A 72,089-nucleotide genomic window follows, 5' to 3' on the forward strand; every position below is an offset into this window, starting at 1 on the left:
ACTCGGGTGAGACCGTGGTTGATTTTGCTGATGGCAAAGAGGTACTGGGTAAACCGAATTAGCTTGAGAATATTATTCTCCTTGCGATTGTTCAGAGTTTTGGCTGGAATAAAGGCAGCTGTGATGCCACCGCCAAGCTTTCTGGTACAAGCAAAAAAATAAAACAACACAACCCCTACTCTGACATCTGTCTGGGGAAGGTGCATGCTTGCAATGTAATTAATGGTTATTAACCAAATTACATTCTCTGAGAGTCTATCCTAGCAATTTTTAATGACCCGATGCTGAGCACTGTGTTTTACTCCCCTGGCCCCCTCATCATCCTGAGATTGCTCCTTATTTGACAAACACATTTTACAATGTCATCCCACCTCATCTCCGTGACTGTGAGTCCACAGGGAACATAGGATTCATTGCAGGGGGGAAAAAAAGAGCAGCGTACCACCGTAATGAAGGGTTTTGATTTTCCTCATGCAGACCTCCTCCTCCCTTCTGGTGTTGGGGGTTGCCACATGTCAGCAAATGATAAGTTACTGCTCTCTCCGGGAAATTTATTTGCATTGTAAAAGGACGGAGATGGTCCAGCAACGTCTGCTGTCAAAGCAATGTATGACCAGGGTTATACTGCCATAGCGAAAACATATGAAGCAAAAGGAATGCATGGGTGACTTTGTCTTTGGGGACACAGGAAAACAGATCTTCTCTGGAGGCATGTAGACCTTTTACACCAACCCCCTTCTTTCTGTTCCCTTTCCATTTTTTGTGCATAAAGTGCTGGGGGCGAGAGAGAGGGAGAGTGGGCAGCTGTTTATGTCCTGGTAGTCACCAAGCTGTGTACGCTGCAGCATTGTGCTCAATATTCCAATCACCTTGCAAGTCAAGAAGGCTTTGGAGCTTGCGGTAGTGTCAGAGTGAAAAACGAGCCATGGCGTCACGCTTGGCCAGCCCCTGGCTGTCGGTTGCAGATCGAGTGCCACGCTGCGGTGTGTTTGGTTTCATATCAACATTCCAGTGCAGCATTGGGGATGCGTGTTTCTTTCTTTCTTCATCAAGAAAAGGAGGGAGGGGATCCAGTGACAAAGGATGTGAGGACTGATGACCATCGTCCCTTGTTCCAATGCGTGTCAGTCATTTATGCCGAAGCAGGAGGATGAGGTCTGAGACTGCATGGAGTCTTTTCCTTCCTTCCTTCCTTCCTTCCTTCCTTCCTTCCTTCCTTCCTTCCTTCCTTCCTTCCTTCCTTCCTTCCTTCCACAAACCAATTACTTATTTTATAATTATTTTATCCTCCCCCACCCAGCACAGCCTTTACCGTCAATTATTATTTTATATTCCCTTCCCCCCCTCCCATCATGTTTTTATTTATTGAGTTCTGAGGCATAATTTTGGTGACTGGCGGTGGGGGAAAGGAGCATTATATGTGGGAGGCTGCATGGACTCCTCAGATGCCATTATAAACCAAGGATATCTTGAATATTGCAGAGGGGTTCATCAAGCCATAATTATACTTGCCTCTGACTGCAGAAAAGGTGCTGTTGATTTTCCCCCACAATCTCTCAAATAAAGAATATGCTTAATATTCTTTGTGCGTGCATATGACTTTGGAGAAGGAGGTTGAAAGATGGACCGTGTATTAACAGGGCTGTGGGGAAAGAAGAGGACTGAAAAAACTACAGAGGTTTCATGTTTTAGATTTCAATCCAACCCTTTAATATTTCCTGTTTTTGCGGTGGTCTCCAGTTCAGCTTCCTTAATTGTTAATACATTTCTCCAGGGCAACCATTTTTCCTTGCACCATCTGCTTTAACCAGGGGGTACTTTACACATACATGAACAACACTGGATTTTTCAGTTCTTCATTTCTGTACACATCATGGCTAATTTATTCTGCATAGGATTTTTTTTTTAAAAATAATTCTGCAAGTAATCTATTGCATCCAAAATGCGTAGATCTCCATTGAAAGGAATATCTATCCTTCTCAGGTTTCTGTTCAGTTCTTCACAATAATCTCTTAAATGCTTCAAAATAGCCTCTTAAAAGCCCCTTGAACAATACCATGAATTTGACAATCCTTTCTCCTGTGTTCAAGTATAGTTACTTAGAGATGTACAACCTTTAGGCCAAATTATGCCAAATAGAACCTCATTTACAGTCCCCCATCACTCTGAAATCATACTGCTGAAATTTGGGAAAAAATGAGAAATATGGTTTTGGACATTTTTTAGGTTGTGGAAGTTAAGAATAGAAATAATAGCAGTTGCAACCCAGAAACTTTCTTTACCCTATTCCCCAAATGAGCAAATTTTGAGTCATTTTTCAAGGATGTTTATGTATGTATTAAGGAATCAGAAGGTTTTTCCTGCCAAAATCTAGAGGTTATTATTATAACTAAAACCATTGATGGATTTCTAATTCTTCAATCTATACCATTTTCATCCAAATATATTCATATCAGTACTGTTTCTCCAGCTTGCATATTTGATGCGATCTGGAAAGCTTGTGACTTCACATTCCACTGATAACATCAAATCATTTTTTGATGCTTAACCAACCTTCCAAATGCAATGAATATTACTGACAAATTATTATTCACTTCATGTCAGAATGCATCATATATCTATTCATTTTTGTAAAAAAATGGTCATCACTTCATAATAAAATATTATCACTCAAAAACCTTTGTGAAATGTAAGTACTGTGCATAACACCAAGCAGTTTATCCTTGTCCACGTGTTTATTACTTTGTATCAAAAAGCATCAAAAATTTGCTGAAATGTGACTTCTGTTTGAATAAGCTACAGCAATTCTTGCACTGTAAATGCCCTTTAATGTTATCTTCTGGCCATTTACCAAGAATGGATTGTGGTGAGAAATCCCAGTTCTTTTCAAAAATGTCGGCTATGCCCAATCTTCTGTTAAGAAGTCTAAGTGAAACCATATGTTATTGTTAGCAAATAAAGATGTATATCCTGAGCTTTCCAATAGCTTTTGGTTTTGTGCCATTTGGATCTGGAGATCTGGTAGGGAGGCATCCTTTGACTCCTTTCTCTGAGGAAAAGATCACCAGGGACAATGAAGGAGGGTCCGTCCTTTGAGGCAATAAACCACCAAACAATAGATCAGCATCTACCCTCTTGAGATTTAGAAAAGTCACTAAGATCTATTATTATGCATTCATATGATATATTAATTAATGCTTTCATTGTATTGAAATGTACATCATTTAGAATCATTTGGAACTGCAGTGGTCTACAAACTTAAGTACTTGAAGTAAAGATAAGTGTTCTTTTTCATTAGATTATTTTCTTGAATCTATTGTATTCAATATATATTTTCCTCAGTGAAAATCACTCAGTAATTTCCAATTTATTTATCAGTGACTTGTGACAATGAAGTTTTCTGTTTCACTGGAATTCATCCAAGCCAGAAATCCTTTGTGCCATCTTATTAATAAACCTCAGTCTCCAAAGTATTATGCTAACAACTTATTTGTTCTGATATTTGTAGAATGTGATATATTAAAGCTGAAACTCACTTTATACCCACAAAATGAATGATTGTGGTTTTATTTGTCTTTTAAAGTTTTCTATGTATATTATATTACAGCAGGTTCAGAGCACAGAATCAAATACAAATTTGCAAAATCTGGAAAAATGTTTCAATTCCATTTAAAAAAAATAAATAGCTTACCACTTTTGATACTCTTTTGTTCAATTATTTGTTGTTCAATTATTTGTTGAAGACATCATGAGGGATCTTTATCCAAATACACAGAGGTGCAATTTCATACTTTTAGCTTAAGACTTTGTAAACAGTCAACACTGAACATTTACCATCTGAACTAAGAAATTTTTGAAGAAAAAATAAAATATAATGGAATATTAGAAATTATGTTTAATAAGGATACAATTTATTAAACTATGTTTAATAAGCATACAATACATTTTCACTGCATATGACAAAAACAAGCCAATGTTGGCTGATCTGAAAGAAATTTGGATGGAAGCTTGCATTGGAAGTCACAGGACTGTATATTACACTGGGAAGAAATAGATGCATGCATTCATACATGCATACATACATACATACCAGAGGTGTCTTGCTAATTTTTTTACTACCTCTTTGGGTGCACAGAAGTGTCTGTGGCTGCCGCTACAATCAGTTCACACAATCCGGGCCGAACCAGCAGCAACCCACCTCTGATACATACAAACATACATGCATGCATGCATTACATACTGAAAGAAGGCAATGGGGAAACCATTTCTGCATTCAAAAATCCATCATGGACACGTCCATGTCATCACCAGATATCAAACTCTTTTTTTATTTTTACTGTATTAGAAATACAGAATTTGAGGAGTTAAACTTTAAAAAAACATAAGAATCTAAAGATTAAAAAACTGAAATAATACAGGATATGGACAAAAAGACATTAAAATACTTTATTCTCATTTGCATAGATCATAATCAGATTTCTAGAAGAGTTGACTGATTTCACGATGAACCAAGCCATTTCTAATTGGAGGCCATAGCATTTTATTTTAAAAAATAGTGCAAAAAATTCATAAACCCCTAAGTCTGGTGCTGTGAACCAGGTGTTTGGAAGCTTCCTGATGTAGAGGTTCATTTAAAAGAAATAGAATATGAAGAGTAAAAGAGAATGGGGAGATACAGTGTAAAAATGATTGATTAGAAAATATAAACTGCTTCTTAATTAAGCATAAAATGAATCTTCAGAGGATGAAGGTGTATATCTATGTGTGTCACAGACATTCACTTTATGTTACAGAGTGACCTTATACTTTCCCCAAATAGCTATTTTTGTTGGCTAATCTACTTTATTCAGGAAGCATCTCCATATTTTCAATGACACATTATTGACTTCTGGTGATTAGTTTCCCTTCCTCCTCTTTTCTCCTTCCAGTTTCCATTCCCCAAGTTGGTAAGCATTGCAGCAGCTGCCAGAGAGAAGGTAAGATTGCCAGGGAAGGTTGGCTTCATAATGATGGATGACCTCTCTGGCTGAGGTAGAACTGGGTTTGGCAAAAAAATGCATAATAATCAAAAGTCAAATGAACAAAAAAGAAGCTTGGATATTTTCAAGCCCTCTTTGAAATAACCTGAAAGTTCATACATTGGGAACTCATTACACTCAGCAACTCTCTCCCAATCTTTTCCCAAGTATTTTTATCTATTGAAGGCAGTGACGTGCTGTGAGGTTAATGGCTGGTGAGGCTGGTGACGTCATCAGGAAGGCGGGGAATGGGACCACGTGTGCTGGAGGCACACATTTCTGCCTCCGCCCTCCGCAGCTCCCGGGCGCGCACGGACGGAGGTAGCCACAGCGACACTGAACCGATCTGGGCAGACGAAAGAGCGAGCCCGCTGGATCGCCTTGGCGCCATTCTGCCTACCTCCGTCCGTGCGCGCCTGGGAGCTGCGGAGTCAGAAATGTCGGCGTTTCCGGATGACGAAGGCACAAAAGTGACTGTCGACTGTCGCTTTCGTGCCTTCGTCATCCGGGAGCGCCGACAACATTTCTGCCTCCACCCTCTGCAGCTCCCGGGCATGCCCGGACGGATGTATAATATTATAATATTATATATATATTGGGCCATATTCTGTCCTCTGATCTCCTTAAACTTTTTCTTTCTCTGTGAAAGGAATATATGATATCCTTAATGTGCTTTCAGATTTGTGTAGAGAACTGCTAATTCTTAATGGTCCTCTTGCTCTATAATATTACCCAGTGTTGCTCGTTTTCTATTTTTACTTCTGTTATGAGCATTCTAACAATTTGCTTTAGCTAATAAATCATCTAGAGAACCAGTGGTTAATGGACCAAGCCAGAAAACAGAAGAATGTGAGCTCTAATCCCGTTTTAGGCAAAAGCTATTTGGATGACCTTGGGCCAGCCACTTTCTTTCAGCCCTAGGAAGGAGAAAATGGCAAACCACTTCCAAACCCACTTTAGAAGAAAACTGCAGTTGCCAGAAGTCAACACTTACTTGAAGGTATAAACAAAGAAACAAACAATCTATGGCCTTCAATTTTGATTCCAGTTATAATTTGCTCCAATCTTGCTTTAAGAAAATTTATTTACTTTCCAATTTAAAAAGTTACGGGAAAATAAAGCATCCTTATTTCATCTCTTTTTGATTAACACTCTTCTTTTCCCAGTTCAGTTCTTATAGTAGCTTTTTGTTCATTAGAAATATTCTATTCATAAATAATCAGATATCATTAACTCACATATTTCTTACTTTTTCAATAATAGATACAATCAACTTTTTTTTGCTATGATCAGTAAAGCAAAGGAAATTATCTTGCTCTTTTCATCATTAATGCTAATTCCTGATTTTTCCAAAATCTGCTTGTTTATCTGGAATTTCTGTCTTCATGTATAGCTCTATTCTTCTGTATAGGACCTTAAGCAAAGTTTTGATTCCATGGAGGAATTTGCAATGATTCAGTAACATGCATGCTTTCTCCAGCTTCCCTTTTTTAAAATATTAGTTCTTTTCTGGATTCTAGAAAACCACAGACTTATTCGAAACATGTTTCTACAGAGCTACTTGAACTTTAACCACATCTTCTAAAATTTTAAACTGCTGATTGAGTATTTGCAGTTTTCCAATTTGACAGCTGTTCCATTGCCTATTTTATCTCATTATCCAGAAGAATCAGTTCCTGAATGTAGATTCTGCCAATATTTCTAGAATCTCTTCACGGAGTTGAGAATGTCCTTTCCAGTTTCCTAGTCTCATTTCCCCCCTCCAATATTTAGCCCCTCCAACATTTGAAAGTCTCCTACAAAGATGAAGGGGTCAAACTATTTTCCAAACACCAATAGACATGAAAAAAATGGTTGGAAAAGCAACCTAAAAGTCAGGAGAAATTAATCAATGGAATAACTTGCCTTCTGAAGTTGTGGATGCTCCACCACTGGAGGCTTTCAAAAAGAGACTGGCAACAATTTGTCTGAAATGATATAGGGTCCCTTGGTTGAGTAAGGGGTTGGACTAAAAGACCTCCGAGGTCCCTTCCAAGTTTATTATTTTATGTTCCACTTTCTATTTACCTTATTAGGTCTCTTCCATGATTGAACTTGCATAGTTCTACCTTAACTGTAAATTTTCTTGTAATTTACCTGATTTATATATATATATATATATATATATATATATATATATATATATATGTGTGTGTGTGTGTGTGTGTGTGTGTGTGTGTGTGTGTGTGTGTGTGTTGTATTTGTGCTGATAAAATAAATAACACAAACATTATATATATATATATATATATATATATATATATATATATATATATATATATATATATATATATATATATATATATATATATAATTTTTCTTCATTGTTGTTGATGATATCCTTTTGTATTTGACATTCTGGATTGAGTTATTGTCAAGCTTCCCATCACAGACTCAGCAGTAAATCACAGAACTTCTGACATATCATAGCTTAACTGGATTTCTTGGTTTTTGACTTGGCAAAAGACAGAGAAGACTTGGCTAGTTTTAAATCATTTTGGCAGACAAGGATGGAGCCATATCCAATAGTTGATTGCTCACTTCTATTGCAATGATGGGAAGGATTTTTCTACTCTCCTGGATTTAGATCTGGGGCTATTTCCTCCATCATTCCAAATGATCAAATATGTAGAGCAGCACTTGGTGGCCTTGAAGTTGAGCAATTATTATGTCTACCTGATAGCCCTCTCTGGTCTTGGATTTGCTGATTCCTGCTTTACCAGCCTCAATTCTTACCTTTTTTCTGTTTTTCTTGTTTTTTGAAGTCTAATTCACTCTTCATGAATTTTTTTTATTGTCCAAGACTTTCATTCTCTATTTTTCTTTGGCTACATAGTATACTAAATTTACTTCTTCTACCAATCTTATATTTTGACTCTGTATCCTCCAGATCAAATCTTGCCTGATATACCCTAGTTTGTCTGCCTTGAAAATGTTTAGCCCATTCTCTAGGGACGTCTCTCAGCCCATGGGCTTCTCTTGGAAAGCTAACAAGGGAAGTGCTTTGAGTATTTTTATATCAAAACCACAATAAAAATTTCACAAAATCATTTCATTTCTGAAATGGAAAAGTTACGACATATACTCCAGACAAATTGAGAAATTTCAGGTGCCAAAATACATCCCAAACTAGGGTTTTACTAATCCCTGGATGGGCTTATCTGTGAACATATACATTAATACTTTTTAAAAATACTCACATTTCTCATATATTCAGGTATAAAGTTCACATTATTTGTGGGTGGTGCATTTTTCATGGTACCTTGGTTGAAAAGGTGAGGGTCAGCTACTTTCACATATGACCTTACATGTGAGTATATACAATAGTTGTCAAATGTGTAAATTTGCATCTCAGAAATTTTCAGTAAAAGGTTTCTGTTTTAAACAAATGAAGTCATGTATCTAAATCCAAAAAGAAAGAGTTTATGAAGGAAAATAAGAAAAGGCAATAGTTATATCTGTAGAATCCATATACCAAAATTCTCATTGTCATGACCTTTAATTCAGCAAAATGGTGCATCAAAATGTCAGATGATCTAACTTACATAAGTGGTCCCAAATCCAGAACCTATGACTCCTGAGAAAATGACATTTTGGGAGTTGTGGCTGCTTTAATACTACTGGCTGCTACTACAGCCATGTGATCTTAATTGTCAATATGTCATGACATTTTTGAAACAATTGCTACCATCTATCACTTCATCCCCTATCCAGAAGCAGCTACTTACTTGTCTGCTGGGAAGGGAAGGGGGAAGGGAAAGGGGAAGGGGAGGGAAGGGGAAGGGGAAGGGGAAGGAAGGGGAAGGGGAAGGAAGGGGAAGGGGAAGGGGAAGGGGAAGGGGAAGGGGAAGGGGAAGGGGAAGGAAAGGAAAGGAAAGGAAAGGAAAGAAATATAGTCTGGAGTCCAGAAAAGAGGGGCTTTTTTCGATACAGCAAAGAAACAGTGGAGCTTGGAATGTCTGGATAAAAAGAGGGAGAAGAGGCAAATACATACACCCAAACACAAACATGTTCTTCTTGGCACTTTGGATTTGATAGGAAGGAGAGGGGAAGGGATGTACCTTGCCAGTTTCCCACATCTAAATTCAATGGGGGTGGTTGGGATGCTGGCATAAATTAGGAAGGTGCTACTGCTCCCATAGGGACTCAGTGGTTAAGAAGCTGAGCTTGTTGATCAGAAAGGTCAGCAGTTCAGTGGTTTGAATCCCTAACAGAGTTAACTCCCATTACTTGCCACAGGTTCTGCCAACCTAGCAGTTTAAAGCATGTAAAAATGCAAGTAGAAAAATAAGGACCACCTTTGTTGGGAAGGTAACAGCCTTCTGTGCACCTTTGGCGTTTAATCACGCCGACCACATGACCACAGAGACTTCTTTGAACAGCACTGGCTCTTCAGCTTTGAAATGGAGATGAGCACTGCCCCCTAGAGTCGGGAACGACTAGCACATATGTGCAAGGGGAACCTTGGCCTTTTCTGCTCCCAATGCTCCCAATGCCCTGAGTCATTCTGTTTCCTCTGCTTAGGTAAGGAAATATCTCTGAAACAATGACCCAATAGAGCCTGGCTTGTTTTGTTCCAAATAAAATTGATAGTTAGCTTAGCTTAGCTAGTTAAGTAAATTCCACCTGAGCTATTCCCTGGGTGTTGTTAGGCAGGTGTTCCTTCCACCTTCTTCCTCTCTTCACATCATCTTTGACAAGCAGGCAGTTGCTTTGCCCAATCATACCAAATATTCCATCTATGACATCACAGATGTGGACAACCAATTAGAAAATTATTTGGCAGCCAAGCTTTCCTCCCTCTTTTGGGGTCTTGATGTTGCAAAATTTCTATTGGTAACCTGCAGAAGTTGTGTGCTGTTGACAGCGGAGAACGTTAAGCATGATTTCAGGGTTTTTTTAAACTATGCATTCTATATAGTACTTTATCATAATATTGCATATTACATTTGTCTTTTCTTTTATGAAGTCTGATCTGTGACTGATAATAAAGTTGACTGACAATGAATGATAAATGCACTAACAACCTTTCCCAATTATGTTGTTGTATAAACGTTTATGCTAGGGGTGTTTGTGGAAAACAGATACTTTATCCAAGCATCTTAACATAGAGTCAGATGACTTTAATGGTACTATTGTGCCACACCATGAGTTAGGGGTTTTTGTATATTTGCAAGCCAACTGATTGTACAGATGGAGTAATGCCAGCACCAATATCTTTATATGTCTCTAATGGTACTCAGAGCTAAATAGTGCAAACAGATAGCTTTAACGTTTGCCCTGTGGTAAAGACAAATATTATGAGAGACCAAGCTTTGTAACATGATCTGAGATTTAATATAATATTAAGAAGACAAAATCGATTGTGATTCAGCATAAAGCATGCATGAGTGAGAACCTCCAGAGGTTTCCATGTTGAACTTGGCAATGACAGAGCTGAAGATATGAATTAGAAGTGAGGTTTGCTTTTGTTAATCCCAACAGCAGGAAAGAAAACACAAAGACATCAATAAATAATTTGGAAGGCATCTTGCTTTCTCAAAATTAAATAAGCTCTGGAGAGCAAGTTTAGAGTATAAGTTCAGTCTATTAGAGTGAGTTCAGTCTTCTATGGGAAAAAAAAAATGAAGACATCAATACTGTAGTTACCATCACATTTGTGAGAAAGTGAACCAGCAACGGACTTTATAATTGTGAAGTAGTGTCACATAACCAAATCTAAGTCAATAGAAAACCTACTCAGTTTAGCAATTCTTTCCGTAGCTCGGTTGCCATCTGAGACCAAGGTATTCAGCAGGCCTTGAGCACAAGCTACACAGTATGATAAACAATCTTTGCCCAGAGAAGTAAAAATGCCGGTGGGTTTCAGCTATAACAAAACTGATAGAGCTGATCTAGCCATGTTTATGATGTTTCAAGAACATAAAAGAACACCATAAAGAATGACAAATGCTGCTATATAACAGCGCCATCTGGTGATAATAATGCAGGGGGAGAAAAAAGGGAAAACATCTTTTTATCTACAACTAGAATGACAGTCTTATCTTTGGTACAGTAGAATTGTAAACTGCATTGATATGCATTCTTCCACCTTAAATGCCCTTGCAAACTTCTACTCAGTGTTATCTCCCAAGTTGAAATCAGTCACTACCTATCAGCTCCTGAATAATTCTGGGTTCAAATTAAAAGTGTTCATTTGTTCATATGCATGTGTGTGTGTGTGTGTGTGTGTGTGTGTGTGAAAGAGAGAGAGAGAGAGAGAGAGAGAGAGAGAGAGAGAGAGAGAGAGAGAGAGAGAGAGAGAGAGAGGCAGACAGACAGACAGACAGACAGACAGACAGACAGACAGAGAACGAGAGAGAGAGTGACAGAGAGAGATTAGAAGATGATACATCAGACCACTTCTAAAAGATTTGCCATGGATCAATCCAAGTGTGCAAATGGTCCAACAATAGAAGCAAATCAAGAGAACCATAAACTATGTACTGTATCTTGCTTATTTTAGATAATAGGCCCACTCATATTTTATAACAGACCATCATAATCTCTCTGCTGGGCTACAGAAGCCAACTGGCCTATTGGCTTATAAGATGCTGCTGCCTAATGGAAACCAACCAGAAGAATGAAGGAGAATGAATTAAATAAGCATATTTCAGTAAAATCATTCAGTCAGAACTAATCAAAGAATAACTAACCATCTGCCATTCAATATTGGACAGCGCACCGATTCCATGCTGTCTCTACCGCATTACACTTTTCATTCTCAGAGCAAGCTGAAGACATTTTGCTTTCATTTGTTTTCCTTAATTTTTCTCCTTGCAACAAATTAGTGAAATGAACCAAAGGAAGGAGCTTAAATTAGTAGCAGGCCATGAGCATGCCCTTTGGCTGTGTGTAGCAGATGAAACAGAAAAAGAATAGCACTCCACAGATTAGGTGTTGCATTCCCAAGCTTAATTCCAGTCAATAAGAAAAGATTTAGAGAAAGCTTTATGTGTTCCCATCTCTGTTCATTTTGAAGCTTTTTGATGGAGCAGTGCCTGCAACTTTTTCTTTGCAGGAATTGGGAAAGTTGTAATACTAAACTGATATTCAAGAGACAAATGTATAAAATAGTGAAGTTATTTTTTTACTTAATTTCCCTTGGTAGAGTGCTGCATAATCATTTTTTAAAAGTGTACATATTTTTGTATGCAGCATGAAGAAATGCACAGTCCAAAGGAAATATGTGATTCATGTATTGCCCTGGGAAATTCAAATTTGATGAATTGCCTTAACATACCTCACTTATCAAATATTCTTCATTAAGTTTTATGAACCCAAAATTGGAGTAGATGAAACTTTTTAAATAGTATGATAGAATAGCTGTTTGCAATGACGATCAAATACTTGGACTTCAATTTCCACCATCTCCTTACAACATGAGCATTAGTTTCATTGCTTGGAGTGATAATAGTAGTATCCCAACATATTTGAAGGATATCATAAAGGCTAATGTAGAAGGGAAAAAATGTAGCTAGAGATGTTCATCATAAAGAAGTCATTCAACCTTATGTTGCAAATTTAGTTGCCTGTAGATAACATAGACTTTATTTATTTATTTATTTATTTATTTATTTATTTATTTATTTATTTATTTATTTATTTATTTATTTATTTATTTATTTATTTATTTATTTATTTATTTATTTATTTATTTATTTATATCCCACCTTTAATATTTTTATAAATAACTCAAGGCAATGAATATATCCAACACACCTTTCTTCTCCTAATTTCTCACAACAATAACTCCATGGGTGAGGTGAGAGTGAGTGACTGGCCCAAGATCACCCAGCTGGATTTCATGGCTAAGATGGAACTAGAGCTCACAAGTCTCCTGCTTTCTAGCCTGGTGACTTAACTATTAGACCAAACTGGCTCCTCACTAGGTCAAATTGGTGCTGTAATGTTGCATTAGTTGGCTGAAAATAAGACATTCTTGAGTGGTTCAGGATGGGATTTCACGGAGGTACCTGTGGTTGGATTTAGCTATGTAGCTCTACTTTCCTCTTGATAGAAGCATAAGTGGACAACTCGGGTTCATTGGGATGATATATAATGACCATCATGGCTATTTCTGTCACAGGATCCTCTTCTGTAAAGCCATGCCCCTGTAATAATGCTGTCACTACAGACAACTTAATTACAGCTGGGTTGTAGGTCAAAAAGGACAATTTAGTGGACCATGCCTCACAAATATTGTTATAGATAAAACAAACATAATTAAAGTTACTTCACTTCTGATTGTCCCAGACTCTCTGTTTTTTTCTTTGAAGACGTTTCGCTTCTCATCCAAGAAGTTTCTTCAACTCTGAAGAAGCGTCTTGGATGAGAAGCAAAACATCTTCAAAGAAAAACCAGAGAGTCCAGTTGCCTCTTGAAAAAGCACCTTTGGGGCAACCATGACCTGGATAACTGAGAATCTCCATAGACATTTAACTTCTGATTCTGTGGAAAAGTCAGTCTGGTCTCACAAAAGAAAAGGGAAAAAAAACCTAGATACACTGAGAGCAATAGAAACAGTCTCTTGAGAAACAGAGAGAAAGTTACTCCTTCCCCCCTCCTTCTAAAGTATCAAGTCAAAGGGAGATGTTTGTCCTTTCATCAACAGCAGCGCTGATGAAACAGTAAGATCCTGTTACTGATGAAACAGTAAGATCCAGGCGATAAGAGTCACATTCATCTAATTCTATCCCTCAACTGCTGGGCAGTGCTTTCTATTCAAGATGGCTTACCCATCTTTCAATAAAGCTAAGCCTTTGCTATCCAAATCATCCCTTACAGAGAGAAGGCAAAAAGAATCGGACAGGAAATTGTGTTATCTTTAATTAGCACAAAGGAATCAAGCTCATTTTTTCCCTTGAGTTTCTGATGATACAATCCCAGTGACAATCAAAGAAGCACCAAGGATTGAAATGCTGAGAAGAGCAGGAAGGAAGAAGTGGCTCTATCTCTTTTATTCTCCTTTTTTTTTAAAAGGAAGAGATGAATATAGCCCAGCAACAGCTTGATGTAGATTAGCAGCTGGTGTAGAGATATATAAGGGCTTTACATTTAATGGCTTCCTGGAACTATCCCCCATATATCCTGGAATACCTTTGGTATACATTATTTTGTCCCTTTCTAATGTCTGATATGGAAGGAATTAGCCTCTAAGGTTTTTGCAGAGTTTAGAAAGATCTAGCTAGTATCAAATGTTCTTTCTTTCTCTTTACTTAGAAGTACAAATTCATTTGTGCATAGTGCATACAAAGCTATCATATTCCCTTCTGGGGCAAGCAATGTTATGCAAAAATCACGAAAAGAGTACTAAGCAAAAAAAAAAAAAGGGGGGGGGAGTGGGAGGCAGGAGAAAAGAGAAAAGGAAATCTAATTAAACAATATTTGCTATCTTTTCCATATTTTTCTATTCTTGCAACCTACTAAATCCATATACTACTTTTTAAAAATGAAATCTTTTTTCCAGATCTTATTAGCTCTACTAGTCATGACTTTTTTTAGTCTCTCTTCAAGCCATTCATATCTCCTTCATGTGTCTATTCTGTAATCCATTTCTCATTCATTTTCTCCTGTGATCAAACCACCTGAGTATATCCCAAAAGTGCTTTCTTCAAAAGGCAACTGGACTTTTTTGGTTTCTTTCTTTGAAAACATTTTTCTTCTCATCCACGAAGCTTCTTCAGTTCTAACTGAATGGAGGGGAATGGAAGGATTTACATTCTTTGCAGTCATCTGGGCCTAAGCACTCTGAGTCATTAAGTTCCTGAGAGTTGTTGAAGCCTCTTGGGAGTTTAGTTGTATTTAGTTGTTCAAAGCCATCTGAATCAGATTGTAAATGAGTATGTAACCTTTTTGGTACTGCTGAAAGGACTGTGTTGTAAACAGGAGATAGATGGTGTCATATTCCTCCCCCAATGTTGAGGGAGGGTCGTTCAAACTAGATGGTATTTTTGATCCCAAGAAAGTCCCATTGCCTTTTGAATGATAATACCATGCATTCGTGAAGACATGGGATTTTCTGGATACCGGTCACAGGTTTTTTTTTAAATAAAAAAATCAATCTCTTCCTGTCCTCTTTTCTAAGAACAATGCTAAGATCATTAATGGCTATATGGGTGAAACTAGCTTCTCCTTCACCTTCCCTTTTTACACATATAAGATAGTGAAAATTGCTATTTTTTCCAGATGTCAATCAACAAGGAGCAATCAAGAACACTTTAGGAAAAAAATATAAAGATTATTATAAAATTTGCAAAAACTTGATTTCTGTTTTTTTTTTTTTTTTTTTGCTGGTATTTGTAAACCATTCCAATAAGTATTTATTTTTTAGGCTAAAGATTGGCAGATGATGGTGTTAGTGTTGGTGATATTAATGATGCAAAATTCAGAAAATTAAGTTCTAAGCCAATGAATTGTGAAATAATACTCCATCTCTAAGGCAAAGTGCAGATCCTTTGGACTCCGGTTATGACAACATATATCTATATATAATAGAATCACATCTCGTCCACTGGGGAGGGGGTTCAATTCATTTTGAAAACATGATGGACTACATCTGTCCTAAGCAGCAGATGTTTAAAATATTATGCCTTGATGACATCAGAGGTTTTCCAAGTATATGACACAAATGGATGTTTCTTATTATATGGTAGGAGTGATTGTGGGATCCTACCCAACTTACCAGGTTGAATTTGAAACTTCACTCAATTTTTTATTTATTTATTTATTTATTTATTAGCGCTTATAGACCGCCCCCTCTCCCGAAAGGGACTCGGGGCGGTGTACAGTCCATATCAGAAATACATCATGAATAACTATAAAATTTAGACAATTAAAATTATTAAGTAGATAGATAAATAAATAAGAGGAGGATAAAAAGATTTACAGAACTGTACTGCTAAGTAAATAATTTAAAATTTAAAATTTAAAACCCCAACAAATATCCTATAAAATTAAATTTAAAAGAACAATCCCCCTAAAAAACCAGTAAGAAATATGTTTGCCAGGAGGTAGACGTTATAATTATGCCAGGCCAGCCAGTCGGAACAGGTGTGTCTTCAATTTATGTCGGAAGGAGCGGAAGTCGGTGGTGGTTCTAATGTCGGGGGGGAGGTCATTCCAGAGGGTTGGGCCCATCACAGAGAAGGCCCTACTCCTTGGTGTCGCCCGTTGGCATTGCCTAGTGGACGGCACCAGGAGAAGCCCCTCCCTGTGAGAGCGAATTGGCCGCAGGGATGTGTGTGGGAGGATGCGATCCCACAGGTAGCTAGGTCCTGTGCCATGGAGCGCTTTAAAGATGGTGGTCAAAACCTTGAAACGCAATCTCAGCAGAGTACTTAAAATTTCGGTGTGACTTCGACTTCAGCCTGTAGAGGGTTTTGTGCCCCTACAAAAGCAACAATCTTGTGATAACATTGTTTATTTTTAAAGATATTTTACTTAAATTAATAGTGAGCTTGTATCTGAGAGACGGTCTGTACTACATTGCATTGTATATTGTAATTGTATATCTAAACGGTGGACTAATCAGATATTTATACTTTAGCCGGGACAATCCTAAGCTAAAAATTAGCATACATATAGCTTTTTCCAGCTATAAAATTTCTGTAGTTTGATTTGCAGAAAGAATGAAGCAAGAAGTTCTAAAGGTCAGGAACATGGCTTCAGGTTGAATTCTTGATGAAAATAGAAAACTGAATTAGAGAACACAGAGGAATCTATATCTACGTCAACAAGGTATGTGACTAGTTTATAGGTCAACCGATCTCCAGATTTAGTTTGCAGGAAAAAATTGCTGACCGCTCCGTCTGTCCCATCTGTTATAATGACAAAGAAAGCAAAGAACTGGCTCCTGTTTATCACTGACCATGGCATGTGACATACTTTCTTATATTCTACTGTATTATAGTCAGCCTTGAAAAGCATGGGGTTTTGCTCCTGCTGATGAAAACCTTATGAAAAATGTATCCTGCTATCATGCAGGTAATGTTTCCATTTTGTTTTCTTCCTGCGAAAATCTGTTTCTGCAGTGATGATAATCAAGCAACATTACTTTCTCCACAAGTAAAATCTTGCTGCACCTATCTAGCTGTTGCTGAAGGTTTATAGAGGGAAAAGGGACAGGAGAAGGGAACAGGGAAGCATGGCATAGAGGGCATGGTTGCAGTACAGAGAGAGGTATCAAGGGAAGATGTTAAAGACGCTTCTTAATATTAGTGTCTCATTACCTTGCTTTTGCCAAAGAATTTTCCTCCCCTTCACTCCCACCCTCAAAACGTCTTCTAATAATAACTGCACAGTGGAACCAAGCTTTTTTTCAAAAAATATTGTGGGTCTTCTTTTCCCTGGAAGTTTACTGAAACAGAAATTAATTATTTAGTCACTATTGAAAGCAATGTAATGGAGATGCTGGTGGTAATTTATACCAAGTAGTCTTCCAAATCTGGGTTTCCAAGATGTTAGGACCTTCTTGTCCTCTTTGGAGAGCTTTTCGGAAGGGGAAAAATGTTTTTCAATAGGAAGCTCATGACAAGAAGAGCCTACAGGTTATGCTGTTGTACAATTGTTGTATGTTGTACAATAACAATTGTACCCTCCTGCCACCAGGATCTTTGGAAAGTATTGCATACCTCTCTAGGTAATGCAGCCAGGTGCACCTTTGCTAAATGTTTCATGAAGGTTAGATGAAATTGCACTTTATTAACTACAGATGTTTCACCTTTCCAATAAGCCAAAACAAAGCAAGGGAGGCAACATTAGAAAAAAGGTTTTAATCTAAACACTTCATTGCACCATTCCCTCCCCCCCCCCCCACCAGCACTGCTCCTTAATGGATATGTGCTGCTGCTTCATTTCAATGCTATAAATCCTACTGCCTTTGGAGTCTGACAGCCATTTCTGGATGTGACCAGAAAGCCAATGGCTGTTCTTTATAAAGCTTACCGCTTGCCTGTGTCAGGTCTCCTCATTATCAATCAGGCTAGGGTGTACCTCGCGAGCTTGCAGATCTATTCGCAGAACACGGTGACCTTCCTTCTGAAATTGGAAAAGGGGAATGTGAGGGAAAGTTGAGGTGACTGTGGAAAATTAAGAGGAGGGGGGGAAAGCAACCTTCTCTCCTGCAGCCAAGGGACCAAATTAGCTGACATCCAGCCCCACTAGAGTTTATTACACTTGTGAGGAGGCCGTTTGTCAAAGGTGACAGCTCCAGGATTGAACGTGGAGTTCTACAGCCATACAAGAAATAATTTCTAAATGATTTGTGGGGACTTTAAAGTCTTGATTCCTGAGATGTTTACCTGGTCCAAAGTATTAAAAAATGATGGGGGTTTTGTGGGGGGGGGAGGTCTTTTACAAAGTCCTGTTGTCACTTCTGCTGGAAGAAGTTATGCTACTTTATATGAGCAAATTGGAAGTCACAAGCATCTTTTGAATATGACTGTGGGAATTGAGGCTGATTTAAGAAAAGAGCAAAGAAAATGGTATCTGATTTGAGAGACAAGCAAAGAAAAATTTAAAAATTGGTCAAAGCTGTGATGGTTTTCAATGGTAGAGAGAAAAAGTAATTTATCCACCCAGGATCTTTGCTAGCTCTATGAAACATTTAGCTGTGTCATTACTTTTTTATAGCTTAGATGAAGCTTTGCAGTAGGTGATCATTGACGTACAACTAATCACCGAAAAACCATTTGAAGTTACAATAGATCCTTCAAAAGCCACTTATGATTCATTTCCAAAATTACGATAGCTGCACATACCTCTGAGGTCACACAATTACATTTTGAGTGCTTGGCAACGGGCTCCCTTTTACAGCCGTTCGCAGGGTCTTACACAATTTGCAACTTTTTTTTCCCTCTTTCGATGGCTTTTGGTGTATACTTCCACTTTTTGTCAAAATACACCCATTGGGGAAAATGGATTCATATGTAGAGATAGAGCAATCTTTCCCTTTTATTTTCCTTCTTTCAATCATATATGAACTGATTGTTGATTAATGGTTAATGGCTCAATCTTTAAAAAGTTACATTTACTTAACCACTCATAATTTGTCCATTATTTTTGGCAATAATTAGGACATTGTTGATACATTGTTCTAATTTGTCCATTATTTTTGGCAATAATTAGGACATTGTTGATACATTGTTCTACTACATTGTTGATACATTGTTCTACCAAAATAAACCAAAATCCCCAAACTCTTCTGTTCTTTGCCAAACAGTTCAGTCTCAAGGCATCTGTCCAAATCATTAATGAACAAGCTACAGGAGGGCTGGTAGCAATGGCAATCATGCAGCTCTAGGATCTATCCTTCTCTCCTTATTAGACAATTTAGGTTTACCTTTTATTTCCAGAGAGAAACAGGGAGGTTGCTTATGTGTTCAATGGCAAAGGATCAATCTTGGCAGCTTATCATTGAGATCATTGTGCTCCTGTGTGGAACCCCGCACCCCCAAGGAAGAATACACCTGTGATACAGAAAGAGACAAACTTACAGCTTCTATTACCACTGTTGATTCTAAATCCATTTTTGAATAAACCAAAGCGAGATATCCCACAGACATAAGCATATACTTACCAATTCTGGCCAATTACCAATTGCATTTTTAACACATACCATATAAACGTGAAGGTGTTAAATCTGCTTCCAATTCTTCTATTGAAGATAAATTTCAGGTTTGCATTATTTATTTATCTTACAGTATTAGTATTTTATAATATTTGTGATTATTTACAAGTTTGGCCACAGAGGGAGGCACAGTTTAAACATTATAATAGATGGGAAGAAATCCTTCATGCCTATGTCAGGTGTCTAGATTCACAATCATTCTATTTTCTAATTTGTCACAAGTTTCTGACTGTTCTTTGCAGACTGATTCATTGCTGCCTTCGCTAACTGGGAAGGATGGAGAGATGATGGCTCTTTTTAAAATGGGTTTCTCTTTCCAAAACATTCTTGAAATAATTCAACATCAAGAGAGACTATAAAATTCATCCCACGGCATGATTCAATTACCCTTTCATCAAGATCCTAGCCAGGGCTGAGAGAAAGTGACCAACCTAAGGTCACCAACCTGGCTTTGTGTCTCAAACAGGAGTGGAATTCATAGTCTCCTTGTTTCTAGTCTAGTGCCTTAACCACTACACTAAACTGTCTCTCAGAGGAGCTACTTATAGTTGTATACTTATATATGAAAACCTTAACTTAAAGGGGGGGGCATATTTGGGCTGCAAAAATCTGGAGAACCACTGTATGGCAGCAAAGAGGTACAGTTGTCTGTATTTATGTTTGTTTCTTTGTTTTTATTGCCATCTAATTACCATTTGGATTTTTGCAGCCCAGATGTAAGGGGAAATGCCGCTTTTGTTCTTACCAAATGAAAAAAAACCCATTGATTTTAGATATGCAGCCAAATGCTATCAATTACTTTAACAGGATTTACTTCCAAGCATATGAGCACAGAACTGCAACCATAAGCACATGTTTAATTTTCCCACTGAGATCAAAGGGACCGCAAAGTTTACTTTGGATGATTGTCCAGTTATTATTAAATTCCAGCGCTAGTGTTAGTCATGGGGTTTGCTAGTTGGTAATATATATTTAATGCTTATAACACACACACACACACACACAATTCTCCTGCAGTTATACACATAAAAACATTAAAAATAAAACTAATGCAAAGGAAATTACAAAGTACCACATACCATGAAATCAGGGTATCATTCATTTTCTCTCAATTTCTAAAAAAAAAAAATACACCCTACTTTCTCATTATCTGTAGACTCTGAGTAAAAATGTTTTGAACTATGAATATAGAAAACTATCAATAAAAAACCCTGATAGATAATTTCTTTTTCTTTGTCTATAGATCTTAGAAGGAAAATGTTTGGTCTCACTCTCGGGCATACTTGCCCTTGGAAGTATGGGCATACTTAGGACAAAAATGTCCTGTATGTCCTAAGTATGAATCATTTGAATCCCCATTCAAATGACAGAAATGTATTATCATTTCATGTCATCATTCATTATTTTAAATGGATATCATTATTAGTTTCAGATGCATCAAAACCAAATTCTGCTCTATTAAATTTTACTGAGGATTTTGCTACTGGCCTCAAGGAAAAGAGGATTGTATGTCATTGAGCTCCAAACTTTTAGAAAACCTTTTACAGTTGTGGGTGTCCAATGTTATACAGAGTGTAAAATTGGGAAAAAAACTGTGAACTTTACGTATGTTAAACATCAGAGATGAAATTAATTCTGCCTCAATACATTATTCTAAAAAAAATGTCTATTGGAGAAAGTAAAACATTGGCTTATTACAGTAACAAGTTACAACTTAATACGAAACTTCAAGCAATGCTATATTTATTACATGGCAACATTTTATTAAATTGAAGTCACATTTCATTAAAAAATATTTTCCCCCTTTCCCTTATATTTTGGAGTTGTGTCTTGGCAACAAAACTGAATTTGAAGAGTCACTTAAAGAGAAGGTAATAATTAAAGAGAGAACCATACAGAAGCAACATTGGGAGATAAGGTTGATTAAGCCACTTTTGTTATATTGTAACTTGTGAATTAGTCATGCTTTATTATAGAATGCTATAATTTTTTTAAAAAAGAAAAGGAATCAATGATTGCAGGAATGGCACATTGCTATTGCTATCATGGTGAGGTGATTTTACATCAGTGGTGGGATTCAAAAAATGTTTTACTACTGGTTCTGTGAGCGTGGCTTGGTGGGCATGGCATGGTTTGGTGGATGTGACATGGCTTGGTGGGTGTTACATGGCTTGGTGGGCGTGGCTTGATGGGCATGGCAGGGGAAGGATACTGTAAAATCTCCATTCCCTTCCCACTCCAGGGGAAGGTTACTGCAAAATGCCCATTTTCTCCTGATCAGCTGAGACTTGGGAGGCAGAGAATAGATGGGGGCCGGGCCAGTCAGAGGTGGTATTTACTGGTTCTCTGAACTAATCAAAATTTCTGCTACTGGTTTTCCAGAAGTGGACAGAACCTGCTGCATACCACCTCTGATCTGCAAACATTGACAATCATTTCTTCTTTCCTAGCAAGGAATAATGTGAGCTTTAAAAACCTGTCCAACAGTGATATGCCTCCTGTTTCAAACATAGGGAACTCTAACCAGTGAACACTTAGGCCACCTGACTTCTATCCATAATTAATATGCTGCAAGGGGACATGGGTATTGCTTTGTTTATTTGGAGTGTGGAGTTTCTTTGTTGGTGCAGTGGTTAGAATGTAATATTGCAGGTAAACTCTGCCCACAGCCTGGAGTTAAATCCTGATGAGGCTCAAGGTTGCCTCAGGCTTCTATCTTTTCAAGATCAGGAAAATAAGGACCCAGATTGTTGGAGGCAATAAGTTGGCATTGTAAATTGCCCAGAGAGTGCTGTGAAGCACTATGGGGGCATGTATAAGTCTAAGTACTCTTGCTATTGCTTTGATATAACTGATTAATATGGATTCCTTTTCACAAGGCTTCTGTTCTAGGTGGAAGTGAATCAATGGAGTTCTCCAGAGAGAATGAAATTGTTGGCTCAGGAACATTCTTGTCATTTCAGCATCTAGAGATTTTGTTTGAAAACTTCATGCGATGTGGATGATTTAAACATGCATAGTTTTCTTCCTTATCTTTTACTAGGTCTTCCAGTGCAATAGAAAATGCAGGAAATAGCACACTTCCTTTTTCAGCAAGACAATGAATTCAGCAATTTAAAGAGCAACAGCTAGTTATGCGTCTTGTTATGAATAAGCACATATATTTACACTGAGCCCAAATTTTGTCTCAGGTGATTATTAAGTTCTATGCTGGAAGGAGCTTTTATGCAGCAATCTCAGGAAAATATCATAGCCTAGACAGATTTTTTTAAAACTGAAACATGACATTTATCTTAATGCTTGGATCACCATTGTTTAGTCCTATTTTCTTTGACTGCTGGCAAACCACCCACCCAATCATTATGATAATTTGAGTGAGTATATGGGGTGTGTGGCAGTGTTGTAATTTTAAATAAGTTGAGCAAAAGGGGCATTTATTTTAGATTTCCAGGACAAGAGGGTAATGATTCATCCCAACTGCAAACCCTTAACATTATTCATCCCCAATTTTGTTTCTGACCAAGTCTGCAATTTTCCATTTCTGACTAATTTGTTGGTTCCTTTAATACAGGAGTGTCAAACTTGATTTCATTGAAGGCCACATCAGTGTTGTGTTTGACCCCCGGTGGTGGGGTTGGGGTGGCTAGCTATACGTCACTCGTGTCAGGGGTGCCTGTGGTGGCCCGAGAGCTCTGCCAGCAAAAATGGGCTGTTTCCATGGTGGCCCTGTGGGTCAGATCTAGCCCCCGGGCCTTGAGTTTGACACCCCTGCTTTAATACAAACAAAAAAAATGTTATAAACCTTGTATGCACATTGTTTTTGAAAGGAGAAATTTGTATTTGATAACATCGGTACTTAATAGGGCTGGGAGAACTTTAAAAGTTTTTGGATTAAAGCAGTCATGCTCTTAGGATCATAGAGTTATTTTGTTCATATGTGACATGATCCTGGGAACAGAACCAGCTGTTTAAAGGACAAGAAGCAGTACTGCCTTTAAGAGGGGTGAGATTTAAAGTCTTCAGAACACGAACAAAATGGAATTTGAGTTCTCTTCCAGGTAAAATTTTCTGTTCTCATTGAAATCTGAAAAGTCACCTCCACTCAGGAGAAATGAAGGTTTTGAAGTGTGCCAATGCTGGAAGTCAAAGAGAATTTTTTTGTAGGACTCCAAGCAGCATAGGAATTGAATGTACTTTTAAATGCCCCTTTCATCTCTTCATTGCCAGTGTGAGTTCTTGACGTGGCTCCATCAATGTTTCTGGCTAATTACTCATCTCCTCCAAAGGGCACGGAGCCAAGTTAAAACAGACTTTGTATAATATCACAGAGAGGTATCTGCAGTTTTAAAGCCATGCATTTGCTTTTCTCCATATGCTGACATATCAACCCCATGCAATAGAGAAATCTTGATTATTATTACTTTTGGGTGGAGAAGGGCTACAGATCACTTAATGGTAGCAGAAAGTAACAATTCTTTTATTTCCATCTAGCAGCCATATGTAGAGGTCCAGGTTAGTAACCTTACCCTTTTCATGATGTCCTCTTTTGATGCTCCATTCATACACCATTATTGCTACTTTGGAGTTGGACCCATCAATGGAACCAGATCAGAGCACACTGGCAATGAAAAGATGAAAGGGGCATTGATTGATAAATCTCCTGTCTTGGTCTCATCATCTTAGCATGCTTGGCAGGACTGCAATTAATCTCACAGACAACAATAAGATATTTAAAAATAAGAGCAATATATATATACATATATATATATATATATATATATATATATATATATATATATATATATATATACATACATACATACATACATACATACATACATACATACATACATACATACATACATACATACATACATACATACATACATACATATATATATATATATATATATATATATATATATATATATACACATTATTTTTTTCCAGGTTGGACAACTTTTTGCCATGCTCCATCTAAACAGTTATCAGATAAAACCACAATTATTGATGAGAATTTAATATTTGTCCTGTTCTCTGTTTTACACATCTACTGTAAATTGCTAGCAAAGTGGTCATTAACTCACATTTACATAGGTTAATTACAAAAGATAATGAAATACTGTGTTTTGTTTTGTTTTTCAGTGGGATGGTGTGACCTCAGCAAGAACCTCTGCCTTGATCTTCTGGAAGAAAAAAAATCTATCAAATAAAACTCATACAGCATATTGTTAGCATGTTGTTAGAGAATCAGGAGTATTGATGGGGAACATTTAGTCAGTGGAGAGACTGGAAAATTTTCAAAGGTGAGGGATGCATTCAATGAATTGCCAGGGGCAGGGTTGAGATCTGAAGAACCAAGAGGGGAAGTAGACTGGAACAGATGAGCTGGGATGGAGAAGATCAAACCCAGAAGGGTGAATCAACCAGTCAAGCAGAATAACCCATGAATATTACTCATGATCTTGCTGTTGCCTTGGACAGATTTCAGAAAGGGAGCCCCCCCCCCTTGCAGAAATTCCACTGAGTTATCTTTGTGTTTTTGCCTTCCAGTCATTTTTGACTTCTGGTGACTGCCTGGACAGGTCCCTGCAGGGTTTTTTTGGCAAGATTTCAGAAATGTTTTGCCATTGCTTGCTTCCTCAGGCTGACAGAATTATTAGCCCAAGATACCCCCAGCTGGCTTTTCACTGAAGACAGGATTAAAACTCATGGTCTCCTGACACCTTAACCAGCAGAACAAACTGGCTCTCTCCATTGTATAGTGTCATTTAAATTCATTCTTGCATTAGAGTGATATTGTTGGTATATTTGCATGATTATTTCATTAGCACAAATAGGAATTGTGTTCATATTTGTTCACAATTAGAACATTTTATTTTATCCTCCAGGAGAACAAAACAGAAAGCAATCCCTTGACACCCAACCTCCCTCCACCCCAAAAAAATCAAAAATCAGTAGCAGATTTGTTTAAAATGAATTGCAAAAAAGCTGGAGGTGGACTTTGAACATTCTGAGGGAACCAGCTTGTTAAATTCAGTCATTGTTTTTTTTACTAAAACAATTACTGCAAACATGAAATCAAGATACACCGGTGTAGGCTTTCATGACCAGTATCCATGGGGCAGTGTTGAACTTCAGAGTTTTGTGACTAGAGAACAGATTTCCTGAAGTTTTACTGGTAACAGTGACTGGCATTTTCAAAGGCAAGATGATCAGGTAACTGGGCAGGGACTGACTGGGCTTCTGTCTTTATAGTTAGGTAACCTCACTTCTGATTGGTCTTTAGCTAAGCTGTTTCTGATTGGTGGGGTGCAGGACAAACAACCAGGCACCATACTTAGATACTGTCTAAAGCCAGGACCAACCAACCCCTCCCCCTTCCCACCGAGAACAAATCAGAAACTTACATGACCAAGGACCCAATAAGGACTCAGCTGGTCAGACTAAACTAAATCCCAGCACAAAGAACTAATGAGGATTCAGCACTCTAAAAACAACCAATCAGGATGAGACACAAAGAAAAAAAAACCCTAACCCTCACCAGACTATAATCAGCTTGACTAAAGATTAATCAAAAGTCAGGTCACCTGGTTATAACAATAGAATCCAATCAGTCCCTCGTTAGCTTTCCTCTGTAAATGCCAGCCATAGAGTCCACTGAAACGTCAAGGAATCTGTTGTTAGGACCATGGTGACAAAACCTCGAAGCTCAGCATTGTCCATGAAATCCAAAAACTGTTGGTACTAGAGGCATCCTGCATTTGACTCCCATTTATATCTGAGCCATAATTTTGTAAATATCATATTTGAGTCAGTGTCTTATCTTTAAAATGGCCAATTTCACATCTGAACTTGATTGAAATTCTTACTTCCCCTCTATGTTTTTCTGCCACGGGGTTTTCATGTGTCAATTATTTCTATTGCTGAGATTGAACATCTCATGCCTCAGAGACAAATTAAGATTAGCATATTTGCAGCTCTCCATAAGCCATATGGAGGAGTATGCAAATCAATCAAGGATAAGAGCTGGAGTTGCCAAAGTGTGAAATAAAAACCCTAGGACCAGATTAAACCATTATGTAACATTATGTGCAGGTGCCATCAATAATCCATCTTGGGAAACAAGCTACAAGCTACAAGCAATATATGGCATTGAAAGGTTTTTTTTAAATCTAGATTTAAATATTGGGGTGTGACTATGCATGCCCACACAGAGATTCACATATTTAGTTAATTTTTTAGACTCTTGACAAGCCAATCTTCAACACGATTTCAGCTACTTTAGATCTAATATTAGATACACATGCACAATAAAAGCTTTTTACAGGTGGTCCTAGTTTAACAATGGTATTTGCCACAGGATTTTCCATCCCTAAGCAATGCAGTCATAAATCACAATGTCACATGACAATTTTGCTTAGCAATGGCAATTCTGGCAGTCCCTGTTGTGGGGATTGTGGGTCATTAAGCAAGGAGCTCCTCGTAACTTCCTGCTGGTTTCCTATAAGCAAAACCAATTGGAAAGCCAGCAGGAAATAAAAAATCCTGAGGGCTTGCAAGCAGGCTGGTAAGGGAGGTTATGCTCTTCAGGGCATGATGACATGCAAGTAGTTGCTAAAGCCTGGCTTGAGTGTGGCAGTGGATGGGCAGTGGATACTGCAGAGTATGGGAGGGTGTATTGGAAATTGGTGGAAATGGAAGTAACTTAAAGAAGCAACTTTCAACCTTCTTTACTTGTTTCCCATTGACTTTGCTTGTGGAAAGTCAGCAGGGAAGGTCACAAATGACAATCGTGTGAATGCAGGATACTGTAACTACTGTAAGTGCTAGATGGTAGCAGAGCTCACCACATTGCACAATCTCCTAAGGACATTGCATCATCCAAAACGTCAACCACACCTGGGACAACCTACAGAGCTAGCTATGACCCCTACAACAGCCAATAGAATACATGTTCTTGCACAGGAACAGGAAGTTCAAGTGCAAAGCCTAAGAGAAGATATAAATACCCCTCACTCTCAACTCCATGTGGTCAGTTGCCCAAAATCACAAGTGCTGGTGGTTCTGATTCACCATTAAACCATCTTTCCAATCAGCCTTCATGTTTCCAGTGTTTTTCTCCCGGGTTGGAACTGAACCAGAAAGATATTTCTTCCAACAGTTCAATATACAAAATTGCTTCAATACTTGTATTTGGAATAAGAAAAGTGTAATGAAATTATTTATTTTGACTGCATTCTTCATCTAATGGAGGAGGGAATCACATTTGGTGTCAAGAACTGATGCAACTTGCTTGTCCATCAGACTTCTTTAATTTCAGATAGGATTCTAAGAAGCTCTGTTTATATTTCAGGAAACATATTTCTTTGCATGCCGTACAAGACATTCTTCTCTTTCTTGAGCTAATGTTTGGTTTTATGTTCCCTCTGGGTTTCATTACACAGTCAGTTGTATGTATGAAATCAGTCGTTTGAAAAACAAAGCATGTTTTTGGATGCAGAATGAAATATAAAAGGTAACAAGAATCTGGTCTAAACTCGGAAAAGAAGGGATATTTTTGGGCGGTAGTTATGTGTACATATATTTAAATTCAGTAATTATTTATACCTCTAGTGGATGTGTATATTCTTTGTGCAGGTTTCTTTGAATAACAATGAGATTCCTGATCTCTGAAGTTAGGGTGGAAACAGCAATGCATTGCAGACAGATGGTCAACTGGTATGTTCAAGTAGTAGTTTCAAACTTCACTGCGGTTCATTGAATTTCACAAATATTTGGGATTCCCAGGGTCAAGTCATCAGAGAGCTGTGCAGAATTTAGATTGCATCTAAATCTGAGAGAAAGAGAGAAACATCCAGAGAATGAAGTGTGTTCTCTGTGACACTATTGTGAGACTGCCATTTGGGTTTAATCCATCTGTTGTCCACAAACATGGGGTGCTTTCAATGCCCCACATCAAATCAGTTTCCTGGAGAAAAAAAGTCTTGATATTAATATAATAGTTTTTTTTAGACAACTTGAATTGAGTCATTAGTTTATAGTTTGGCCTTGATGTATGCGAAGTGCATTTAACTATTTTTGCAGCAAAATAAACAAAATCAATATTAACTACGGTTGATCTACATGTGTTTTTACGGTTGATCTACATGTGCTTTTATCTTTTGTCTTTTCTAATGCACATTTTTAAATGTTTTGTCTAATTTTGTTTTGTTTTTGCAAACATTCTTATTTTTCCTTTTTTGGGGGGAAGGTTGTATTTTAACTTTCTGAATAAAATAAAAATTTATTGCAAAAAAAGTAAGCAAAATCATTTCTTTCATCAATATGCTTTCCACTCCTCTCCTTCCAAGATCAATAAGAAGGGTTATTCTTATTTTAAGTTTCCATGTGTGAATAAAGATTAGTTTAGGAAAGGTCTAAAAAGTTGGGTTTTACCTGCTGATTAAGCTGACACCATTGTGAGTCATTTCTTTTCAACTTGGTGTAATAAGCAAGCTGAAACTAAAGCCAAAATGATTACACTAAGCCATAAATCATGGTATGTAATCACGATGACTGGGTTTACTGACTTCCTTGAGATTTTTTTGAAACCATTGTGGTTGAAAAGGCATAATCAGGGCTTCGTAAAAGCTCAACTTTGAAACTAAAACAAATCTGAAAAGGTAGTAGGACATGGGTGAGAAACCATCCATGAAAATGCCACCTGACAAACCCCACTTGGCAACATGACCTATATATGCACACATTCATTAAAGAATGAAAAATGGGGAGCCGTCATACACTGGGGCAATGCTGCATCTCCATTGAAACTGACCCAACTTGGAAGTATAATTAAACTTCTTTATTGTAATAGGAAATGAGTTTTTCTATCCCATTAAATTTTTTGAAGGTAGATTTTTAAAAGACCTGCCTATACTGTTTTAGTTTCTTAGAAGAACTGTGTCAAAGTTGTTCCTAAGGAAAGGAACCCTACATAAAATTAGAAATAATAACAGACTATATAGTGTGGAGAATTCTGTATTATTCCCATTTGGGCTGTAGAAAGTAGACAGTCACTAGATGGGAGTAGAAGGTTGGAGTTCTAACTATTGCTTTGGTGCCATCTAATGATGAAATGTGTGCCTGTACACGCTACTCACTGTGTGAGTAGCATCACTAGAGTGAAATGCCTCTCCTGTAAACCAGTTGAAATTAGCTTGAAGACAGTCTGTTTTGATTCAATTAAAAATGTCACAGTTAAAACTTCATTATCTCCTTCACTACTCTAAAACCTCAGTAGTGTATACACTGAAGAAACTATTCCCATACAAATATATATACCAAGTAACAATACAATGGAGATTTCAATATCAAATAATTTAGTTTAAGACCAAATCCTTTATTATATAAAAAATACATTGATGTATGTTGCAGTGTGCTCCTCTATCCCTTCCTCTCCAGTGTTATATGTGTACACACACACAAACACACAAACACACACACACACAAACACACACACACACACACACACACACACACACACACACACACACACACACACACACATATATATATATATATATATATATATATATATATATATATATATATAAAATGTATCATGTTTTATGATAATATAATAAAAAGGGAGAAAGGGTGAAAAAATCACCCCAATTTTCTGAAGAATTTCCCTGTAGACTCCTTATTGCCAATCAATAGGACATATTTTTCTTTGCTAGAATGGGAAACATTTCAATGAAAGGAATTTTCATTTTTAAAGTGAGATATTATGAACTGTTTTGACATTTTTGACAAACGGAAATGTTATTCCATATAAAATTTTGTCTTCACCTTTTGTGTTTCTCATTTTCTTTTTGTCAGTCAATGATAATTCTGGATGAATTATTCACAATAAAAAGCCTACTTTGAAAGATAACCATTCTTGAAGAAAATTCAAACATCAAAATTAAGAGCATTGCCTAATCCTAATCTTCCTACTATCCCTTTCTTCCTGAGTATTGCGGAATGGGAAAATGAGAAGGCGGAATATTCCAATTACCCTTAAGTTATTGTAAGAAGATAATTTTGGATAACATTATTCACCCCACGCCCCCCCCTGCATTTCTGTTCCTATTCTAGGTTTTACTTTGAAGTCATGACTTTGTGGCCCTATTGAAGCAACATTGTTGATTTGAACACATCTCCCCCAGTTACTTATCTCAACTGTGCTGGTAAAACATGATTGGGGACTTGTCAACAAGTATCATATTAACACTTGTCCTCCTGAGTATCACAAAGTTTGAACTCAAAAGCAGTTTGTTTAATAACAATAATAGCAGCATTAACATGCTTTGAATTGTGCCGGGATTGACAAAGATAGTAGGTGATTTCAGCATACTCAGGCTAATGGTGAGAATTTTATAATGTCTGTCTATAACCATGCATTCTTCCACTATATCCTAAATATGTAATGGAAGCTTTGTTCCTAAAGAAATAATCAGCAACTAATTGTGTATTCATATGGCTAAGTGGCCAGGATTTAAAAAAACAAAGAGACTCATTCTGAAAGGATGGAATTTGCCTACAACTTTGGCAAATTAAAGAAGAACATGTGGGTAGCAAATTATTCCCACCAAGGTTATTAATTATTGCAGAGTCTCTGGTATGAATTATCCCACATGTTCACTTGTCGGAAAGCTGCTTGAGTCTATGTGAAAATGACAATCTTGTAATCTTCTGATACAATCTATTAATTCATAAAATTAAGATTGACATGTGGGTCTTTCCAAAGGCTCAGTGGACTGTGATCAGACTGGTTAAAACAGCTACTGGGATTTATCAGTCTTCCTTTGATTTTTTCCTTCTTTTATATTCTCATGTGAAAGCAGCTTTACAAATTGATCTTGTGCCAGAGTGCCAAATGAACTTTACTCCTAATAGCTACACTGAGTGCTAGCATTCTTATGACAGGCCTTCCAAATGACACTCATTGATACCATTGGAGAGAATAAAGAAGCAAGCCCCCTGATGCAGCAGAGGCAACAAGACCATGCAATTCAAATTACTCAGTTCTACCCCTGAGATAGAGAAGGATTTTAAGTGCAAGTGGCAACAGCAATGGTGCTCCCTTATTAATACCAGAATGGCTATTGATTAAAGTGAGTAACTGAGGAAAAAGGACAGAAATGGTGGCGCTATTATATGGATGAGGCAATTAAGTAGTCACCGTAATCCTGGCTAACAATGAAGATTTCTTGCAGCCTTTATGGTGGATAGTATTATGCTTCAGTGGGAATCCACAGCAGTCAATTTCCTCTTTTATATCACCTGGCTTTTATTGCTCTTCTACAAATTGTATATCAGGAAAACCAGGTTTCCTGTGAAATATAGACTTGTCAAGACTTACTATTCTTCCCAGAGAACCTCTTTATGTGTATTTCCAATGTATTTCCTAAATATATTTCCAAATATATCTCATATTAAAGAAAAGGAAAGCATAAAAGTATACTGAAATATAGAATTTGCAAGTTGTTGTTTTTTTGGTCCCAGGCCTAATGAAACAACCTCCCAAAAATGGCCCATTTTTCATGAAAACAAACCCATTTTAAAAAAAAACAAGGGCATGAATAGCCCTTAGAAGGCTTGTAGAGTGCTCCTGGGAGCTGGGGGGGGGGGCGATGAGCAAAAAGCAGCCCGTTTTTCACAAAAAGTCCCATTTTCTGTGAAAAAAAAGGCATGTATAGCCTTTAGGAGGCTTATAGAGTGCTCCTGGGGGCTGGGGGTGGGGCAAAATTGAGCAAAAATGGCTCATTTTTGCTGATTTGTGCCCTCCCCAGCCTCCAGGAGTACTCTGGAAACCTCGTAAAGACTATGCATGGCCATTTTGGTGAAGGGGTGGGATTTGGGAAGCAAAAATTGCTGTATTCAGTGTATAAGGCGCTCCCGGATTTTCAGCCTCTTTTTTGAGAGAAAAGGGTGCATCTTATACTCCGAAAAATACAGTACACTACAAGAACATCCTCATGTAAAGCTCTTTACAGGAACCCATCTCAGAGTTGACTAGGGCATGACTAAGGCATTGATAGGGCACACATAAAGCCCCTAAATCTAGGAACAGGCACAATGTGCACTGTGCGAAGTTGAGCAAAAGCTCTTTAGCCACACCTTCCATTTGCTCCTGACACAGGAAGCATGAGTATAGGAGAAGTCCCAGATTAGAGACAAGGTCTATTTGGAGTAGTGAAATCCTACTGACAACCAAACATGACATAGTTCTATAAGTGGCTGTCCCCCTAACCTAAAGCTACTCTGTCTTACAAGGATTCAGTTGAAGCCTGTTGTTCCCTATTCAAAGCCTCTCAGCCTCAAGGCACCAGGATAAGATATCCACAGCATTGGTTAATGTGCCAGGAGCATTGATGTATAATTGGGTATCAATTACCCCCCATCATAAGCTTAGTCATGTAGATGTTTAATAGGAATGGAAACAACACTGACTCCTGCAGCACCTCACATAGGAGGGGCCAAGGATGAGCTCTTTCTCTCTCCCCAGTCACCATCAACTGGAATTGACCCGGAGGAAATGAGATGAACCAGCACAACACTATGCTGCTCATTCCAAATCTCTGTGCTGATTTAGAAAGAGATCATGGTTGAAGTGGCCAAGAGGTCAAGTAAGGCAAGAATTAGATGTGGATACATATGCTCTTGCCAGAAATCATTGAAAAGCCATTCCATTCTATATCTGAATTTGAATCCTGACCGAAAAGGATCCAGATAATTCTTATAATATCCTAAGCCAAAATTGAGGAAACATTCATACATTTCCTAAATCAGGGGTGTCCAAACTTGGGAACTTTAAGACTTGTGGACTTCAACTCCCAGAATTCCCCAGCCAGCATGGCTGGCTGGGGAATTCTGGGAGTTGACATCCACAAGTCTTAAAGTTCCCAAGTTTGGACACCCCTGTCCTAAATGAATGCCTATTGTAAGTTAATTGCACTTTGCCACTCTTACACGATTATCATTATATTTAACACACAACGTGTCTTCACAACAGATGCTTAGATGTTAGAGCAACCCATGGATAGAATGTCCTAGTGCAGATCAGAAGTGATGCTACCTGGAAATAAAATAATTTATTTGGCTCATGGATGAAATGTTCTAGTAAAAGGTCAGTCTATGCAAAGTTGCAGAATACAAAGGAAAGATAGGCCAAAACCAATTAAAAGCAATCCTTCCCTATGTCAAGTACATACACTGAAAGAATACTGATGCATGAGCCCAAGTGTTGCAATGGAAAGTTGACTGAATTAATATTTCAGAAAACTTAACATCTCTCTCTGTCCTTGAGACACTTTGAATTAGAAGATATTCTGCTTGATGAAGATACTGATTTGTTTGGATTCAGCTGTTCCCCATCCCCTTTTCTATGCAACCCAAATGGTTGTAACAGAGTTGGGAAATAAAGGAAAGATGATGCAAATAGTGAGGAAATTAGTATGTCCACTAAGGAACTGAGCTGTAACATAGAAACTATAGAGCTGCTAAGTGAATCAAGGTGGCTGCGGCGGGGAAGAAGGGTTAAAAGAAAGTAATAAAGAAACTTCTGACTAAAAGCATGGACTCTGTATGGAAATTAGAATTAGAAGGGAAAATGTCACCTGTTCCTAACAGAAGAATTCCTAACAAAATATATAGAAAACTGTGGGATTTGAATGAACGAATATGAATATGGCCAAAAAAGGAAGGAGGAGGAGGAGGAGGAGGAGGAGGAGGAGGAGGAGGAGGAGGAGGAGGAGGAGGAGGAGGAGGAGGAGGAGGAGGAGGAGGAGGAGGAGAAGAACAGAATTGGAAGACCCTTGGAGTTCTTCTTATCGAACCCCCTACCCAGGCAGGAAACCTATACCATTTCAGACAAACAACTGTACAGTCTCTTTTTGAAAGTCTCCAATGATGGAGCCCTCACAACTTCTGAAGACAAGTTATTCCATTGATTGCTTTCACTATTAGGAAATTTCTCCTTGGTTCTAGATCTGTTATTGATTTTTTGATTAGTTTCTATCCATTGCATTTTTTCCTGCCTTCTGGTGTTTTAGAGAATTTGTTGACCCACCACCTCTTCTTTTTATCTGATATCCCCTTAGATATTGGAACACTGCTATCATGTCACATCCCACCCCCAGTCCTTCTTTTCATTAAACTAGAGTTTCATTACTTTCTTTACTAGACCTACCCAATTTCTGCAACCATTCTTCATATGTTTTAGCCTCCACTCCCCTATTCATCTTTGTCACTCTTCTCTGCACTCTTTTCAGGGGTCTCAACATCTTTTTTTATATTGTGGCAACCAAAACTGGATGCAGTATTCCAAATGTGAAGGAAGAGGAGCAGCTACATTGATCAGAAGTTGAATTTCACTCAGTGGATCAGAGACAGAAAATAAGGGATGGTGGAAAAAAAGACCAGGGAGCTAACCGAACTAACCTGAGATGCTCTTAGAGACAGATGTTACTGGGAGCATTTTGCCAATAGAGTTTGGAAGATGGACATGTTGAAATAAGCATTGTGGCTTTGAAATGGAGGGCCCCTTAAAGAAATGATTCAGTCTGTTATCTATGAACTATTACCTCTAAGGAAGCGATACAAACTGCTATTGCACTTTCTCTTTATATATAGTGTAACTAGCAAAGTTTTGTTGTTATTTTAAATTCACTGGGATTGCGTGCATTCTAAAGAATTGGTTGCGCCTCAGTGTTGGGTTGAGAGTGATTTGAGTGTGACTGTTTTCCACAGCTAGGAGTGTGTGTTCGTAAGCAATCACACCTGTGAGCATGTGTAACACTAGGAGAGTGGAGGGCTGCTCATTGGGCTTCCTGGCAGAGCCGGTACAGTTCCTTTTGGGAGGTGAGAAATAAGCTGAGCTTAGCTTTGGGGAAGTGTGAACGAGGCTGTTTATTCCCAGCAGTAGCCCTGTCACTAATGGGGTTTCAGCGCTGCCTCTGTCAAGTTCAGAATGGCGTTTTCGATCTCTTTTTCTTTCTTACAAATCCAAGTTTAATCTACTCTATTCACTGGTTCTCAGCCCTGCCTGCAGATGGAGAGGATTAAATCTAGAATCTTTTTGCATGCCATGCATCTGTTCTACCTCTGATCTCCAAGCCTTCTTTTAGAAGTGAAGGTTGATGGATGTGCCTCTGTGGACTCGCTCCTCATGAAAATGCCTTCTGGAGTTAGGCATTTTGGCTTTCAGATAATTAACAAAACCTGTCAGGATATGGCATGAAATATTAAGGGTCAGACAAAAGCTTATTTCAGCTGCAAAACTGATTTGTTGGAAAAAATCATTTGATCGGCTTTAGTTTGACTCACAAAATGTCATTGAGCAGAGGACTCTCATTGTTCTGAAGTATCAGAGGATGGCTTCTTTTCAGGATCTTCTGCTTAGACAGATAAATTGCCTGAGCTCAGTCTTGCTTAAAAGTACTGCTGCACAAAGTCAGAATTCTGAATTGTCGGCCATGTCTTTAAATGAATCCATTTCCCCTTGCCTTTGATTTCACTAATAGCAGGACAAGTCACTTCATGGAAGCAGGAGATAACATTGATAGTCATATGTTTTCTACTCAGAAAATTATCAAAGATAATTCTAGATTTAAAAAGGTAGGCATTTCAAAACAGGATAAAATTCTAAGTGGTTCTTGAGTTTTGTACTGTAATAAGAATGGAGAGGTTAGAGTATAATATAAACGTTCTGTATTCATTTTTTTAAAAAAAAAACCTTTATGAAGAGCAATACTTTATATATATTTTCATAGATTTTCACGGGTGTAGGTATGCTGGTCTTGTTGTATTCGGGTCTTTTCCTGTGTAAGATTGACATTGTCTTGGCAACATTTCAACGAGGTCTCACTCGCCATCTTCAGGCTGAGTTTTGGGCTTAAAGTGTGATTGGAGCTGCTGTCTTTCTATAAATCTTGCGGGTGGGGTGGAGTGCTGGCTTTGTTTCAGTAAGTGGAATGATTGGTTGTGTGGTTGTATCATGATTGGTAGATTGGTGCTGATTGGTGCTGGCTGTGTGTCCATTGTTGTTTCATGTTGTAATGGTCCGGGTGGTGGGTGGGGCTCGTTTGTGGACTAGGGCTGGTTTCCAGATGTCTGGTAGGTGGGAGGTATCATCATGTTTATTCATGTTGTGGGGGTATTTCTCTATTTCGATAGCTTCCATAATTATTCTCTTGCTGAAGTGTTCTGTTTTGGAGATTAACCTGGTTCCTTCAAAATTAATTTCATGTCCTGTAGCTTTAAGGTGCTGGAAAAGGGAGGAAGATTTTTTTGTTTTTTCTTACTGCGTTCTTGTGTTCTGTGATGCATGCATTTATTCTCCTGTTCGTTTGTCTTATGTATATTACAGGGCAGATTTTGCATGGTATTTCGTAGACTCCTTGGTTTTCTAGCTAGATTTTGTCTTTGGGGTTTCTTAAGATGTTGGCTATTTTTTGGTCAGTGTTGAAGGCTGTCTTAATATTGTCTTGATATTGTTGAAGGCTGTCTTGACTGTACATGCATAGATACATACACATCTTCCTTCCTTCCTTGGGCTTGCTATACACATATTTTTCTCCTTGTAAAAGGTATATAATAAAGTATATATACTTTATTATAACTTTAATGCAGAATGAAAACTAACACAAGCTGATATTTAAAAGAAGAAGAAAAAGATGTGGTTCATTTTTTTAAAAAAATATATAAACAAGTTACTTTCCATTTTCTTTACCAAAGTTTCAAATATAAAATAACCTCTTGCTTTATTATTGCAAATTATTTAAATTTTCTCTGTTATTTAGTTTCAAACCTTTCATTTTATATATCTAACCAATCCTTGCTTCCATAACATTCATCCAGGACTATTACCTGCTCTTTAAACCTCACATTTCTTCCTCCCCCCCAATGCTATCACAACTCCATTCAGCAATTACCTTTTCTGTCTTCTCCTTATACATTCACACTTACCCCATGTATTTAACTGGTTCTCATTTTATATGAAAAAAAGTTCAATGTATTTATTTTATATCAATCATTTAATTATCCACATTAAATTTGGCATCCATTCATTCATAATCCTATCTCTTCTTGCATTACCATATATACTGTACTTCGCAAATACTCTATTTCCACTTATTATTCTATATTTCTTGACATAGTCAGTTCTCACTTCCATATAGCAAAGTGGAAATAAACATCTTATATGGTTTTTTTTTATTTCTAAACATTAATTGTTCACAACAAATAAACACTACACAGAACCTTCTACAAATATTTGAAAATCTTCAAATTTCTTCTACTCATATTCCGTAAATATTTTATCAAGGTAGACAAGATACTTTATGCTCTAGCTTTCCAGTTTTTATGCATAGCATTCACTTAATTTATCCTGTCAAATTATCTATTACTCCTTCCTCAGATGGAGGTCACATATAGCTTGGTCTTTGATACAATAATTGTAGCAAAATTATTGTATTAAAGTCCAAGGATATTACTTCATACAATGTACCCAACATTCACTACAAATAATTTGTGTTCTTAGTCAAAAGCACAGCTTTGTTGGTAATAAAATTAATATTTCCAACCAACACACCACTAATGTCATCATAAATATTCCTATACATGCAGTATGTCCATGGATCCAGTAACAAAGTAGAAAATATTTGCCTTACTCTCTGCTCCATACTGAATCATTTACTAGGTGTTCCAATTATTCTCATGCATGCTTTCATACACTCCCATTTGGTGGCATCATCACATTTCTCATATATGACCTTGTTGCCATTATCCTCCTCAACATTAATATTTATATAATTTATTTCAATTCCAGTTTCGGACATATCACTATCATTCTTATACAACTCTCCTCTCCTTTCAATTGTACCTTTAAAATTATCCCATCTCTCCCCCCACCCTCTTCACTTCATTCTTCTAGAGGCTATTTATTTAATTTTCTTCATCCATTTCCAATGTTTTATCTCCATCAAAATTGCTCTGGATTCCTTATCCCAGTTACATTCTTTTCAACGTTTTTCTTCTAGCACACTTTGTTCAATATATTTCTCTTATTCTCATTTATTTTTCAGGATTTATTCTCTTGCATGCTTGTTTCTCATCCTCATTCTCTTTCACTTCATCATCCTTAAGCATCCTTTATCTTACTTCCCATTACCCTAATTCCACACACTTCTTTTCCACATCTTTTTTTCTCTTGTGCTACATCTGTTCTGTATTTTGATTATATGTTTCAAGATGGATAATTCATCTGAATCCAAGCAGAACTACTATTCTCTAGTGCATACAAAAGTACCAAGCCAGGGAAATCTGTGAAGATTAATTTTGTATGAAAAAGCATTCAAACATTTAATTCCCCAATGAGCTGTTGAAATGATACTGCTTCAGTGACAATTAGATCTCAGTCTCGATCATAGAGTTTGCTACTGAACATTCAAAGCCATTGCAAAATAATTTTATGAGCCATTCAACAATCAATGTTTATCACAAAACTGGAATGCAATAGCAATAGCATTTAGACTTACATACCACTTCACAGTGCTTTACAGCCCTCTTTAAGTGGTATACCAAGGTAGTATATTGCCCCCAACAATCTGGGTCCTCATTTTACCGACCCCAGAAGAATGGAAGGCTGAGTCAATCTTGAGCTGGTCAGAATCAAACTCTTGGATTCTAACCACTGCACCACCATGGATCTACAATCTATACACAAAGACATGAACAGACAAAGATGTTTGTCATAGGTTCAGAAACTTACAGAAGCATATCCTCACCTGTGAGGATAAGCTTAGAGGATGACCTTACAGATAAGGCTTTATAATGCCCCCCAAATGTCAGAAATGCTGGGGGTGAGCAACATTTATAAACAGTGTCAGGAAAAGAGTAGGTTTTTAGGAAAAAAAGTAGTGATCAGTATTCTTATTACTGCCAATTCAATATTTTTTCCTAATTTCTGAAAAGAACAATTATTTTTGTTCACTTCAGCTGTTTTAAACACATCTGAGACTATTCAAGGCTCTCAGCATCTTTAGCGAAAAGAAAAAGAATTCGCATACACCTGTTTGGAGAGTTGGCTGTTAAAATAATGAGCCTAATATTCGGAAAAGAAATTGCTGCCTCATTTGCTTTCATACCCATGTACATGGAGAATTGGTTTTGTGTTTGTGCTTCTTTGTTTGGAAAAAGAAAATATACATCCTTAAAGTAAACTTGCAACACTAATCTTAACTTTTCATAAGAACTGAACATACAGCCCATCATGATATTAGATCTGATGAAAAGTTTTCTGGTTTGTGAAGATAATGAAAAATGAAATATAAACACATTGAAGTGAATTCTTATGTTAATGAGCAAAATTTTAAAAATGCTGGATTCCATCATCAAAAAGAATCTTAAAACCCTGTTTTTATTTAAGTATACATCTTGCATTCAGCTTTACTGTCGGCTCAGAATTTTCACATATCCCTTTATATTTTGATAAAAGGGCAATAAGATAACCTCTAAACATCAACATTTGTATGTTACTATATCTTGTTCATATTTGCTTTTCAACAGCTTGCACTTGAAAGATAAAGAACAAAAGTCACATAAAGGTCATTGCTTAAACAGAAGTCTCGGGTTTGGAGATTAAGATTCCAATGACATGTTGTATGCGGTACTTTCTTGTACTTTTTTTTTCTTTTATTAAATCTTGGAGCAAAAGTAGGGCAATCATCTTGGGATGGACTATGAAGCTGAAAGATGATGGAAGGAAAGGTTAAGCTATTTGTCTTTATTAGCCTTTATCCACTTAGACACAATGGTGGAGAATTCACAGAGTTTTGATTGCCATGTGTTTCAAGCCTTAGAGATAAGAAATAATTAAAATATCCCATATCTGGGCTAGTCTAAGATACTTGCTACCTGAAATGAAGGATAAAATAGTGCTTACTATTTCATAAAAAGAAAACAACTAGAGTGATAATTGAATCTCTTTTCCGAGAGTGCTTCCCCAGACTATTTGAGGATTGTGAGACAGCTTAGGAGAAGTAGCTTGTTATTTCTTATTTTGTCCTCCACTATTCCCTAGCCCCCTCATACATTGCCTGAAGTGGTTATCCAGCTTTATCTACTAGTAGGGCCAACTCTGCATCTCCCATCTTTTTTTCACACTGTGTAAATGGAGAAACATGACATAAAAGGGTCCTCAAAACATCATTAATCTCAACCGAGCTGCCAAATAAATTAGGCTAAATGCTTTTGCACATATTAAGAGAGAGGTTTTAAGAAAAGGCCAGCAGTCATATCTGTCAACTTCTCCACAACATTCCTGACTGATCTTTGTCATGTAAGTGGACTATTTGTCGTTAGGAATAATCCGTAATTGGAGAAAAAGGGTTACATCAGTAACTATTTTTTTAAGAAGGCCAATTGCAGATGAATGAATCATTTACAAATAAGATAAAAGTCAATTACAGATGACTGAATGGCTCAAAACAAGTCACGATGAGAGAGAAATGCAGAGTATCAATAAATGAAGGGTCAAGAAAATGCTTTTCAGGGTCATTTTTGCTCCTGCTGGAAGCTTAGTGTTTTAGTCTATTTCCCCACAAAAGACTCACATGCAAGAATTTTTTTTTAAAAAAAAACCCCATCTCAGAACAGATTTTGATGTTCTCCCATGAACACTAATCTGATTTGCCACACTTTTGGCTCTTATTCTTGCTGAGGAATCCTATAACCATCTCATGGGCATCTTCAAAACTTTACACAAAAACTTTCTTTTTTCCCTTTTTAGTCAAAACCAGGAATTGCCGCCACCCCATTATGAACTGATACATACCTCAAATGTTATAGACAGGAAAACCACTATCCAATTGCTTTTGACTAACAGGATGCCATTTTTCTTCTCCAATATGGCATATATATATTTTTTGCTGATACATTTCATTTGGTTATACGTTGATATGATTCATGGAACTGACTCTTGAATGAGTTTGTTTGCATGTACACATATATACATACACACACTCTCTCTCTCTCTCTCACACACACACACACACTCACTCACACAGTCTTCCTACATAAATATGCTCTGGAGGATTAGCTATATTTTCATGCCTGGGATCGAGAATGCCAAAGGTCCAAATCCAGTTGTTCATCCCCTTAATGATCGTAGTCTCTCCTCATCTTCCTTGAGATCTTTGCAGGAAGTATCTGCATCTGATATTCTTTGTGGTGACTCTAAATCCCCCTTGGCATGGGTTAATTGAATGAACATATTTCATTAAACAAAGCCTTCACCATCTGTTCTTTCTATTATGAATGCAAAAAGAATGCATGTGTGTGCACGCATAACAACATCAAGAACGTGTGTCCTGAATTCAGGGCAAAAAAAATTTTTTTTTTTAATGCATACAAATAGTATTTCTTCGGATATTCACAATGCACCCCCAAGCTATCAGACCCTGATTCCCAAATCCACTAGCGGTCCTCCTAGCAGCAATAAATGGGGTTTGAAGACACACCCCTGCCATATAGAAACATATCCCACTTGAATAAAATACAGCCCATATGAGATCATGGCAGGCTGCACTTGTGGGTAATAGAGCTATCGTCAAACAATGCCTCCCTTATGAGTTGGTATGTTACTGAGCCTGTGCTTTGTTATTAGTCGTGGAGAAAAGGGCCCCAAGTTAATATGCTGTCAAATTATTTATTACTCCTTCCTCTGATGGAAGTCACATGGATATATCAAGGTGATATTGCAATTATGGCTTGAATAACAGCTGAAGTATATCCCTGAGTATCTTTTTGCTTCTCCCTCTATGGTAGTATCTTCTTTATTGAAGGCAGTTTTACTTTACCAGCAGATGGAGAATTTCTTTATCCTCGTTTGTGTGATGTAATGGTCAAGAAGGATGTACAGTATTCCATTACTATGGTTCCTTCTAAATTAATAACATAAGAGTGACTTGCCTGGAACCTTTTTTTTGCACACTTCTTTGTTGTTTTATTTACTTTATTTGAAAAAGAAAAACTAAGTGAAGAATTTATGTTGGAATTTGCTATTTCTATGGAAGGTTTACCATAACTGGCTGACATCAACCATTTGGGGCCTGGCAGACAATCTTTAGAATATCAGCATTGCTTGTGTTGGGCATCGCGACAAGACCATAATTAAATTATCACATAGAAACTCAATCTACAATTTAAAGCCAATCTTTTGGTGTTTTTTTTGGATAACTATAATTTGGGCAAATGGTCCAGAAAGCACAGTGGCATTGAACAATCTGGTCAATATAACACTATGATTCTCACAATGGGGGAAAATTCATTTATCACAGAGCCCAAAGCCTCACTTGGCCTTAAGTGGCCTTGTAACTTGAAAGAAGTGGGAGAGGCTAGGACAAAAATGGAATGCAACTTCATTTAGGTTACCTTTAAAGGTAATTAATACTGAAATCTAAATGTCAGGGTTGCAAGTAACACCCCTAATGAAATAAGACTCTGAGGTTTGAGTTTCCTTTAAGTTCCATTTTATTAGCAATGTCATATTGGCACATCTGGGAAAACCCAAATCTGAAAGCTTCCAGGTTTTCCCCATCCAAAAGAAAGTTCAAGCCCTGCCCAGCACCCATATGTCCATCTCATGATCCAATCAGGTACCATCCAAAACAGGAGATGCCTCCCAGTCACACCATCACAGCTACGGGTCCAGATGGCCTTGACTGAGAAAGAATGTTATTATGGCTGTAAAAGGCGTGTCTTATACTCCGAAAAATACGGTAGCTTCTTGTAATATCCAACTATATAGCCTTCATTATTTTCCTTCATCATTATGGTCTCTCTTTACCTCCTCCCACTTCAATCATATTTTATTTCCCTCTTTCTCTTCCCTCCCCAGGTAGACAGCCCTTTTCTTTTAATGGTAATATCATAATATATAAGTTAGGGGTGACATAATGGTTCAGAAAGATTAGGCCTTATTGTATGTGGCCCCCTCTGTAGCTTCCAAATAAGACATATTGTTCCTTGTTATGCCTCAGGATTATTGGAAAAATTGCTTTGGTACGTGAGGAAATGAAGCTTGACTGTAAGCATCAGACTGATAAAAATGTTTAGAGAAGATGACAAGGAGAACAGAATACAACAGAGCAGCTCCAGGCAGTCTTCTGAATTCAAAACAACTACCCATTGCATACAAAATACTAACTTTGATAAGTGAAGGTTTGCAAAGCTATCCTTTCAACCCATAGTAGTATGTCCTCTGTTGCTCTCCCTCTCTCTCATTCTCTTTTTTATTTTTAATTCTAAGTTGCTCATTAATTAATGATTGGTACTCAAGGGCTTCTGGCCAACACAATATACTCAGCACTTCTCTCCAAATAGCATTTCATTAAAGGGGAGTGGGGAAGTGCTTTGACAGACAGCGAACGGAAGCCTCCTAAAGGATTGGTTCTGCATGCCATGCCTTTACTGTCATCCTCAGGTGCAATCTCACTGCAACTAAATGAAAGCTCCGGAAATGAATTTTCAACGGCAACAGCCCTTTGGAGCTTTTAAATACCAGACTCAGCAGTGGGATTATTGCTTCAGCACTGTGGTTAACCCTATCTTCATGCCGAAATGCCTGCATAAAAGGAGAGGCATGGAGGAGAGATAAGAGTATCCCTGTTTCTTCCAGGAATTATCAAAATAAATGTGACCAGCAGGGAACCGGCATATGGGTCCTCTGGACATCCTGTCCTCCAAGACTCCATATCTTGTTCTACACCAAAGAACATTTTCTGGGGCACTCTTGCCATCTCAGATAAGAGGAATTGACTGTTAGGTACACATGTAGTTTTCTTTCCAGTTTGCCACTGTGGTTTGTTTTCCTAAACGAACTGTGATTATGGTTTGAAGTGCTGTTTAACATTTGTCTAAAACATTGGTGTTGTGGCTGGATGCCTCAGTGGTCCTTTTGGCTTTAAACAATATCCTGCAGATGGTGCAGCTGAGTTGAATGAGATATGGAAGGAAGTTTCTGTTGGTATTTATAACTGGATTGGAGGTCCATCTTCCCTACAGTTATGCCTTATGACTTTTTTTTTTTTTTTTTGCCAATGAGACCGTACTTTACAATAAATACTGAATATTTATAAATTCCATTTCTTGCTTGTTTTCCTTCAATCTTTGCTTAAAAATGGAAGATTGTTAATCTGAAATAATATTAATGTAAAATATCAAACAACATACTGATTTTTGCTGGATCATGATGATTCTAATAAGCAGTGTAATGACATCTAAATTTGAGTAATAAATTAAAGATGGGTAACATTCAATAATAAAATGATCAAACCGCTGACGACTTGGTATCTTACTTCTTCAAAGAGCAGAGGAGGGAGAGGAGGACAAAGTGATGGGAAAGGAGGCCATCAGTAAATCATTTTTCAGATTGAGCATTCTGATACACTTTCAGCCACCCAACATGGCAGTCCCAACCTTTCCCCCCAAAAATCTCTCATGTTAGTCTCTTTTGAAGTGGGGAGAGTGGGGAGGAATGAAATAAAATCAAACTCACTTAATCTAGCTAACTGCTTGGTAGCTGTTTAAACAGGATCTGGACCAGTGGTGGGTTCTGGATCCCTTTCCAACCAATACAGTTGGAAGGGGCCCGGCGGCATCCACATAGATGCCCACAGTGCACGCATGTGTCTTAGTGCCTCCACGATGCTCCAGTTGCTCAGCAGACTGTCGTGCAGGTGCTGTATGTGCTATTTGCATGCACAGAAGCGCCGAAGACTTAAAAGACCAGTAAGGAGTTCGGGCAGGCGGGTGGGCCTTCTGGAGCACTGTACTGGAACGGTATCTGGTGTTCCGGGCAAGCTTTGGTACGCTTATACTGGGGAGTACCGCCTACAACCCACCACTGGACAATGTTAGAGTAGACTTGTCATGTAATCATTTCAGAGATATTTTGTTACCTTAACAAAGAAACAAAATGACCAAGGATGGGCAAAAAAGCAAAGGAAGCAGGAATAACTTATAACTTCCTGGCAGTTTCCCCATTGAGTTTCCTTGTGGAAATCTGGCAAGAAACATCATAAATCCCTTCCCTTCCTTTTCCAGCAGGCAGGTATGTGGCTGCTGTTTGGTGGGGGCCAGGGATTGCAAGACTGCCTGGGAAACCGTCATGGAAGGTTGAAAATGAAGATCACGTATATGATTGCAGAAGTAGCCCAGCAAAGCAATGCAGAAGCAACCAGTGGCATTGAAGCAGCCACCACTTCCCCACTTCACCATTTTCCCTCAAGAGAAAATGATGGGTCCTGTATTTTAGATGTATTCTGTAATTTAGCTCATTTGAAGTACCTTGCTTCAAGAATTGTTGCCATGTGATGCACCATTTCATCCTGTTAAAGCTCATGACAATAAGAGATTTAATAGCATGTGGACACAGATTCCACTGGAGAGAATATTGTTTAGATCTTGATAATCAGAGCCCTAACTCAAACACTTTGGCCACCTAATGAGAAGGAAGGACTCACTGGAGAAGAGCCTAATGCTGGGAAAGACTGAGGGCAAGAGAAGAAGGGGACGACAGAGAATGAGGTGCCTGGACGGAGTCACCAAGGCAGTAGGCGTGAGCTTAAATGGACTCCAGAGGATGGTAGAGGACAGGAAGGCCTGGAGGAACGTTGTCCATGGGATCACGATGGGTCGGACACAACTTCACAACAAACAACAACAACAATAACCAGGGCCCTTATATACATTCTTATTTTTAAGAATAATATTCCTGCAGTTTTATAAAAACCAGAAGCAATAAATTCAAGCGAATTAATGGATATTTTATTTTTGTTTTGCTTTATTTAGTGAAAGAATGTTCCATTTCTGATCTCCATATTCTAGCCAGCTACTCAGAAAATGATTTTCTTGCAACCCCACAACTGAATGACAAACATATCTGAATATTAACCAATTAAGCAATTGTACAAAACAGTTTATGTTGTGTATGCATACAGGTGTAGGGTGGGAGACAATATGTATTAGTTCTTGGCATTAGCCCTTCTTGAGAAGATGTTTCAGTTGAATGAGAAAAAAGGACTTTGTCTTTGACAAGTATTTTCCAGATAGTGTTAAAATAAAAAAGAAGAGTGAAGTAGAAGGATCAGAACTGTATCAGAGTCTTAATCACAATTAAGGTGGGGAGAGGGAAGACAATTATGTGGGCAAAATGGCATTATTTGAGAATAGTAAAGAAAAAATAATATCTCAAACATTGGTGGATGTAATGCACTATCATTTTTAATTTTCACAAAATGTTTAAAGGTAAGTTTTATATCTTCTAGAGCATATCTCAAAATGAATGACACGTTAAAAGGGGAAAAAAATGGAAGGTACAATCTCTCTTAAAGTCAAGAGCAACAGCTATTTAAAAATCAGAATGCCTCCTCATTCAGGACATGTAAACAAACCAAAAGCAGAAAAATTCTGCCTCTTTAAGACACCAAAAGATAATAAAAACTCTGGACAGCCAGTCCTTCTTGCGGTTGGTCATATTGGCGTCATTTTTAATTTTGGTTTATATTAAAATGTAAATCTGACAAGGGAAAACATGATGATGCTATGAAATTATTATCCTTTTGTTCTCTACAATGTAAATGACTATTCTGCCAGTGTTTGTTGCAAAATTCAAATCCAGAAAGCACACAGAGATAACTGATTCAGCAGGAATCATTAACGTCTTTATTTACATAAAAACACATGAATAAATGTACAATACCAACAGCAGATTCTTCCAACATGGTAGAGAGGAGAGATTGTTTCAGTTCAGAGTTCAGAGCTGACTACAGAAAAACTAGTTTCAGTTTCAATTCTCAGCACAGCACTCAGAGCTGCAGGACGAAACCACACCCAGACTCCAAGCTGTTTCAGCTCCCATTGGCTATCCTTGTTACTAAGCCCTATTCATTGGCTGACCTTGTTACCATGTCTCTGCCAGTCATGAATATTGTGGCATATTCTTCTACTGAGATTGTTCAATGCCCTACACAAAAGAAATAAGATAAAATATCTCTTTGCTTCTTCCAGAGCATCCAGAACTGTTTAGAATATTCCCATGTCCATAATAAAATCAGTTGACCCAGTATACTCCTGGTTATAGTCAATTTCCCAGTGGCACCTTCTGCTTTCAATTTGCAAATTATAATAGGAGGACAATTTTGCAGTATACAGTTGCATTTTTAATTCTGTGAAAGATTGTTACATATTATTTCCTAGTGGCCTGAGAGTTGGTCTAAATAAAATTTCCTTGAGGTATTATAAAGATGTGTAAGGCTTTTTGAACAAATCCTTTGAGAAAGGCCTAAGAAGAGGGCATTTTTAATTATTGCAATTTTTTAAAAAAAGAAATACAGAACCAGCAGTATCCAAAATGCAAAGTAAAAGAAAAAAGGTAATATGCAACAAATTAAGGAATTAATCAGATTGTAAAATCAACATAGACAAAAAGAGTGGGGAAAAGAACATTACACAAATAAGGCTCAAGAAGTTATTGTCTTGATTTTCATATTCTCATGCAAAGGTCCTGCAAGCTGCTTAAGTCTAGGTTTCAGGAGGACTTAGAATCATAGGACTGGAAGGGATCTTGGAGGTCTTCCTGCAATGCCCCAGCATATTATTTGTGTGTATAATGTTGTTCTCATCTACTGGCCGGTGCCATATACCACTCTGAAACTGACCTGGCCCTTTAAAGGTCATTTACTCATAAACTTCAGTTGAAAAACAAGTGCATCCTGGGAAGCCAGGCTCCATTTCTTTTAGCAGTCGAAGAAAACAGAAGCACCAGGGAGAATTCAGCCATATCCGTGGCACACATTCATCAGAGGACAAAAATCCACATCCCATACGCATAGCATCACTGGCGAGATTCAGATTTATATCAGTATTTCTTTATTGTTATGCTTACCAGCAACTCAACACTGCTTATTTTGTGTTTGGGTTCTTATTGGGTTCTATTTTCTCAATTTCACCCATCCTGTTTAATGACACATCCAGATCTACATACATGGTCTGTTTTATTGGAGGATAGGTAGAGATGATATTCAGCAGGTTCTGACAAGTTCTGGAGAACCGGTAGTGGAAATTTTGAGTAGTTCAGAAAAACTCTGACTGGCCCCCGCCCCCATCTATTCTCTGCCTCCTGAGTCCCAGCTGATTGAGAGGAAATGGGGATTTTACAGTAACCTTCCCCTGGAATGGGGTGGGAATAGAGATTTTACAGTATCCTTCCCCTGCCATGCCCACCAAGCCATGCCCACCAAGCACACCCACCAAGCTATACCCACCAAGCTATACCCACCAAGCCACGCCCACCAAGCTATACCCACCAAGCTATACCCACCAAGCCACGCCCACCAAGCTATACCCACCAAGCCCAGGGACGTGCGGGCAGGGGAGGCAGGGGAGGCAGAGCCTCACCTTTCTTCATGAAATAATAGCATATAATATTATATACATCCGTCCAGCTGTGGAGGCAGAAATGTTGTCGGCGCTCCCAAAGGCACAAAAGCGACAGGAGCGCGAAAGCGACAGGAGCGCGCAAAATCCAGCAGAGGCAGGAAGGTTCTCGTCGTTCCCCAGTCGCTTTCGAGGACTGCGGAGCGCGAGCCAGCGGAGCACGCTCAGGAAGGTGGGGAATGGGATCACGTGTGCTGGGGGCTGAGACAGCCTGAGCCTCCAGCACAAGTGGTCCCATTCCCCACCTTCCTGATGACGTCACCAGCCTCACCAGCCATAAACCTCACTGCACATCATTGACCAAGCCACGCCCACCAAGCCACACCCACCAAGCCACACCCACCAAGCTATGCCCACCAAGCCATACCCACCAAGCCATGCCCACAGAACCGGTAGTAAAAAAGTTTGAATCCCACCACTGAGGATAGGTGAGTTTAGCTACATGTCAAGCTGTACACAGAGTAATGTGTAGTGAGGACAGACACTTCTAGTCCAACTCCCTGCTCATGGGGGTTGTCCAATTCTTTCTTGAAAATACCCAATGATGGAGCAGCCACAACTCAGGGAGGTAAGCTGTTCCTCTAGATAATTGTTCTCATTGTCAGGAGATTCCCCCTTAGTTCCAGCTATATCTGTTTAAAGAGCTTGCACCCCCTCGTCCTATCTTTGGAAAATAAGTTGATCCCCTCATTTCTGTCATAGCCTTTCAAGTTCCTGAATACAGCTACATCTATCCTGTAACCCCTAAGATTTCTCTTTATTAGACTAAACATACTGCTTTGTTGTATTCTGTTCTCCTTGTCATCTTCTCTAAACATTCCCTTAACTATTCGTCATATGGTTTAGCCTCCACATCCCTTATCACAGTGATGGCTGACCTTTTTGTCATCGTGTGCCGAAAGCGTGCTTGTGCATGACAGCGCATGCGCACCCATAATGCAATGCATATGTGACCCCCCCTCGCAGTGTGCCCTGCCCCCTCATATATGCCTCCGTCCCCCTCACCCATTTTTTGTTTCCAGGTTGGTACAGGAAGCTGCACTCCATTTTGGGCCTGGAAGACCACCTGCACCAACCTGGAAGCCAAAACAGGACATGAGGGTGCCACGCGAAGCCCCAAAATGCGATGTGAGCGCCCCCTGCACATGCGCCCCAGCCTTTAAGCATGTGTGTATGCATCCCCCCATGTGCCTCACACTCTGTAAATGCACGGCAGAGACCCAAAGACCATCTGGCTGGTGGGAGGTACACGTGCAAGTGCAGTGGAACTGGGCTGGGGCAACGGCTGGTGTGCCCGCAGAGAGGGCTCTGTGTGCCACCTGTGGCACGTGTGCCATAGGTTCTCCATCACAGTCTTATCATCTAAGTTGCTCTTCTCTGCACCCTTTATAGGTTCTCAACATCTTTTTTATAACCATGGTGATTAGGCTTGGATGCAGTATTCCAAATGTGGTCTCACTAGTGCATTATAGAACAATACTACCACTTCTCATGATCCTGATGCTGTCTCTCTGTTGATGCAGCCTAGGACTTTGTTGGCTGTTTTGACAGTTGCAGCACACTGCTGGCACCTGGATAGTATACATACATGTGCAAAATAGCAATGGCACAGATCCACAGAAGGTATCTGACAATGGAAACTCAGAAATTCCAAGCACTCAGCAGGATGTGGGGTGCTACTCTACTATCTAGAGAATTGATTTGAAGGAGGAACATTCTCCAACATTCTCCCACAGAAGCACCTCTAGGATGCAAGTCCCACCCAGCCTCATCTTCTGCTGCTTGGCTTGCCCTGCAATGTGTATGTTACCAGATACATTGGTTGTTGCCTGATTTAAATCCAATACAATATAATACAATAGCAGAGTTGGAAGGGGCCTTGGTGGTCTTCTAGTCCAACCCGCTGCCTGGGCAGAAAACCCTATACCGTTTCAGACAAATGGCTAACCAACATCTTCTTAAAAACTTCCAGTGTTGGGGCTTTTCATTTAACTAGACATACCCAATTCCAGCCACCATTCTTCATATGCTTTAGCCTCCAGTCCCCTAATCATCTTTGTTGCAGAATAATAAAAGTAATTCTAAAGGTTGAAATTCTGGTCTTTTTAACCAGCTATTTTTCTGTTAAAAACCACTTTTATTTCTGCAAAATATACTGAGTGGACTTTTTATGGTAATAGAAATGCTCTTTAAAAAATCTTGTATAATCCCATCTATTTTGCATGTTATATTAATTACCGAACAGTACAAAGCACTGCACAGTTGGTTTCACCTTTATTCTTCAGGTATAGGCATCTGTTCTGACCCTCCTTCCTCCGTTGCCCACACAGAACACACTCCAGAACAGTACAAGGGAACAAGGTTTATTGCACAAACAAACAGAAGTTTCCGTGGCAGCAAGCCACCAAGACAAAACTCACAAGAACAGAACACAAAAGCAGCTATCCAGCTTGCTAGAATTCCAGACTAGAACTTCTGGCATAAGTCTTCTGTTGACTGCTGCAAAGGGCGTATGCACAGTCAACCCTTTTTATAACCTGGAAAGGAGCCTCCCAAACAGCAGCTGAGAGCTCTTACCACCGATAATTACGCCCACGCTCCGTGCGTCTATGGGCGCGGTGGTAACGAGCGTCCAGAAACTCCCTGCTGAGTTCTGACTCACTGCCTCATGACTCCTCCCCACTGCTCCAAGGCATGGCATCGGAGCCCCCCTCCTCTGGCTCTCACCGCTGCTCCATGCCTCAGGCGCCTCCTGGTGGCCGACCAGACTCTCGGATCCCTGCTCAGCGTCCGAACCCTGTCCAGGGTCCCCCATCTCCTCTGGAGCTGACTCGTAGGGACCCTCACTCTCGGAGTCTGGTGGCAGCGACAATGGCACCTGCTGGGCCACAACAGGCATCCTATGCCTGAAGAGTCATAATAAGGATGATTCAAATCATGTAGTGCCTTGTACTAATCAATATAGCTTATAAGTCTAGAAAGCTATAAAACAGCCCCCTTCCTTTAAAGCAGAGGTTCTCAACCTTCCCAATGCCGCGACCCTTTAATACAGTTCCTCGTGTTGTGGTGACACCCAACCATAAAATTAGTGTCTCGGTTCCTAAGATCATCGAAAATATGTGTTTTCCTATGGTCTTAGGTGACCCCTGTGAAAAGGTGGTTTGACTCTCTTGAAGAACCACTGCTTTAAAGGCAGGCAGTCTCAAAGTTTTCTAGTATGAGGTTCAGACCAGGGGTGGGTTCTGGCAGCCACTACTGTTGGTTCGCTCACTGGTTACGCAGTACGTGTGTGATTGATGTGTGCTTTGCGCACATGCACAGTACTATAAAAATGCTTCTGCATATGTGCAGAAGCCAAAAAGATGGTGAGAACCGAGAGAACCGGTTCGGGGGCATGGCAGGCCTGGGTCACTGCTGGTTCCAGTGACCCAGGCCACCAAACCACTACCAGTTCGGCCGAACCGATCTGAACCAGTAGGAACCCACCACTGGTTCAGACCAATAAAAATAAACCTCAAAGTTCTTTTGTGTGAAACCATGTCGAAAGAAAGAAAGGGGTATCTGCACAGCTTCTAATTCCATCTATAAAAGAATGGCAAATTAAGCCCCAGGAATATGCACCAATATCAAAGACCACACTCATATCTGAAAAACAACTTGACACAGAATTCAAGGTAACTTGAAAACTACTTATGGATTATAGTTCTGTAGCTCATGCAACTCTGACATTTGGATTTCTCTTAACACAAGCTTTTAATATCTAAGTATTGTTTTGATGCATTCATGTCATGGAGCCTAAACCCAAGAGAACCAACACAACCATGCAGGCAACACATACACACATGCACTTCAAGGCTTCACTACCCCTCTCTTTTCCACTTCCACTGCTCCTCCAACTACTACTTCTTTTGAGTCCCACTGCTGAAGAACAATAGTTTTCTATGCTTCAGGCTGATTTACAGATAAATACACATCACCTTTCCTGTTTCACACACACCAACATGACCACAGCCAGCTGCCTCTCTGCTCAGCTTTTATAGCCTACGATTTCTGTGCTGCCTAGGGAGAGGACTTAAAGGGACAGAACAACAGCAGCACAGGTGCTGACCATTTGGTAGGCAGTCTGTCCTCTCAGAGTTAATTAGCACAAAAAGTATTAAATTAGACAGCAATATTTGTTAGTTCCCTGTTTTGATTTATGCTAAACCAGCTGATATTAATTATTGCATATTGGTTCAATATGAATAATGTTCTGAAGATCTTACTGGAAAAGGACCTTTATTCTCTCTTTAGAAGAAAGGATACTCCAATTGTGGGAATATTGTTCCATACCTACAATAATTTCCCACATAAAATATAAATTTGATGCAGACTTTAGTTCTAATCGGAACTGATAGGTTATATGAGCTATAGATTTGGGCCACATCCCAAATTTGGCTTTTGTTATCTATATAATTATATTTTAACCTGATTCATAACTTTTGATATGATCTAATGCATTACTTGTTTTACATAATTTTATCAGTGATTAGTACTGTGTTAGCCAAGCATGTTCAATTTAAAGTCCAACATGGATTATCATCCAAATTTAATTTTTTTACAAGTCATATTCAAGTCCTATATTTTTATGGATATTCTTTTCACTGGTATTCTTTTAAAATATTAAATAGTGCTAAATTTATACCCAATACTATAATATGTAGCACTACCTTGAAATTTTTTTTTCAATCTCATAATGCTTATGAATCTATCTTTTTTGTTTCTTTTACTTATTCCCTGTTTTTCTTTCTTGAGTTTTTAAATGTTTATTAGAATAAACAATAAAATAAACTCTCTGCTTTGCTCTTCTCTCTAATGGCAGCAGGGTTTTCTGACTGCCAGCTACTGATTACAGGAAGCAGCACCACATTTTAACCTTGATAAAATAAACTAACTTGGTTAAATAAACTAACTTTATACTGCTTCTTTTTACTTCTACTAATCTGTTGTTTTACTTCCTATATAGTCTGTTAGAAATATTGTTAGAAGTAAAAATGGAGGACTATAAAATCAGACTTGTGGATCTAAAGGTTTCTAACAGCTGAAAAGTAATTAATAAGCAATTTCTGGATGTCACTAGAAAAGGAAGTGTGCAAAGTCACTATGCTTTTAAGGACACTGACCAAGAGTTAAGCAAGATGGCTATTCCCTTGTCCCTCAATGCTGACAATCAATTGGACACTGCTGTCTTGCTGTCTTCTTGCAAGGAGCAGCTGTTTGGAGCCCTTGTGAGCAATCTCCCATCCTCTATTTGTCTACAGAAGTTCAAGGAGCTAGTTTACATACTCTCTTTCTTTTTCACTATAGTCACTGGTTCCACTTTTCGCAGAACTATCTTCGGTCTGGTATTTGTTTTTCCAGAAGTCATTTATCTGAAGCTATGTTGTTGTTGTTTTAAATTGTGAGTTGCCCAGAATCGTGCACATGAATTTAATAAAATAAATATAAATAAATAGGATCTTAAAAGTGGAGCTTGCAAACGTTTTAAAACTAAGAAGAACTCTTTTTATTGTACTTCCTAAGGACCATGAAAGAGACTTGACCAAACTGAAAAACAAAAGCTACCAATAAAAATCCCATTTCTCAATATTTTTCAGTATTTTCCAGTTGAGCGTACATGCATGTGTGCCTCAGCTGCAAATTTAATGACCTCAATAAATTATGAGGTTGGGATAATATGGCCCCTAGCGAGAAATAGAAACTATAAATTTTCTTGCCTTCTGCTGCACTTTTTCTCTTTCAATAGGGCAGCTGCTGGAGATGAAAGACTTGACAGGGAAGGCCCAGTGTCCTATTAGCTCTAGACAGGGTTGGCAAAGCAGTGTTTCAAGTCAAATGACTCTCACCTCATGTGCATTTCGTTTTGCAGTAGGCTTTCGGTGAATCTGGTAGACTACCAGGAATCCTCATCCAATTGGTTTAAGAGACTGTGTACAGCCTGAAAATATACACAATGTGCCAACAATTTTTCTTGTTCTTCTCCCATTGGTTTATAACTTGTCTTCCTCCAGCTACATGTTTATATGAGGTAGTTGTTTTTATGTAAATATTAATTTACATAAATATTAATCATTTGCGTTTAGATAAAATGGATGCAGGTTGATACAAATCAATGGTGGTATGCCTGCCCATACATTGGACCAAACTATTTCTTTGGTCCAATGTATGGGCAGACATACCACTATTAACTAATCAAGGAGAGAAGCAACTTAGAACTGAGGAGAAATTTCCTGACAGAACAATCAATCAGTGGAACAGCTTGCCTCCAGAAGTTGTGAATGCCCCAACACTGGATGTTTTTAAGAAGATGTTGGATAGCCATTTCTCTGAAACGGTATAGGGTTTCCTGCCTAGGCAGGGGGTTGGACTAGAAGACCTCCAAGGTCCCTTCCAACTCTGCTATTGTATTGTATTGTAACTTGTTGCCATCAGCTCTTGCCTCATCCCATTTCAACATGGTTAAAGTGTATTGTTGTTTGTTGCTCCTTTGCATTATAGTTCTCCAAATGTGTTTTTATTTTCTTTTGAGTAACTAGAGGCTTATTTTTTGTGTAATATTTGAGGCCCTTGTTAAAATAATTTGACAAGAGACTATTTTACCTGGAGACTTTTAGATACTCTTTCTAACAGTCTTCTTATGGTCCAGCATGTGTTCAGATAATGGATAAGCCTGTACTTGTCTATTTACACAACAGTCTCCATAACCTTTTTTTTAACAACTGTAATCCCTTTTACCAGGGTGACTGAATGGAGCTGAGCATTTACTGGCCAGATACCCTTCCTGATACCTATGTGGAGTTTGCAGCAGATATTTTCTCTTTGTGCCCTGATAAAGAAACATCTGTCACTCCCTAGGACTTAACTCTCAACCTTCTGATACTAGACACCTGCACTAGAAATCTATTTTTACATCAATCTTAACTCTTTTTCTTGGCTATTGAAATTTAAACTGATGAGAAAGGGTACTCTCCGTCTGCTTTAATTAGGAAGTAGGTCTGAAGACTTTTTCCTATCCTGTGGATGAAACCAGCTTACTTTAGCTCTCCATTTCAGAGGAAGTAGTGGATTTTTCTCTCCGCATATTTTGAGAACAGCTAGAATGCCTCAGAGGCAGAGTTGGTCATTTTCATATAAGCACCAGCACTTTAATAGAAGAATGCAAACAGAAGGTCCAGCCACCACCTGGACTATGAAGTGAGCTACATGCAGTCTATAAGGGACATGGTGGCTCAGTGGCTAGGACACTGAGCTTGTCGATCAGAAAGGTCGACGGTTTGAATCCCTAACACCACATAATGGAGTGAGTCCCCATTACTTGTCCCAGCTTCTGCCAACCTAAAAGTTTGAAAGCATGAAAAATGCAAGTAGAAAAATGGGGACCATCTTTGGCGGGAAGGTAACAGAGTTCCATGCCTTCCAGGCCAGCCACATGACCATGGAGATGTCTTCGGGCAGTGCTGGCTATTCGGTTTTGAAATGGACATGAGCACTGCCCCCTAGAGTCAGGAATGACTAGCACATATGTGCGAGGGGAACCTTTACCTTCACCTTTTACATGCAGTCTAGGGGAGAAAGCAACAGCTTGAGGAGAGCCTGAACCAGCCTGACATGAAGGAACAGCATTTTGGGGTGTTATTAAAAAGAACTCTCCCACTTCAATTCATACAAGTTAACACTTTGGCTGCCTAGTCCAGGATCTGGGGTTGCAATGGGTTCCTTAAGTTATTTTAAATTAATCATAAGTCTGGCTTTTTTCTGCTAATACTTGCATTTTCTCCTTGGGATATCAGAATTCCTACCAGAGCAAGTGCATTTGAAAGATAAGAGTCACTCTTTTGAAGGCAGCAAAGTCCACATTTTGGATAGGGAGGGACCACTGGTTTGAAAGAGGGGTAAAAGAAGGCCATTTATGTTAACATTGAGCATCCCTCTCTCAGCAGAAGAGGAGGGATAAGACACAATCTCTCGCCAATTTACAACACAGTCCTTTAGGCTATTCCAAGAAGATTCCACATCTCTGAGTCAGAAGAGCAATTTATTACAGTCATAGACCAGAACAAATAAAGACACTCAATAAATATACAATTAAAGACTCTGAGGTCACAAGTAATTAACAATGATTCTCAGAGAGTGTTAAGACCAGTTGACTGCAAAGAAAACACAATCTTTCCATTCCCCCCTCCAACTAATCTCAACTGTCAATAACTCTCCTTCTATCTCGCACACCATCCAATACAACGGATGAAGCTTCCAGGATAGGAAGCAAGACTTCTTCTTCTTCAAAAACATCAGTCCAATTGACCATTGTCCAGTTCTGATTCTAATCACCCATCAGAAATTATTATTGTGCAAATATTGGCTAAGGTGAATGCTCAATTCATGAGAACTTTTAGAATTTTTCTTTTTTCTTTTCTTTTTTGTGGAAGACCAAATGAAGTGACAGCTATCATGTGCTGGATATGGCCATAATGTGAAATTTTCTGATCACAGAAACTATTGCTGAAAGCTACTTTGTGAGAATAATAAATATTAATGTCCCTGGCCTGTCACTTTCTCAGAAAAAGAACAAATGGAATGGAGCACTTTGCAGAGCTCTTGCCAATCTTTTTGCTTGGCAAGAACTGTGGGACACAGCAACCCTATGTATGTATATCTGTTCAAAAGATCTGCATTCAGTGGGGCTTGTTGGGAAAGTGAATTCCCTTTTATTCCATAGCAACACCTATAACATTAATCAACCAGGAATTCATGAGTGTCTCTGTTTTCTAGTCTATGAAAAGTCAGAATCATCACTCATTATCTTCCAGGTTTCTCATCTGGTCCTTTATAAAATATAGGCAGCTTTATTTTGAAAAAAAATCTCCTTTCCTACACTTTTCATGGCTCAAAACTGGATGCTCGTTTCAAAGCCGAAGTATGTGATAATTAGGCCATCTTCTGTGTCATTTCTGACCATCATAACCACTCGTGTTTTTATTTTTTATTTTTTGCTTTAATCATAATGCAGAATTCACGTTGCCTAAAAAAAAAAGGCATAACACAGCAAATTACCAGTTGGAGTGGCAAATTTTGCTGATGTGATTGATTTAAAAAACAACAACCAAACAGAGGTAGCAGACAGCTTTAACTGCATATGTGTATTAGCCTTGATTCTGCATGCTTTGTGCAAAGCAGGTTTCAGCTCTTTTAAGAATTACCTCCTGACAATGGTTGTCCTCCTCCTTTTTTATTTTATTTTATTCTCTCTTTTTTGGGGTAGAAAACAGAGAGAGCTTAGCAACATTAACCCAGCTTCTCAGGAGGCAAAGTTAGCAGAAGGTGTAGTCAGCCGGTGTGTTGGACAGATGGCTGAAGGATAACCTCCAGGGAAATGCTTACTAAAGAGGGAATACTGCGTTGGGAATTCTCCTACAAGAGCTGATGCTTCCTGAAAAATAAACCCGGTGACACATTTTAGCAACCAGGAAGGAATGTAATATGTGATTTAAAATCCAACAAAACGGATCCAAACAGCTTTGTAATCTACTAGTGGGTGAGCCCAGAAAACCCCATCTTGCTTTGCCTGTGGTACTTGCGCCCTCTAGTGGTTATTTATCGAACATGTCTAACTGCAATCAAATAAACGGCTGCGATTTCACATATGCTGTTCACTCAGCATGACGGCCAAGCCAGATAATACGGTGTCAGCCAAAAACGTTGCATGCTTTGAAATGGAGGAACAAAGGGATGTTAAGTTCATGACACGTGCAATTTCTTGTAGCCTTTTACTACTGCTGTTCTCCAATCTAATCCTGAATTGGTAGAAAACTACATGGATCTAAAATATATTGTTTCTTATGCTGATCCCAGCCTTCTGTTTTTTGCCTCTCTTCCCATTCAATTTGAATCAGGGGTGAAATTCAGCAGGTGCTCACAGGTTCTGGAGAACCGGTAGCAGAAATTTTGAGTACTTTGGAGAACCGGCAAATACCACCTCTGGCTGGTCCCAGAATAGGGTGGGAATGGGGATTTTGCAATATCCTTCCCCTGCCACGCCCACCAAGCCACGCTCACAGAACCGGTAGTAAAAGAAAATGAATTTCACCACTGATTTGGATGTATATTTCTCCCCCAAAAATACTACTACTACTACTACTTTAACGCTGATACAGTGAAGGTTAATTTAAAATTATCTCAGTCATAAGCTGGAGAGATGGTCAAGACAACATGATGGAGTTACAAGGGGGGGGGGAGGAACATGTCATGGTTATGTAGAAGAGGGATGCCCTTTTAGCTGCTTCCAACTAGATAGAATCTAGAAACCAACTTTGAATTGGTTACATGGGATGGTTCTTTCTGCTCGTCAAAATAATCTAGTTGAGTCTGAAGTTGCATGGACATTTTTTTTTAAAAAAGGAATATATCAATATTTACCCTTTTTGGAACAAAAGCTACAAATAATTAGAGATATACTGTGGGAGAAAAGCAAAATAGACAGCTTTGATTTACAGTTTTTTTTTAATGTATGAGGAGCTGGATTAAATTGTCTCTTCTTTTTCTTTTCTGCCAGAATCTTCATCATTATTATCTACATGGTAAATAAATTCTTCTTCCTTTCCCCCTCTTCCTTTTCTTTATTATACATTTATACCATACATTTATGCATGTATGTTTATACCCATGCTCATAAATAACCATGGTCCATGCAAAAGCAAAACCAAGATAAAAGATGCAATAGAAAATAATGATTTATATCATTTACAGTAAAAAGGAATGGACAGTAATAAAGGAAGAAAAGAAAACACATTTTCACTCAAAGTTCAAATGTCAAACATCTCAAAAAATACCTAAGCAGTAGGTACCTCATGAATTTCATTTCATAATGTAGACATCACTTTCTCATGAGTCCTGAACTGGAAGTGTTTGGGGAGCTGTCAATAATAGTAATGTCTTCCTTCCTTCCTTCCTTCCTTCCTTCCTTCCTTCCTTCCTTCCTTCCTTCCTTCCTACCTACCTACCTACCTACCTACCCACACTATATTGCCAAAAGTATTTGCTCACCCATCCAAATAATCAGAATCAGGTGTTCCAATCACTTCCATGGCCACAGGTGTATAAAATCAAGTACCTAGGCATGCAGACTGTTTTTACAAACATTTGTGAAAGAATGGGTCGCTCTCAGGAGCTCAGTGAAGTCCAGCATGGAACTGTGATAGAATGCCACCTGTGCAACAAATCCAGTCGTGAAATTTCCTCACTCTTAAATATTCCACAGTCAACTGTCAGCTGTATTATAAGAACATGGAAGTGTTTGGGAACGACAGCAACTCAGCCACGAAGTGGTAGGCCACGTAAACTCATCCAACATCAGTGTGTGACCTCACAAATGCGCTTCTGGAAGAATGGTCAAAAATTCCCATAAACACACTCTTAAACCTTGTGGACAGCCTTCCCAGAGGAGTTGAAGCTGTTATAGCTGCAAAGGGTGGACCAATGTCATATTGAACCCTATGGATTAGGAATGGGATGTCACTTACAGTAAGTTTATATGCGAGTAAAGGCAGGTGAGCGAAGACTTTTGGCAATATAGTTTAGCTACCTACCTACCTATCTCTTAACTGTAATTATCGATTGTATTTGTTTTGTATTTGTTTTGTACTTGTTTTATTCTACACTAGCTGATAACCCAGCATTGCCTGGGTATTTATTTATAGGGGGAAAATGTCCGGGCCAAAAATAATTTATAATGTTGGATTTTACCCCTTACCAGAGGGAGCCCCCTTGTGGAGTACTGTGAAGCCATTTACCATGGCAACTCCACTGTACTGTACAGTAGAAGCCATTTTATGGCAGTACAGTAGAAGCCATTTTAAGACACAACAGGCTGTATCTTAACAGAACAAACACCCTGAGGAGTGTTAGGGGTGTCCTACATCCACAGTATTTTTTTCCAGAGAATAAGTTTGGTTGAAATTGTTCGAGACGTTTCAGATGTTATGCTGGAACACACACACACCGATGAAAGAAAGAAAGAAAGAAAGAAAGAAAGAAAGAAAGAAAGAAAGAAAGAAAGAAAGAAAGAAAGAAAGATTATTATTTAGAGCCAGTTTGGTGTAGTGGTTAAGGCATCAGGAGAAAAACTGGGAGACTGTGAATTCTAGTCTCACTTTGAGCACAAAGCCAATTGGGGGCAATATACTGACTCTGTAAACTGCTTAGAGAGGGCTGTGAAGCGCTGTGAAGCAGTATAAAAGTCTAAGTGCTATTGCTACTGCTACTGCACCACACAAGCTTTCATATGAAGTGTCAGAAACCACTATTTCATATACATGATTAATGTTAGCTCAGTAAAAAAGTCTTAAGGCTGAATTTTCATCCCTGTAGGCTCAGAGATACTACTTGGTATTTCTTATGGGTGGGAAAATTGTCTGCAAGATTCAATTTGAGAATAATCCTATCAAAACACCCTATGGAATATAAAGCTGAATTGATGCAACCCATTACACAGCTTCTGATGCATCTCAAAATTAGGTAGATTTTTCAAATGTTTATATAAAATTGTCATCAAATCAAATTATACATTCAGATGAGATGAGTACTTTGTACTTTGTCCCTACAACATATTATTTGTTTTCTGGATTAGTATTACCTTTTACCTAATCATTTCTTTTATGATGGAGACCAATCTACATGGTATCTAAGAGTTGACAATGACTTGATGGCACCTAATCCATCAATCAATAAATCATCCATTCCTTAGTCTAATTCTTAGATTTCCACTCCTTCCTTTTGTCTGTTTGTCTGATTGGGATTGATTGACTACAAATACTTTGAAAGAAGATTGAAACAATATAGGATCTGAAACACTTCCTCTTTTCCTTATTACCGAGGACTATTCCACCATTCTCTCCAAGAAGATGTCCCACCACTTTCTAATTTCTTAATTGCAGAAACGAACTATGAGGTAAACCTCTTTGGTAATTACATTCATCTTCCATTTCTTACACAGGCCACTTTTAACTTTTAGTTCAACCAAAACTTCCTTATGTATCCAGAATGATTTCCTAAACCAGCTCTCATTTGTTTCCCATTGAAAACATAACTGTCATTATTCCCAAATTCCTATGTGATCTAACTCTGTTGTCTGAGCAATCCAACACAGAAATGAGTTTTTTTAAATTATTTTTCAAAAATAGTGCATGCAATATGGAACAATTGTGATGTTATCTACAATAAAACAGAATGTGTATCTATTATGTGCTGATGGAAGGTTGCCAAACCCTCAGTCCCATCCAGCTTTATCTGATAGGAGTTTCAGGATCAAATAGTAAGCAAAAAAAAGGAGAAGGGAAGGAAATGACTTGTCTCTCCCATTCTGAGTAGTTGTTACAGTGTTCTGTTATTTTGAGCAGATTCAGTGAGAACCATTGTTAATTTCCTTATTTCAATCAAACGTGAATTTTTCTTTAAATGTGATTCCTTAGAACTCCTTAAAGACCATATTCCTTCGGGTGCAATTTCCTTATATGTATTTATCTCCTTTTTAAATTTAAACAGCTTTACCAGCTGTTAAAGATAGATAGATAGATATCTCTCAGCTGATAGATATCTCTCTATCTGTCTGTCTATCACTCTCTCTCTTTATCATTATATCTATCTCTCTAGCTATCTATCATCCATCCATCCCTATCTCTATCTCTATATCTCTATCACCCATTCATCCATCACTAACTCTCTTTCTATCATCTCTCTCTCTCTCTCTCTCTCTCTCTCTCTCTCTCTCTCTCTCTCTCTCTCTCTCTCTCTCTCTCTCTCTCATCTATCTATTCATCATCAATAAATCTATCTCCTGGTAAACCATGTAAATGTTTATTAATGATGGAGGAACATAGGAACTAATGTATTGCTGGATGTATTTTAAAACAGGAATGAATTGATTCCTCTTGAACTCAAGGAGGATAATCTTCACCAAATCAATAGAAATAGAGCAGCAATCTTCACCATCACCTTAGAAAGGGAAAGTGCCGCATTATGATGACTGTGTTTCTTTTTTCTTAAATCCTCTTCAGTACATCCCTAGCAGGACTATTGACAAGCTCCCCTACAAACACTGAGCTCTTAAGCTGCTCCTTAAGCAAGATATTAAAGGATTTACCAAAGCTCTAAATGAAAGCCATACTAACTGGATTAAATGCTAACATGGATTTAGACTTTCGGTTGGATTAACTCCAATCAATCCAAGTAGGGGTTCCTCCCTCTCCCCCTCCCCCCGTTTCTTTCTTTCTTTCCATATTTGGACTAGACTTTTAAAACTTTCTAGATCATTTCTTTAGAAGTAGCAATCTGTTGTAGGTAATATGAGAATCAACAATATTTTAATAACCATTGTAATATAATTACTCACCACATGTTCCTGCAATAATGTTTTGTAAATTCGTGATATTCTGGTAGTATTCTCCATGGTAACTGTTGAGATAAATCTGTTTGATTTATCTATTCAGATAAATTCAGTAAGATTATTGTGGAGGTGAGAATATGACATAAATATTGCAACAGGAGACCTGAAATATTTCAAGGACACCTTCCTGTATCATGTATACTACTACTACTAATAATAATAATAATAATAAATTTGGATTTATTAGCCGCTCCCTTTCCAAGTAGGACTCGGGGCGGCGTACAATGGAGCATAAAACATAAAAAATATATAACAACACCAAACGTACATACATACACAACATACCTACATACATACACGGAGGAGGAAACAAATTACATCAATAGACAGTTAAAAATCAACTTTAAAATACCCCAATTGTAAAAACCCAATAAAAATTAATATTTAAGGACAATTTAAAAACAGTTTGGAGGAATGGGAAAATTACGATTGCGATTGAGCCAGGCCGGATAATTGAAAGAGGTGGGTCTTCAGCTGTACATGGAAGGAGCGGAGATCGGAAGTAATCCTGATGTCACGGGGGAGGTCATTCCACAGGGCTGGGCCCATCACAGAGAAGGCTCTGCTCCTGGGTGTCGCCCCCCGACACTGTTTGGCGGACGGCACCCGGAGAAGTCCCTCTCTGTGTGCGCGAATTGGTCGTAGGGATGTGTGGGGCAGGATGCGATCCCGCATATAACTAGGCCCTGTGCCATGGAGCGCTTTAAAGATCATAATCAAAACCTTGAAACGCACTCGGTAGACCACAGGCAGCCAGTGCAGCTCGCGCAGGAGAGGTGTTACAGGGGAGTATCTAGTCCTCCCCATAATCACCCGCGCGGCCGCGTTCTGGACCAACTGTAGTCTCCGAGTGCATCTCAAGGGAAGCCCCATGTAGAGAGCATTGCAGTAATCCAGGCGAGACGTCACTAGCGCATGGGTGACTGTGCGTAGGGCATCCCGGTCCAATAAGGGGCGCAATTGGCGCATCAGGCGAACCTGATGGAACGCCCCCCTTGCCACGGCTGTTACATGGTTATCCATGGACAGCCGGGCATCCAGGAGGACGCCCAAATTGCGCACCTGTTCCATGGGGGCTAGTTGGACGCCCCCGATGGCCAGAGATGGAAGCACCTGGTTGAACCGGGAGGCCGGAAGCCACAGCCACTCCGTCTTGTAAGGGTTGAGTTTTAGTCGGTTGCCATCCATCCAGACCCGTACGGCCTCCAGACACCGGGACATCATTTCGACGGCCTCATTGGGGTGGTTCGGAGTGGAAATGTATAGCTGAGTATCATCAGCATACAGATGATATCCCACTCCAAAACCACGGATGATCTCGCCCAGCGGTTTCATATATGTGTTGAACAGGAGAGGCGAGAGCACCGATCCCTGTGGCACTCCACATGTGAGTGGCCTCCGGGTCGAACTCTGCTCCCCTGTCAACACACGTTGCGTCCGACCAGAGAGGTAGGAGCCAAACCACCGTAAAACGGTGCCCCTGACTCCCAGCCCCTCTAGCCGGTGCAACAGGATACCATGGTCGATGGTATCGAACGCCGCCGAGAGATCTAATAGGACCAGGATAGAGGAACAACCCCTATCTCTGGCCCTCCAGAGATCATCAACCAATGCGACCAAGGCCGTCTCCGTGCAGTGCCCGGGTCGGAAGCCGGACTGGCGCGGGTCAAGTTGCTGCCTCCCTATGTCATTTCCAGAAAGCTGCAACCAATCCCAATTCCCTGGACATATACATCTGTATTATTTGCACAAATGTCTTTGGAATAAAAAGGTAAATATTAAAACAAAATACAGAAAAGACGTCTAGGAACTTTTGAAACATGGTAGACCTGGAAGCAGAAGGCTATGTGGCTTTTTATTGTTGACTTTCCATTGCTCCCCACCATTTTACTATGTGCTTTCTTTTCAAACAATTGAACAAATGTGCAAAAATAGAAATAAATTACATTTAATTATATTTGTTTCAATTTTTCAGTTTCTTTTCCTTTCATTGAGAAACATCTACAAAAAATACCCTTCCTAATTTTCTTTGTCTTTGTCTTGGTCACCTGTAGTTAATTGCTATAGATTTGATTCTTCTTCTTCTATTTTCCTTCTATTTTCTATTAGAGAAAGTCTAATTCCATGTCATTATTTTACATTTTGTTTACTTCCATTATTTCACACTAACTGACTTGCTTCCTGGCTTCCTTGATCAGCAGTCAATGTTCATTCATTTGTAACATGAATTTTACTTGCAGTCCTGACCGTGTGAAAAAGGAGACTTTTTTTCCAGCTGTCTGGTTTCTTATATATTACCTTAGTGGGTGTTGCCATTAATTCTTCTGGTTCTCTTAAATCATAGAACTGAAATACCCTATGCATACAAAATACACTGCTGGCAGATTAGAAGAAAGAACCTTCTACACTACTAATGGCTATTCCATTACTTTTCTTTCTCTCATCTGACAACATGCACAGATCTTTTCAACTCTGTACCACTACATCTTTAATATTCCCAAATACAAAAAAACCCAATATTTTCATTTCTATCCAGGTATTGGAAGGGCTTCCAAAATTTTATAATTAGCTTATATTTTAACTCTGATCAAATAGATTGACTTTTTATTCCTTCCAGCTAGGACTGCCTCTAATGGCAGTCAAATGAACAAATGAAGCTAAGACCCAGAGTCCTCCATTTCCCCCCAACTTTTAGATATGACTTTTTTTTCTTCTTTAGTTCAGAAAGAATTTATTTCCTTGCTCTCTTGGTTCTTCTATTCTTTAGTCTGGAGTCAAGTTACTTTTTGAAAGAGACTATCCAATAACCTGGCATTGCCCGGGTATTTATAGGTAGATGTAGATGTAGATTGGAAAGCAGAGGGGCAGCTTACTTTTAGCACCTTATTGGGACAGGGGAGAGAGATCAACAATCTGTCCCTCCCAGTTTTTTGTTTATTGAAGAAATGTGGCTTTCTGTGGAAGGGAGAGGGGATGTTAAGCAAGGTTTGAGAAGCTCATCCTGCATTTGCCTTTTATGCAAAGGTATGCTTCCCAATGCCATGCAAGAGAGAAAAGATCCTTGCAGTCTCCCCGTGGCCAACTGATAAGGGGTCAGCTGATCAGCACAGAAAGTTCTGAAAGATTAGAGAACTGGTATTTTTTTGCCCCAGAAAGGCAAGGAAGAAGGGCAGGGACAGAATTAGGAAAGCCAGGTGTTGCCCCCTTTGTTTCTCCTTGGCAAAACAGCTGTGCAGTGGGCCTGTATGGAGGGTGGGGAAGTGTTGAGAGGTCTGAAGCAGATGAGCTTGTGCCTGTATAAGGCTTCCTAGGATACTCCCCACCAGCCTGAGCTCTGCTTAACAACCACTGCATTCATTTAATGAATGCACTGGAAGAGCAGTTCATTTAACTTTGTTCCAATTTTTAACTCTAATGGGCAGGCTCCACTAAGATCATAACTTAAAAGACTTACCTGTACTATCTTTTCACTAAACTTGCACAGTGTAAATACCCATTGCTCCAACTCTCTAGCTACTTCTGATGCCACCTCATCTAATTCTAAGGCTAGCTTTACATTACTGTTCTTAGATGAGCCCATTTTTAAAAGTTAAAGTAATTTAAAACAGGGTTTGAATTCAAAGGAATGCTTGCATGATTTATTTATGCAAAAAAAAAATGAATATTACCTCCATACAACATTATAGAAGATTTTGATAAGTCCTGGATTTCCAATATTAATTGAATCCTATCTTACAGAGTTCTCCCTGAGCTGAAACTTACTTCTTGCAGTGAAAAAGTAGGGTATAAAAGGCACACACAAGCTTTTAGTATGTCTGCTTTCATTTATAGACACGTGAAATGTTCTTTTTCAGAATTCAGTAAGATCTGATGCTTTGGCATTTTTACATCATGCTGTTGTCACATCCCCTTTAAATCATGCCTTAAAATAAAGGACATTTTCCAGCCCTGTGGCCTACCATGAGATTAACAAGGACAAAGAGATACAAAGAATAGAATCAAGCTTGGGCTAAAGGAGGTATAAGCAGACAATATTTGACAGTTGACAATGGAAAGAGTGCTTTGGAGGCTGAATCAAATGGCTGTTTTTTTTAAAGCTTTATATAAAATGTGAATAAATAGCAAAAACAAACATAAATCACAATTTTAATGTAACAATTCTATGTGAGAATGTTCAAAGCCTATCTTTGTTTCACTGAAGATGATATCATGAAAAAATATGGGTTAATTAATTTCATGAAAAAGTTCTGTAATAACAAAACACAGACTAAGACTTGGTAGAGCAGCCATGAAGTTTTTGGAAAACAATATTCAGAGGCTGCGATGTGTCTATGCGTATAAGATAAGATTATAGCAAGTTGTTGTGTTCTGTGAAACTCTATGGAAATGAAAGTTGGACACTGAAGAAGTAGGACAGGAGGAATATTGATGCATTTGAATTTGGGTGTTGGAGTTTCTCCTGAGAAATATCACATACAGCCAAGAAACAAACAAATAGTTCATTGAGCAGGACAACTCAAAATTTTCATTTGAGGCACAAATGACCAGGCTCAAATTATCTTATTTTGGTCACCTTATGCAAAGACCTAGCTCTCTAGAGAAGGGTCTAATGGTGGTGGGGGGAGGGAGAAGAGGACAGCCAACAGTAAGGTGGATAGACTGATTTACAGTGTTGATAGGTGCAACATTGGAAGATCTGAACCAGACTAAGGTCAAATTGTCACAGAAAGAATCTGCTGATATGGTCATTAAAAGTTGACACTGACTTGACAAGAAATCAATCAATTAATAATTGCAATTCTTCCATTGTCCATGCAAACCTAGATTTCACTTACCCCCACACATACACAATGTTGTATTTGGAGTAGTCTGTACAAGTTCTAATGACCACTTCTCAAAAAAGAAATTGTAGATCTTGAAAATATACCCCCCAAAAGCAAGCATAATGATAGACTATTAGCTCAATCATTATTGCTAAGGTGTTTTACTACAATTTAAGAAGATGGCAGATGGGTTATGGGAAGAAGAGATATTTGCTTATAATCTTGCAGCAGGTGAAGACTTATCAAATATATGTTGTGCCGAAGATGGGAAATTAATTCTTTATATATGTATTTTCTTTTTCTTAATTTTTTTTCTTTTTCTTTCTTTGTATTTTTTTATTATTTATTTCTATTTCTCCTTTCTTGGAGTTTAATTGTGTTTGCTTTTACTATTGTAATTAAAATCTTCAATAAAATTATATAAAAATACAAATATACATATTTGTACGAAAAACAGCAAAAGCTTTAGCTTCATATGCTATACTTCCCATCACATTTTAATTAAGGAAAATGAATGCCTAATAATATAAACAAAAGATCAATATGTTATAAATAATTACTTTATAAAGATGAAGAATGCTATCAGTTAAGAATTTTGAACCAAGAAATCATTCAGGATAAAACTGAATATCGTGCATGTTTGACTCAAGCTGCAATACTGTGGATGATTAGTGTACAAAGCATTATTTTTTTCACCATCTGTAATTATTTACATAACTTTATTGGTATTATTTACACAATTTCTTTCAATGATACATTGCTATGAATTCGCATATAAATTGAAGGTAAGGTGCTCATGATAAATGAAGCTATGAATTTAGCAATTTCTCTAAACTGGAGGAAGGGAGGGAAAGCAAAAAAGACAAATAATCAATTCAGGTTTTGGGCTGGGCAGATAATAGATGGCTAGATCAGGACTGAAACTTTTAAAATGTATTTTGTCCATTTAAACTGACTTGCCAGCATGAGAAGAACTTCAGTCTGAGGCAGACAAGTGAAGACAATCTCAACCTTGATCTGTATGTCATATTTTTGACAGGTGATGCTCTTACATACTTCAAAGATCTCACAGCAGATAAATAAAAATTTTCATTTGACAAAAATTGGAATGTTTTGTCACCTCATGCTCCATTTCTGTGAATAAAATTGTCATTGCACAGATGCTGGAGCGATGATTCTATATGTATGGTCAGTGACGTGCGGTGAGGTTTATGGGTGGTGAGGCTGGTGATGTCATCAAACCGCGTGGTTGCTCCGATCGCACGGGCGCAGCCTGATCGGAGAAGGAAGGAGGGGAATGGGATCACGTGTGCAGGAGGCTCCTCAGCGCCAGCTTCAGATCAGCGCGAGCCGCGGTCCCCTTCCCCTGCACACGTGGTCCCATTCCCCTCCTTCCTGAGCCAACATGAAGGGGACCGCGGCTGCGCTGATCTGAGGCTGGCGCTGAGGAGCCTCCTGCACATGTGGTCCCATTCCCCTTGCAAGGATCCCGGGCTCGCCCAATGCAAAAAATGGCAAGATTGGTGCACTTGGGGCTGCTGCTGCGATGTCCAGGAAGGCTAAACCAAGCCGCTCGCCTCTCCCAGCCACTTTTGCAGCTTCCCAGAGTAATTTTTTATTTATTTTCAAGATGAGAGCAGTGAGGCACTGCCTCTCATGCCTCCCCTGACTGCACGTCACTGTGTATGGTGGTATGCTCATCTACATGCCAAACTTGGATGATTAAAGAGAAGAAACATTTTAAGAGAACTCTCTAAGCCTCAGAATCTCTTGACTGTTTTGATTTTGGCAGGCTTTAAGTATAACCCCTTTTAAACATGTCAAAGAGCTGGTGTCAAAAGATTAGCTGATCTTATACAGGGGACCATTCACAGTTTCATACATGGGCCTGAGCCGAAGATTGGAAAATAAAAGTTGAACGATTATGGCAGTGGAGTTCCCAGGGGTTATCAGTACACTGAATGCCATACCAAAAAGCCTTGGATGACACTTAGAAAACTGTGCATTGACAACATTTCAATGTTGAAATGAGAAACCAGGGCCAGCACTGCAGGACTATGGAAGAAAAGTTGTTTACCCATTACAAATATCAAAAAATTGAAAAAAGAAATAATGATCTGTTATTACAAATCAAGTCCAACCATAAGAGTAAAGCTGAAAAAATGGACAGAACATTTAACATAAGAAGTAACAGAACAGGGGCTAGCAGATCAATGTTGATTTATAATATGAAATAAATTGTTCATAGAAGCAGAATAGGGAGAATTGCAAAGATCTACTCAGGACAAAGAAATCAAACTTTTGCCAGAAGAAACTCAGGCTGTAGAGGCAAGTCAGGGACAGTCAGCAATAAGGGAGCCCAGCATAGCTTTTGAATATCTTTCATTTCCAAACCAGGTACCCTTCTCCTTTGTCTTATCCTCAAAAAGAACAAAGCCCTATACTTAAAAAAAAGAGGAACTGAAAAAAAAGGAATATCTGAGCATCTAAAACAGCACAAAAATAACAGAATAAGGTTGCCTGCATTGAACTTTGATCCAAAGAAACAACTAGCACAAATATTAAAACATGCCAATACTGTAATATCAAATATAAGGACCAGTTCAAAAAACAAATCAAGTAATGCACAACATGGCCAAAGTTATAACTTTTAATATTTTGAATGCAAAAATCAATTACCAAGAAAAACCAAACAATGCACCACAAAAATGGAAGATAAGGTTGGAAATTAAGATCTGCATGCTAAGATCAGATACAAACAAGATAAAACTAATGAAAGAAAAGTTGAAGAATACAAAGACCAAAGTACATATGATCAAGAAATATTACCTAGAAAAAAATGATCAAAGAAGTACTGGAAATAATAAAGCAGCAAAGGAATCACGATTCCCTATGGACATAACAAGAAAAGTCCAGATCAGGGGCATCAAACTGACTGCCCGTGGGCCAGATGCGGCACATGCAGGCCACATGAAAGGAGAAAAAAAATCACAAAATGTCAGGAGAATGCCAACATGATGCTGCAAGTTTGACACCCATTGTCTAGAGGATGGTGATCACTATAAATACCTGGACATTCTTAAGTTGACATTGTCAAGCACACTGATGTCAAGAAGGTTAGAAATGAATGTATTATGAAACTGAAAAACATCTTGAAGTTCAAACTCAATGGAGGAAATATAATGAAGATAGTTAACATCTGAACAATTTCAGTTATTAGTAAAACAGCTGGAATAGTAGACTAGTGTCAAGCAGAACTAAAAGTCCTGGCTAGAAAGCCCAGAAAAATAATAACAATGAAACATATCCTTCATTTATGCAAATGTGTTGACAGACTTTACTTACCAAGGGGCATACTGTAGGTCAGCATGGAATGTTGCAAGTACAGCAGACGGTTGAAGAAAGGAAAGAGACATTGGAAGAAGGGCAGTGAAGGAGATGCCCTGAAGCTAGTATACCATATCCTGAGTATTGGAAAACCCAAACTGGCTAAAAGAAAGACAAAATGAAGAATAGAAAAATGTTATATAACATGGCCA

The 72,089-nt window shown here is 38.5% G+C and overlaps 1 long non-coding RNA gene across 1 annotated transcript; it reads right to left on the minus strand.

Moving 5' to 3' along the window:
• Positions 1-2,830: 2,830 nt before the first annotated feature.
• LOC309382668 lies at positions 2,831-53,277 on the minus strand. Its single transcript, XR_014173695.1, has 4 exons — positions 53,229-53,277; positions 8,258-8,459; positions 3,692-3,837; positions 2,831-3,090 (listed from the first exon to the last, which is right to left on the minus strand). It is a non-coding gene; the product is annotated as an uncharacterized lncRNA (long non-coding RNA).
• Between the last annotated feature and the right edge of the window lie 18,812 nt (positions 53,278-72,089).

Source organism: Natrix helvetica (genome assembly GCF_964273705.1).
Source record: "Natrix helvetica genome assembly, chromosome: 1".
NCBI classification, from domain to species: domain Eukaryota; kingdom Metazoa; phylum Chordata; class Lepidosauria; order Squamata; family Natricidae; genus Natrix; species Natrix helvetica.